This window comes from Nicotiana tomentosiformis, chromosome 2, assembly GCF_000390325.3.
Source record: "Nicotiana tomentosiformis chromosome 2, ASM39032v3, whole genome shotgun sequence".
NCBI classification, from domain to species: domain Eukaryota; kingdom Viridiplantae; phylum Streptophyta; class Magnoliopsida; order Solanales; family Solanaceae; genus Nicotiana; species Nicotiana tomentosiformis.
The window spans coordinates 138,248,703-138,320,791 of NC_090813.1; the positions used below are offsets into that span (position 1 = coordinate 138,248,703).

At 37.5% G+C, this 72,089-nt stretch overlaps 4 protein-coding genes and 1 non-coding gene across 8 annotated transcripts in view; 2 read left to right on the forward strand and 3 right to left on the reverse strand.

Moving 5' to 3' along the window:
• The first annotated feature begins 29,327 nt into the window (after positions 1–29,327).
• Positions 29,328–35,630, forward strand: LOC104116929 (F-box protein At5g49610-like). Of its 2 annotated transcripts, none has more exons than XM_018777898.3 (3): positions 29,328–29,524; positions 33,483–33,651; positions 34,333–35,630. In XM_018777898.3, coding segments are annotated over exons 1-3 (1,272 nt in total). In that variant the 5' UTR covers positions 29,328–29,522; the 3' UTR covers positions 35,434–35,630. The 2 variants fall into 2 exon arrangements, with proteins under 2 accessions (XP_018633414.1, XP_009626188.1); XM_009627893.4 differs by lacking the exon at positions 29,328–29,524 and adding an exon at positions 31,684–31,838.
• A 10,461-nt stretch (positions 35,631–46,091) lies between these two features.
• On the reverse strand, positions 46,092–47,569 carry LOC104107570 (uncharacterized). 2 transcript variants are annotated; one of them, XM_009616407.3, is made up of 3 exons: positions 47,126–47,569; positions 46,454–46,575; positions 46,092–46,363 (listed from the first exon to the last, which is right to left on the reverse strand). In XM_009616407.3, the coding sequence occupies exons 1-3, from the start codon at positions 47,320–47,322 to the stop codon at positions 46,293–46,295; spliced, it is 390 nt and encodes a 129-aa protein (XP_009614702.1). In that variant the 5' UTR covers positions 47,323–47,569; the 3' UTR covers positions 46,092–46,292. The 2 variants fall into 2 exon arrangements, with proteins under 2 accessions (XP_009614702.1, XP_018630133.1); XM_018774617.3 differs by having other exon boundaries at positions 46,454–46,557; positions 47,126–47,483.
• A 520-nt stretch (positions 47,570–48,089) lies between these two features.
• Positions 48,090–48,161, forward strand: TRNAE-UUC (transfer RNA glutamic acid (anticodon UUC)). The gene has a single exon. It is a non-coding gene; the product is annotated as a tRNA-Glu (tRNA).
• Positions 48,162–48,612: 451 nt separating this feature from the next.
• Positions 48,613–58,348, reverse strand: LOC104107571 (ATP-dependent DNA helicase DDM1-like). Of its 2 annotated transcripts, none has more exons than XM_009616408.4 (16): positions 58,189–58,348; positions 57,902–57,999; positions 56,528–56,791; positions 56,346–56,435; positions 55,596–55,942; positions 55,264–55,453; positions 54,940–55,115; positions 53,899–53,968; positions 53,627–53,816; positions 53,040–53,132; positions 52,861–52,955; positions 52,651–52,770; positions 51,084–51,203; positions 49,625–49,723; positions 49,438–49,545; positions 48,613–49,079 (listed from the first exon to the last, which is right to left on the reverse strand). In XM_009616408.4, the coding sequence occupies exons 2-16, from the start codon at positions 57,974–57,976 to the stop codon at positions 48,840–48,842; spliced, it is 2,277 nt and encodes a 758-aa protein (XP_009614703.2). In that variant the 5' UTR covers positions 57,977–57,999; positions 58,189–58,348; the 3' UTR covers positions 48,613–48,839. The 2 variants fall into 2 exon arrangements, with proteins under 2 accessions (XP_009614703.2, XP_033514922.2); XM_033659031.2 differs by having other exon boundaries at positions 56,346–56,432; positions 58,189–58,347.
• Positions 58,349–68,068: 9,720 nt separating this feature from the next.
• Positions 68,069–72,089, reverse strand: part of LOC104090283 (proline-rich receptor-like protein kinase PERK1) — a 4,063-nt gene continuing 42 nt past the window's right edge. The window contains exons 1-9 of the mRNA XM_009595353.4: positions 71,975–72,089; positions 70,960–71,787; positions 70,149–70,694; positions 69,799–69,885; positions 69,577–69,647; positions 69,318–69,394; positions 69,022–69,169; positions 68,751–68,912; positions 68,069–68,618 (exon numbers count right to left, since the gene is read on the reverse strand). The exon at positions 71,975–72,089 is cut by the window's right edge and continues 42 nt beyond it. Of these exons, the coding sequence (XP_009593648.1) occupies positions 68,409–68,618; positions 68,751–68,912; positions 69,022–69,169; positions 69,318–69,394; positions 69,577–69,647; positions 69,799–69,885; positions 70,149–70,694; positions 70,960–71,665 (2,007 nt within the window). The 5' untranslated portion in view covers positions 71,666–71,787; positions 71,975–72,089 and the 3' untranslated portion in view covers positions 68,069–68,408. The remainder of the gene's footprint in view (positions 68,619–68,750; positions 68,913–69,021; positions 69,170–69,317; positions 69,395–69,576; positions 69,648–69,798; positions 69,886–70,148; positions 70,695–70,959; positions 71,788–71,974) is intronic.

The following is a 72,089-nucleotide window of genomic DNA, read 5'->3' on the forward strand; positions in this document are numbered from 1 at the left end:
AAAGGGTTGTGATGGAGTAATAAGTACCCATTCATCCTTAACCACAAGTCTCGGATTCGAGCCTTGGACATAGAGTCGCCTTTGTTAGGGAGCGTTTTACTCCCAATGTAGGACTTCCTGGTGTGAATCCGGATTTAGTCGGACCCCAATGCGAGTATGGGACACCGCGGGTAAAACAAAAAACAAAACAAAAACTTTATAGATGGCGAGTAGGAATGAGTGGAGTGCGTTTAAATTGCAATGTAAACGAGAACTCATTGACCATACAATGTAGAAAATAGTTCTCCAATTTTAATTTAAAACCTGGAGTTGGAACAAATTCATTACACAAAGAGACGAATAAAGAAACAGAAAGAGTAGAGAATTTTTTTCTGATAGATTTGGAAGGAAGTATTCACTTTTCACTGGGGTTGAAATATGAAATAAGACAAAAATTGATGACCAAATTGAAGCAACGAGTTTTTAAACACTCAAACAAATGAGTTGGAGTTTTGAGTAGAGATGCCTATTTGTATAAGAAAAAGTCAAATGTTACTATGTCAAAACCACTATTTAATCGTGCTAGGAGTTATATTTCCTAAATATATGCATGACCTATTTATCAATGTAGTGTGGTGTCAAACGCTTGAGTGACGTTTCTTGCTCCCCAAGAAACATTAAAATTACATTGGTCACCGTAATTTCTACGTCTGCATTTTAAATTATATCGAACTTAGAATCAGATTCTGGTGATAATATTACCGAATATTTATTGATAATATTTTTCTTACATGATCTCTCCTACTTAACTTACTAGTCAGGCGAAACGACTAAGAGGAAGTTTCTCAAATTTTTCTCATATTTTGTAAGGAAAATCATTTGGGGTCAATCGATCAGTGGTCATTTTTCCTTCTTCTTTTTTTTTTTTGTGTGCATACTTTGACCAAGAAAAGTTGAGGTAGCATTGAGGAAGAAATCTACTCCTTTATTTACTTTGTAGTCTCTTTTCTAATTGAGCCAAAATAGGCAAGATATTATTCCCTCCTTCATTGTTTTATTTTCCCGTGATTTTCTCTAATAATATATCCTCTCTGACCCAATTCCCAATTTATTTTGATTTGGATGGTTAAACTAATTAATTATCTACGACCAGAAGTTTGAATATGATTACAAGGCAACCAAGTGTTAAATCGGATAGAAGTACTACCATTTTCAAATTCTAGTTGAGAACTGCTACATAGATAATGTAGAGTGAAACTGGGATTACGTTTGTTGTCCTATACCTAGGTCCTGGTTTTTCTTGTTTTTTCCTCTAGTTTTATCATTCTTTGTAATTTTATCATGGATTGATGTTGTCCTGTGATTAAACATCTTCTGTTTTTCGTTCTTTCCAACTTAATTGTATAACTAAATTTAAAAAACAAATTGAAAGATGGTATTTTAGCTGGACAAGTCAAATTACAAACTAATGAGGAGTAGAATTAATTAATTATAACGAGAGGGATATTTTAGACAGTACACACGCACACATGTGAGAGACGTGAGTGGTGGTTAAGTTGTTAAATATTGTTATGCACTTTAATAGTGCATTATGAAATAAAATTATTTTATGCTTCTTCCTCTGTGCTCTCCGTATCTTCTAAATTCTAGGGCTCAAATTGTTCATGCAAATCTAGATTCTATCTTGGTATCAGAGCGGGTCATTGCAATTGTGAAGAACATCTGTAAGATCTGAACATCGGACATTGTTAGAAGGTTGAATTCAATCGGCCATGGGAGAAACGGCGAGTCTTCAAATTGATCACAATCATCCTCTGTTTTTAGCAGTTACGGATACGCTTGGAGTCGCATTGCACGACATCAAGCTCACCGGACCTGAAAATTATGGTTTGTGAAGTAGATCGATGCGCATGGCACTTCTGGTGAATAACAAGTTAGGGTTCATAGAAGGAACCTGCTTGAAAAGCTCTTACAAAGGAGAATTGGTGAATCAGTGGGAAAGATGTAACGCGGTTGTTATCTCATGGATAGGACGCACAATGTCTGTAGAATTACAGCCGAGTATCATTTATGCATCAAATGCAAAAACAGTGTGGAGTGAATTCAAGGAGAGGTTTGATAAATCTAATCTCACTCGTTTCTACCTTCTGTGGATACAAATTGGATCATTAAAGCAAGGTACTGACTCTGTAACATTATATTATACAAAAATGAAAGATCTTTTGGGATAAAATTGACCTGTTAGTTCCGGCACCTAGTTGTGATTGTGAAGAGACTAGGCCTTTCATTGAGCAATTTAAAAATCTACGTTTATTACAGTTCCTTGTTGGTCTTAATGAAAGTTACAGTCAAGTAAGAAGTCAAATAAGGCTTAAGACACTAGTATTGACTATAAATCAGGCTTATGCTTTGGTTCTTCAAGAGGAAAGCCAACGAGAGCTAAGTGTGCTTGAAGTAAATAGGGAGTCCTTAACTATGATAGCATGACAGAATCACGGATATAAGGCTAAGAAGATTTGGATAATTTGTGAACATTATGGATACAAAGGACATCTTAAGAAAAATTGTTACAAAATTATAGGATATCCTCCTCACTTTAAAAGCAAGAAGAATCAGCAAGGCCAAAGAAACAGAACTGCCATGCCCCAAAACCGAGGAGCGCGACCGGCGCTCAACCGAATGAACCCGACCGAGCAAGCCTGTTAGATTCCTTCTACCCAAACTCATTCATGAATAAAGAAAATATATGTTTTTCTTAATTAAACAATAAAGTGGTCATGTCTGCAATTACCAATTTCTTACCATAAGTTTCACCATTTTTAAAGTCTCAAATGGACAAGTAATACAACCACAACATAGCATAGTTTGTCTTTCCCAGCACCAATACACAACCTACACTATGTCTATGGAGCCTCTATAGATCAAGATGAGTACAATGATAATGCCGGCAACAAGGCCCTGGCTATACCTCAAACAGAATACACAAAGTACAAAAGATTCATGACCCCGGAATGAAGTGGGGATCACCAAGTCAGCTGGGAAGAAGGTGCACTACTATCACTGACCAATATCTCCTGCTGTGGAACCACCTGCATCCATTAAAAGATGCAACTCCCCCGGCAAAAGGGACGTTGGTACTGTCGAATAGCACTAGTATGTATAACTAAATACCCTCTCAATAGAATAAAAAATAATACAAATAAGATTATCATAATATTAATGAAAGCCTTAATTAATATCAAACCTCAATTTAGGATCAAGACAATGTTCAAATTAATTTCCATATCTCACATTGGGAGATTTTTAGTATCGATATACCATTGTCCACAATACCAGTACCATTATTCACCATACCAATACCACTATTCATAATACCATTATTCACAAAATCAGTACAACCGCACTCTTAGCACGGAGTCCGATCACGACCCGATCGGCTAGGCTATCCCAGTAGAGACATCAACCACAATTTCTCTCAATATCAATACCACTGTCTTTAACACGGAGCCTAATCACGACCCGATCGGCTAGACTATCTATTAGGGACATCAACCACAATCACAACTTCAATTATAATTTTCAGTACAATCTCCACTATGTGTGCGGCATGGTGTCCGATCACGACCCGATCGACTAGGCCGTCTTATTTGAGACATCAACCTTTTTATATCAATCATCGCATTTCATAATACTTTCACATCTTTTTATTTCATTGGCAATAGTGACCATAATTATAAGATCATTCTTGGCACGTTGGCCATATTCAATATTTCATGCTCACATTATCAATTTCAAATATCATCCTCATCATCAATAATAAACACAATTCAAATCAAAGTGTGTAGTACACATGTGAGCAATTTAGAGTCTAATGCATATAGAGATATTTCACAATATTTGGCATAATAGCCTTCATTTGAACTTGACTTAAAGTCGAAATATTATTAATACACAAACCATATTTTAACACATCCTCAATTGGTAACATAACATGAATAGAGCATTTGTGATGCTTGTTGAACATATATCTTTCAACTCAATCTTACTCGAAATAGCCAATTTCATAATGAATCACTCGGGACTTACATAATTTACATGAATATCGTGGGATTCAATTCTAAGAGAAGAGTTTAGCCAACATACCTCACTTGAGCTTTCTTACACTCTAAATATTCTGAAATCCTTAGCAACTTCAATCTATTGTAGAAATATAACAAATTGAATCAAAATTAGGAAGATGATCATGGTTCTAGCTCATTTGAGCATTTTATCAAACACTAGGTGTGCACAAGGTTTCAAGGTCCTTTTATGGAGGATTCTATCATCCCACAACCCATTCTTTACCATGCTTAGTCAACAATCTTCCTACACCCCTTGATATCACACGCATGTAAAATAATTAACTCTCATGCCCAAAAATTATCTTGCTAATTACCCATTTTCAGATGATTTCGAAATTAGGGTTTAGGGTGTAAAATCTTACCTCTAGGATGAAGACCTAGTGAGTTTTCCTTCTTAATCTTCCAAAACTTGAGCAAGAATTGAAGAACAATTATTGAAGAACACCTTCTCACTCTAGGGCACTCTTTCTCACTCTAAAATATTAGATTATGTCTCAAAAATATCCCAAAGAGTGTATTTAACGAAATCGGAACAAGGTATGTGATCGTATAACCGATATGCGGACCGCATATCGATCGTATAATTGGTTACAAAATAGCCAAAAGAACTGTCTGTGTATGCGGTCACTATGCGGTCCGCATAACTATTATGCGGTCGCATAATGCACCGCATAACAGTTATGCGGTCGCATTGTCGACTGCATAGTTGCTTCCAACTGACCCAATTAACTGCCTCACTCTGCGACCATTATGCGGTCTGCAGAGTGGTTCTGCAGCCGCATAATGGACTGCAGAAATGTACTTTTCCGCCAAAAATTTTTCTTTACTTTCCGGTGGATTGTTCAACCCAAAATGTTCGAGCCGCGGCGAGCTTACTCGCCGCGAAGAATTTCTACAATCCTCAAAACACGTTTGCCTAGTCCGGCACCATGAAATATTATTTTTTTTGTAAATTTTACCGGGCTTTACACTTAAGTACTTCCAAAAATTTTCGGAGTGTTACATTCTCTCCCGCTTAGGATCATTCGTCCTCGAATGAGGGTAAAAATCCGTCATTAGCATCTTATGCAACTCAGTTTGTTTCATACCACTTTCGAGCAGCCCCAAATTTGACTAACTCCCAAAAGTTTCAAAAATTTCGCCAGAGTTTCCCTTGTAACTAGGCCTATCCACGTGTGAGAGAGCCCCAGAAATACATCCTAACAACATATACGTATTCCAACGACATAACATAATACAAAACAATACCAAATGTGGTCTCAAAAGCAATATATATATATCCAGAAAGGAACACCCTTAATGCCAATTGTTCACATGATACAAAATTCATAAAAAGTAAGTCTTATAATTTTTTTCTTAGATCACAACTTTAAATACATAGTCATTCAAACAAATAAGGATACTTTTTCTTCATTTCTTCCTCGACCTCCCAAGTAGCCTCTTCAACCTGTTGGTTTCGTCACAACACTTTCACGGAGGCAATTTCTTTATTTCTCAATTTTTCGGACTTGCCGATCAATAATAGAAATCGGAATCTCATCGTAAGTCAATTTCTCATTTATCTCAATAGTCTCAACCGGAACAATGAGTTTCGGATCTCCAACTACTTTCTTCAACATAGACACATGAAACACCGGGTGTACTAATGACATCTCAGGTGGTAGCTCAAGCTTGTACGCTACCTCACCGATCCTCTGAATGATTTTGTACGGTCCGACATACCTCAGACTCAATTTCCCTTTCTTACCAAATCGTATTACACCCTTCATGGGGGAAATTTTCAAGAATACCCAATCATCTTCTTCGAACTCCAAATCCCTACGACGAACATCCGAATAGGATTTCTGACGACTCTGAGCAGTCTTTAACCGCTTCTTAATGATTTTAAATTTTTCCATGGCTTGATGTACGAGGTCTGGCCCTATTAACTCTGCTTTCCCAATTTCGAACCACCCATTGGGAGATCTACATCTCCTACCATATAAAGCCTCGAACGGTGCCACTTGAATGCTAGCGTGATAACTATTCTTGTAGGCAAATTCTATGAGTGGTAAATGATCATCCCAACTACCTTTGAAGTTTAGAACGCAAGCACGCAACATATCCTCAAGCGTCTGAATAGTCTGCTCTGCCTGCCCGTCAGTCTATGGGTGAAAGGCTTTACTAAGATTCACCTGAGTATCCAAACCTTGCTGAAATTTCTTCCAAAAATTAGTAGTGAATTGTGCCCCCCGATCAGAAATGATGAAAATTGGGGTGCCATGCAACCTGACTATTTCTTTGATATACAGCTAAGCATACTGCTCCGCTGTATCGGTAGACTTAACCGGAAAAAAGTGTGATGACTTCGTGATCCGATCCACAATCACCCAAATTGAGTCAAACTTGAGCGAAGTGCGCGGTAATCCTACCACAAAGTCCATATTAATCATTTCCCACTTCTACATTGGAATTTCTATGTTTTGTTCCAACCCACCGGACCTTTGGTGTTCGGCCTTCACTTGCTGACAATTCGGACATCTTGCCACAAAGTCCGCCACATTCCTCTTCATATCATTCCACCAATAGACTTCCTTAAGATCGTGATACATTTTTGTAGAACCTGGGTGCACGGAATACCTAGAAGTGTGAGCTTCAGTCAAAATTCTTTCACGGAGACCATCCACATTTGGAACACATAGTCGCCCTTGGTACATTAGTGTATCATCATCCATGCTAAGAGAAAAGACCATGGTCTTATGTTTATGAATCCCCTCTTTCAATTTTGCCAACAATGGATCGTTGTATTGTTTCTCTTTGACTTCCACAACAAGCGATGATTCAGCCCTATTTTGCACAATTACCCCTCCTTTACTAGAGTCCGCAAGACGAACTCCCAAACTATCCAATCGGTGAACTTCTTTGGCCAATGGTATTTGATATGCCTCCAAGTTTGCTAAGCTACCCATAGATTTTTGGCTAAGAGCATCGGCCACAACATTAGCCTTCCCCGGATGGTATAAAATATAAATGTCATAATCCTTGAGTAATTCAAGCAATCTTCTCTGCCTCAGATTCAATTCCTTCTATTTGAAAATATATTGAAGGCTCTTATCATCCGTGAATATATCCACATGGACCCCATATAAATAATGACGCCAAATTTTCAATGCAAATACCACCACCGCAAGTTCTAAATCATGTGTTGGATAGTTCTTTTCATGATTCTTTAGTTGCCTAGAAGCATAAGCTATCACCTTCCCATGTTGCATTAATACACATCCAAGCCTGATTCTTGAAGCATCACAATATACCACAAATCCATCTATACCCTCTGGTAAAGTCAACACTAGCGCCGTAGTCAATCTTGCTTTCAATTCCTGGAAACTCTTTTCACAAGCATCTGACCATTGGAACTTAATTGCCTTCTGCGTCAATTTAGTCAATGGAGAGGCAAGAGTAGAAAACCCCTCCACAAACTTTTTGTAATATCCAACTAAGCCTAAGAAACTGCGAATCTCTGTTGGAGTTGTAGGCCTCGACCAATTCTTCACCGCTAAAATTTTCTGAGGATCAACCTTAAATCCCTCACTAGAAACTACATGACCCAAGAATATGACTGATTCAAGCCAAAATTCACACTTTAAAAACTTTGCACATAACTGGTGCTAATGCAGGGTTTGTAGAACTACCCTGATATGATCGGAATGGTCTTCTCAACTTTGTGAATATACAAGAATATCATCAATAAACACTATCACAAAAGAGTCGAGGAACGGCTTAAAAACTCGATTCATAAGATCCATGAAGGATGCTGGGGCATTTGTTAGCCCAAAAGATATCACCAAAAATACAAAGTGCCCATACCAGGTTCTAAAAGCTGTTTTCGGAATATCCCTCTCCCTGATCTTCAATTGGTGATACCCGGATCTTAATTCAATCTTAGAGAAGTACCTGGGACCTTGCAATTGATCAAACAAATCATCTATCCTTGGCAGTGGGTACTTATTCTTGATTATGACCTTAATAAGCTACCGATAGTCAATACACATTCTCAATGACCCATCTTTCTTTCTTACAAAAAGGACTGGTGCGCCCCAAGGCAACACACTTGGCCGGATAAAACCCTTTTCTAACAAATCTCTCAATTGTTCCTTTAGCTCCTTCAATTCTGCCGGTGCCATTCTGTAGGGTGGAATAGATATAGGATGTGTGTCTGGCATCACATCAATCCCAAAATCAATCTCCCTGTCTAGTGGGATCCCAGGGAGTTCATCCGGAAAGACTCCCGGAAATTCATTCACAACAGGCACGGACTCAAGTGTAGGTGCCTCAACATCGATGTCCGTAACGCGGACCAAATGGCAAATACATCCCTTGTTGATCATCTTTGTGGCCTTTAGGTAAGAAATAAACCTACCCTTCGGCACTACATCATCACCCTTCCACTCAATAACTGGCTCATTTGGAAATTCGAACCAAACAGTTCTGGTTTGGCAATCAAGCTTGGCAAAACAAGAATAAAGACAATCCATCCCCATTATCACATCAAAATAGACCATTCTTAATTCAATAAGATCGTCCACGGTGTTCCGACTATGCAATGTAACAACACAATCCCTATAAACCCGCATGGCTAAAATAGACTCACCAACCAGAGTAGATACAGAGAACGGCTCATAAAGCTGTTCTGGTTCTATCCCAAATCCATAGTAACATAAGATGTGACATATGACAAAGTGGAATCGGGATCAATAAGAGAATATACTTCATGAGATTGGACAGTCAATATACCTATGACAACATCTGGATAAGCCTCTGAATTCTGGCGACCCCTCATAGCATAGAAACGACCGGATCCTCCCGAACTCTATGCTCCGTGCCTAGCTGCACCACACCATGCGGATGTTGGAGTGCCTCGAACTGGAGGAGGCGTTGTAAATATAGTAGCTGCAGAACTGGCTGGTTGTGCCATGCCCCTGGCCGTACCCTGGCGAGACGAACGACAATCCCTCTGAATGTGACCCCTCAATCCGCGTCCGTAGCATATGGGTAAGTCCATGTAGCATATTCCTAGGTGCATCTTTCCACACCTAGGGCATGGGGGCTTCCTCTACTGCTGGAATCTACCATCATGACGACCCTGCTGATTGGATCCTATATTGCCCTGATTGGGCCTGAAACGGCTCCACTACTGCTACTGACTAGGCCCTGATAGCGGTGCACTAGCCAAAGACTGAGCAAAGGACTGTGATGGCCCTAACGACCCTCCTCTGAATGTTGACTTGCCACCACCTGAAGAACCACCAAAGTTGCCTATAGACCGGGCCTTATTACTACCCTCTCGCTCCATTCTGTTCCTTAATTTGCGGGTCTCTGTGGCTTGAGGGAATGCCACCATCTTTTTATAATTCATATCAGAATTCAAGGCTGCTGTAGCGGCCTCATTAATTACCAAGGGACTAAGGCCCTGTACAAATCGGCGAACTCTAGCCTCCATAGTGTGCAACATATAAATAGCATATTTAGATAGGTACGCGAATCTCATATGGTAATCCCACACACTCAGGCTACCTTGCCTCAAGTTTTCAAACTCAGCAGCACGGGCTGCCTTAGTCTCGGCAGGCAAGAAATGATCAATGAAGGCATCAGCAAACTCACCCCACCTCGCCGGAGGGCTCCCTTCTTCACGGGACTCCTCCCATAGTTCAAACCAAGAATATGCCACCTCTTTCAGGTGGTAGGAGGACAATTCCACTGCCTCTGTTTCAGTATCACGCATAACTCTGAGAGTCTTGTGCATCTCATCAATGAAATCCTGGGGATCTTCCTCTGGGTTAGTACCCGTGAACACTGGAGGATCCAACTGGAGAAACCTGTTTACCCTGGAACCAGTAGAATCCCATGGCTGACTGGAAGAAGTGGGTGCAACATTTGACCTCTGGGTTTGGGAAGCCACTATTTGAGCTAATATCTGTATGACTCCCCTTAGATCAACATCAGAAACACCAGAATCAGAAGCTGGAACTGGAGGTGGAACTGGTATATCAGTTGGAGGGACTGTTACAACTTCAGTAGGTGTAGGGACAGGTGCAGTCTGATCAGTTGTAGTAGAGTCAGACAGTATAGTAAATGGAGGAATATTCTCACTCCTTGGGTGCTCACCTGCATCATCAATTATACGATCAACTGTCACTCTTGGGGTAACATTGGCTCTTTGGCCAGTTCTTGCCTTCTTCTTAGGTGCCATGTACTGAAAATTAGAGCAACTCAGGAGTTAAAGGAGGAACAATCTTACAACAAGCTTTATCACATGATCAAGAACATAAAAGAAGGGTATTATTCCTAAATGCCCATGTAGAATCCTAATTATAAATGTGGTCGAAAACACATCAATAATAAGGACTCTACTAGACACGGCTCCGAGACATCTAAGGACACTTTAAAATCATAGGCTCTGATACCAAGTTTGTCATGCCCCAAAACCGAGGAATGCGACCGGCGCTCAACCGAGTGAACCCGATCGAGCAAGCCTGTTAGATTCCTTCTACCCAAACTCATTCATGAATAAAGAGAATATATGTTTTCCTTAATTAAATAATAAAGTGGTCATGTCTGCAATTACCAATTTCTTACCATAAGTTTCACCATTTTTAAAGTCTCAAATGGACAAGTAATACAAGCACAACATAACATAGTTTGTCTTTCCCAGCACCAATACACAACCCACACTATGTCTACGGAGCCTCTATAGATCAAGATGAGTACAATGATAATGTCGGCAACAAGGCCCCGGCTATACCTCAAACAGAATACACAAAGTACAAAAGATTCATGACCCCAGAATGAAGTGGGGCTCACCAAGTCAGCTGGGAAGAAGGTGCAATGCTATCACTGACCAATATCTCCTACTGTGGAACCACCTGCATCCAGTTAAAGATGCAGCTCCCCCAGCAAAAGGGACGTTAGTACTGTCGAATAGCACTAGTATGTATAACTAAACACCCTCTCAATAGAATGACAAATAATACAAATAAGATTATTATAATATCAATGAAAGCCTTAATTAACATCAAACCTCAATTTAGGATCAAGACAGTGTTCAAATTAATTTCCATATCTCACATTGGGAGAATTTTAGTATCGATATACCATTGTCCACAATACCAGTACCATTGTTCACCATACCAATACCACTATTCACAATACCATTATTCACAAAACCAGTACCACCGCACTTTTAGCACGGAGTCCGATCACGACCCAATCGGCTAGGCTATCCCAGTAGAGACATCAACCACAATTTATCTCAATATCAATACCACCGTCTTTAACACGGAGTCCTATCACGACCCGATCGGCTAGGCTATCCATTAGGGACATCGACCACAATCACCATTTCAATTACAATTTCCAGCACAATCACCACCATGTGTGCGGCATGGTGTCCGATCACGACCCGATCGGCTAGGCCGTCTTATTTGAGACATCAACCTTTTTATATCAATCATCGCATTTCATAATACTTTCACATCTTTTCATTTCATTGGCACTAATAACCATAATTATAAGATCATTCTTGGCACGTTGGCCATATTCAGTATTCCATGCTCACATTATCAATTTCAAATATCATCCTCATCATCAATAATAAACACAATTCAAATCAAAGTGTGTAGTACACATGTGAGCAATTTAGAGTCTAATGCACATAGAGATATTTCACAACATTTGGCATAATAGCCTTCATTTGAACTTGACTTAAAGTCGAAACATTATTAATGCACAGCCCATATTTTAACACATCCTCAATTGGTAACATAATATGAATAGAGCATTTGTGATGCTTGTTGAACATATATCTTTCAGCCCAATATTACTCGGAATAGCCAATTTCATAATGAATCACTCGGGACTTACATAATTTACATGAATATCGTGGGATTCAATTCTAGGAGAAGAGTTTAGCCAACATACCTCACTTGGGCTTTCTTACACTCTAAATGTTCCGAAATCCTTAGCAACTTCAATATATTGTAGAAATATAACAAATTGAATCAAAATTAGAAAGATGATTATGATTCTAACTCCTTTGAGCATTTTATCAAACACTAGGTGTGCACAAGGTTTCAAGGTTCTTTTATGGAGGATTCCATCATCCCACAACCCATTCTTTACCATGCTTAGTTCAACAATCTTCCTACACCCCTTGATATCACACGCATGTAAAATAATTAACTTCTCATGCCAAAAAATTATCTTGTTAATTACCCATTTTCAGATGATTTCGATATTAGGGTTTAGGGTGTAGAATCTTACCTCTAGGATGAAGACCTAGTGAGCTTGCCTTCTTAATATTCCAAAACTTGAGAAAGAATTGAAGAACAATTATTGAAGAACACCTTCTCACTATAGGGAACTCTCTCTCACTCTAAAATATCAGATTATGTCTCAAAAATGGCCCAAAGAGTGTATTTAACGAAATAGGGTCGGGTTTTAAAAACCCAAAAATGGAGCTCCGGAACAAGGTATGCGATCGCATAACGATATGCGGACCGCATATCGGTCGCATAATTGGTTACAAAATAGCCAAAAGAACTATCTGTATATGCGGTCACTATGCGGTCCGCATAACTGTTATGCGGTAGCATAATGCACCGCATAACAGTTATTCGGTCGCATTATCGACCGCATAGTTGCTTCCAACTGACCCAATTAACGACCGCATAACAGAAATGCACCTTTTTGCCAAAAAGTTTCCTTTACTTTCCGGTGCATTGTTCAACCCAAAAAGTACTAGTCGCAGCTCGCAAGCTCGCCGCAAAGAATTTCTATAATCCTCAAACATGTAAACCTAGTCTGGCACCATAAAACATTATTTTCTTTGCAAGTTTTACCGGGCTTTACACTTAAGTACTTCAAAATATTCCGGGGTGTTACAAGAACTTATGCCAACATGATATCAGAAGAGACCACAAGTTCTTTTCACAGCCTACCACAGGGACAATTGTTCACTGAAAGTCAGTACAAACAGCTATTAGACCTTATGAACAAAACACATGCAGGTGGTCATACGCTTATGGCAGGTATAACTGCATTACTGTCCAATGCATCCTTTGTGAATGGATAATAGATAGAGGAGAATCTCATCATATTATATGTCATAAGGAGGTTTTGTCTAACTTAGAGAACATTTAGAAGCAAAGGGATCATAAGGTGCATGTTCCAACAGGTAGCAAGTGTTCAGTAACACACAAAAAAAATGCTTCTATCCTAAGAGGCTACGAACTAAAGGACGTGTTATATGTTCCAAATTTTAAGTTTAATCTGTTGTCAATCTCCAAGTTGACTAAGGAGTTGAGATGCAGTGCCATGTTCTTCCCTGAATTTTGTGTATTGCAGGGTCTTTACAATTGGAAGGTGATGGGAATTGGTAGGGAGGACTGTGGACATTATGTGCTCAAGTGGAGAGACAAACCTGCAGCAGCAATGGTTACTAAGGACACTGATGAATCTAACCTTTGGCACATGAGATTAGGACATCCATCAATAACAGCAATGAAGCACATTTCTGTATTGAAGAATAAAGTAGTAGACACCCTCTAACATAACTATGAAATGTGTCCTTTAGCTAAGCAAAGTAGATTGAAATTTCCTCTTAGTAGTAGTAAAACTGACTGTATTTTTCAGCTTATCCATCTTGATGTTTGGGGTCCTCACAAGTTGCCTACATATAACAGAAAATATTACTTCCTTACAATTGTGGATGATTTTAGTAGGTATACCTGGTTGTGCTTATTGTAGTCAAAATATGAAGTTGTAACAGTGTTAAAAGATTTCCTTATGATGATAAAGACTCAATTTGGTATAAATATGAAAGTATTGAGGTCTGACAATGGGAAAGAGTTCTTTAACTCTAGCTGCAATGAGTTATTAGCATCTTTAGGAATTGTGCATCAAAGTAGTTGTCCTTACACACCCCAACAAAATGGGGTGTCGGAAAGGAAACACAGGCACATACTTGAAGTAGCTAGAGCATTAAACTTTCAGAGTTCACTACCTAGCAGGTTCTGGGGAGATTGCATCAAAATAATTGTTTACCTGATCAACAAGTGGCCTACATCTTTATTACAAGGAAAGTCTCCTTATGAGGTGTTATATAATAGACCACCTGTTATTGATCACTTGAAGGTGTTTGGATGCCTATACTTTGCTAGCAACTTACCAAAGGGAGATAAGTTTGCAAAAAAGGCAAGAAAATCAGTCTTCATAGGGTACTCAGAAGTTCAGAAAGGGTATAGGTTGTTTGACTTAGACATTAAAACTATCTTTGTGAGAAGAGATGTCATTTTTAGAGATCACATCTTCCCTTTCATAGAGAATATAATTACTTCAGAAGATAACCTTCCTACACAAGTATTTGTGCTCATACAGCCTAACCCATCATCACCTGCACCTACTACTGTCTCACAGGAATCCCACACAGCTACAGATACCCACATTCAACCTACAGACACCACTTAAGTCCTAGGAGATATCAGTACACCTGTTGTAGAAGGAGTGGAGATTGATCATGCAATACAAGATACAGAAGTAGTTGAGGTTGAGCATGAAGTGCAAGATACCTCAACTGAATTGATCTCAGACATTGAACCAAAGATCCCAGCTGTTTCTGACACCAGCATGCTGGAATCTACTGATGCTCAAGGTTCCAGGAAAACCACTAGAACCTCAAAACCTCCAGTTCGGCTGAAAGACTACCAAACTGCTAAGAACTTCTCTGGTCATTACTTGTATCCATTATATGACACCTTGACTTATGCTAATCTCACATCATGCTATTAATCATACTTGCGGGCTTTCTGATAGTAGGCTATATTTATGCAATTTCGACACTATTTATACTCTAATTTAGCCGTACTTTATTGATATTTGAATGCTAAAAGATAACAAAATGCTCTAATTAAGAATTTTATGCTTTGCAGGAGCCACTCCGATCTAGGAGGAAGCGAAAGAGTATTTTGAAGTCAATATGGAGTGTGGAAGGCCAATCGAAGGTTAGCCCATTTGAAAAAGAGCGAGAAAAGCAAACGGGGAGGTCCCCTCCAGGTGCGCGACCGCGGAGTTGACCACGAATTGGACAGCGCACTGGAGGCAGAACATTGGCTGAAATTAGTGGCCGGATCCGCTATCGAATCCGCGGCCGCGGACGGATGCGAACAACTCACGAGCAATTATGTAATTTCCAAGGCAACTAACCTACCTATATGAAGCCTAATTCGCCCAGAAGAGAGGGAGAGTTGTTTTTAGGAGATTTTGAAGGAAAGAACAAGAGAGAGAAGACGGAGAATTTTCTAAGAGTTTTCATCTTCTTCTTTTTACTTCCATTGTTGATTATGAATTGTTATAGTGAATTTTTATCCATTAGTATGAGTAGCTAAATCCATCACCTAGGGTTGATGGAACCAATTGTTGGATGAAGTTTTGAATATGTTTAGATATAATTGAGCCGTTCTTATTCTATGATTGTTCAATTATTTGTTGTGTTGTGATTAATTGAAAGAGCCCTTGATTAATCGTGTATAGTTACCTTGTGTTGTTTGAGAAAGAACACTTGGTTAGATTGTTGAACAACACCACTTTCGGGTATGTTAAGAGATTAATTACTTGAATTTAAAAGCAGGGTTAGAGATAATGAAGCTTTGGTGGGATAATTCTGAGTTGCATTAATTGTCAACTAGAGTAGTTCGAGAGAATGCTTCTAGTAAATTATCGTAATTGATCGAGAGATAATTACGGTAGCTCGGAACTCACAATCTTCATAGAGTATTACGACGAGATTATAGCTAACGTGTCAGGAATTAGTCTGTCAAGTGGGGAAATCTATAGCCCTAGATCCTTTTTACCTTTGCATTCAACCTTATTCTTGATTATTACTAATGTTGTTGTCATTTTTCATTAGATAAATAAATTTCACTTATGCTTTATTAAAAATCTTGCATCCGGAAATTGTCTGAGCTTATCATTAGCATTGTTAAAAGTTGTAGTAAATAGGTTAGTTCCCTGTGGGACTCGACTCCGAACTTGAACCGGATTATATTTGCAGCGACCGCTTAGTCCTTTTTACAAGGCATAGTTGGGCATGATCAAATTTTAGCGTCGTTGTCGGGGAACTAACGGTGTTATTTATTACAACTTAGAATAATTGCTAGGATTCTTAGTTTAGATCAATTTCCTACGGTGTTAAAATTTTTCCATTGAAATTCTCACGTTTGAACTCTTCTGTGACTCAGGTGTATGCCTAGAAGCTCTTTGAGGACTGGTGAACTTTTTGAAGGACTCTCAGACCCCGAGAAAGCATTCAGGACATTGAATCGGTCCAACAAGAAGAACAAATAGTTAAAACAAAAAGACCAACTCGAAAGTGAAATGGACAATGTGAACGACGTCAACGGAAATAATCGGAATGATTGTGTTGACCCAAACAATGGAGTGGCTGAACCTCTTGTGCCGGAAGCTGCTCTTTATGATTGGGTACAACCAACTGCTGATAACCTGGAGACCACCATTGCTTTTCCTCAGATACAAGCGGAGACAATCCAGATTACCAACAACATGCTGCACCTGTTGCAAAATAAGGGACTGTTCTCCGGGTCATACATCGAAGACCCACAAAAACATCTGAAGAACTTCCTATCAATTTGTGTTACTCAAAGACAGCCGAATGTGACTCCTGAAGCAATCAAGTTATTATTGTTCCCATTCTCAGTGACTGGAGAGGCTCAATCTTGGCTGAATTCGCTCCCAATAAACTCCATTACTACTTGGGAAGAATTAGTCAAGCAGTTCTTAAACAAGTTTTATCCTCCCAACAAGACTGCAAGTCAAAATTGATGAGATATTGTAGTTCAGGCATAAACCGACTGAGACCTTGCAAGAAACGTGGGAGAGGTTTAAGGGTATGCTAGTGAAGTGTCCACACCATGGCATTCCGGATCAGATGTTGGGATAGAGATTTTACATGGGTTTGGCAGACAGTTTGAAGGCCAATGTAGATGCTTCAACTGGGGGTGCATTTTTGAGCAAAACATTCACAGAGTGCAAGATTCTTCTCGACAAGATAGCTCAAAATTCAGGCTGGATGACAAGAGGTTCTACACTTACACCAATAGTGCATTATGTTGCTCTTGACCCAAATAATTCCAATGCAGAGAACATAGCCACTCTCATGACCCAGATGAGCTTACTGACAAAGAAAATTGATGAGATGGGTACAAAGCAAGTGCACATTGTTGACACAACAAATGGAGGCTTGTGCACTCCGTGCATAAACCAGTCATATGTGTGCTCGTGGAGTGGAGAGAACAACAACCAGGGCTTTAGAGAAGACATGAATTATGTCAACAATTTCGAAGGTCATATGCAAGGTGGGAAGCAATGGGGACCAGCACCAAACCAGCAGTACAGACCAAATCAGCCACAACACAACCCCAATCCAGGAAGCGCACGACCACAAGGCCAAGTCGTGCCTTATCAAAGGCAACATGGCTATAATTAGCAGCATCAGTAATAGTTGGCCTACCAACCACCTCATCAACAGTAGGACAACAACATGACAGAAATCAGGGGCATGCTGCAACAACTTATTGGGACAAATGGTAAGATGCAAGAAAAGTTAGCATCACATGATTCGGCAATCAAAGGAATTCAAACTCAATTGGGACAGCTGTCTATGGCCTTGAACAATCGCCCACAAGGAATATTGCCTGCAGATACAAATATTAACCCAAAGGAAAAGAACCCAAATCAGCTAATGGCAGTGAGTCTCAGGAATGGAAGAGATTTAGACAGAGAGAAAGAAGTTGCTCAATCTAGGAGAGAGACTATGCCAACTACTCCCATTACATTAGAGGCAGATGAGTCAGCAGAGCTCACCGAGGTTGTAATTAAACAAGCACAGATTGACAAGGGTAAGGAGAAGGAAGGTGAACAACTCTCAGAACAGGTGGTAGACAAATCTTCCAACAAAGAAAAGACACCAAGCAATGGGCAGAGGTTGACTCATGCACCATTCCCTCAGAGATTGGCAAAGCAAAAGAAAGATGATCAATACAGGAAATTCATGGAAATGCTTCGACAAATTCAATTGAATATTTCACTGATGGATGCTTTAAGGGAAATGCCAGGGTATGAAAAAATGATGAAGGATCTGATGTCACAAAAAATTGACTTTCAGGACCTATCCACTGTAACTCTAACGCAGACCTGCAGCGCGGTAGTGACAAGACCTATGGCTTAAAAAGTGTTTGATCCAGGTAGTTTTACTATTCTATGCACCATTGGGAGTTATGCTTTTGCTAAAGCATTGTGTGACTTGGGGGCCAGTATAAACTTGATGCCCTTAGAAATCTATACAAAACTGGGCATTAGCAGAGCTAAACCGACCTCAATGTTGTTGCAACTGGCTGATCGCACAGTCAAAAAGCCGACAGGAATTCTTGATAATGTGCTTGTTCAAGTGGGGAAGTTTGTATTCCCTGCAGACTTCGTTATTCTTGACTGTCAAGCGGATGAAGAGATACCCATCATTCTGGGAAGGCCGTTCTTAGCCACTGGGAGAGCATTGATTGATTGTGAGACTGGAGAGTTGAAAATGAGGTTGAACAATGAAGAAATAATATTCAACGTTCAACAATCCATGAGGAGACCCAGCGAATTTGCAAATTGCTCGCTAGTGGAGGCCGTGGATGTGATACTGCAAGAGGAGGATGAGACCCTTAATGTCGGGGATCCACTAGAAGCCTGTTTGATGAATTTGGAAGAGATGGATGGTGAAGGGCTGGCGGAGTGGGTCATGGCTCTCGAGGGTCAATGGTTCTGGAAAAGGGAACCTCAGTTCGAGCCCCTACGCTTAGAAGAAAGAGCAACATCACCTGCAAAACCATCAATAGAGGAGCCACCACAGTTGGACCTGAAACCGCTTCCAGCTCACCTCAGGTACGCTTTCTTATGGCCTAATTCTACTTTGCATGTTATTATATCATCTGGTTTGCTAGCTGTGCAGGTAGAGCAACTCTTGCATATGTTATAAGAATGTAAGACTTCCATTGGTTGGACAATGGTAGACATAAAGGGTATTAGCCCAGCCTTTTGTATGCACAAGATTCTCTTGGAAGAGGGGCACAAACCTTCCAGAGAGTATCAACGACGGCTGAACCCGAATATGAAAGATGTGGTAAAGAAGTAAGTGATCAAGTGGCCGGATGCGGGTATCATCTTCCCCATCTCTGACAGCAACTGGGTTAACCCTGTTCAGTGTGTGTCGAAAAAGGGAGGAATGACGGTCGTACAAATTGAGAATAATGAGTTGATCTCGACTCGTACAGTCACGGGATGGCGGATTTGCATGGACTATCGAAAATTCAACACAGCCACCCGGAAGGACCATTTCCCCTTGCCTTTCATTGACCAAATATTGGACAGGTTAGCGGGGCGGTCTCACTTCTATTTCTTGGATGGATATTCGGGATACAATCAGATCTCAATAGCCCCTGAAGATAGAGAGAAAATATCCTTCACTTGTCCGTATGGCATCTTTGCCTTTCGGAGAATGCCTTTTGGACTTTGAAATGCGTCGGCTACATTCCAGCAGTGCATGTTTGCCATTTTCACTGATATGGTTGAAGACATTATGGAGGTGTTTATGGATAATTTCTCCGTGGTGGGGGATTCATTCGAAGATTGTCTTCACAATTTAAGAAGAGTGCTCAAAAGATGTGTGGAGACAAATTTGGTACTGTATTGGGAAAAGTGCCATTTTATGGTACAAGAAAGAATAGTTTTGGGGCATCGAGTGTCCAGTAAGGGAATTGAGGTCGACCATGCTAAGGTTTATGTGATTGAGAAATTGCCATCGCCCACTTCGGTCAAGGCAGTGAGAAGTTTCCTTGGGCACGCCGGATTCTACAGGCGATTCATAAAAGATTTTTCCAAGATTGCTAAACCTTTATGTAAACTTCTTGAAAAGGATCAGCCCTTTGTGTTTTCTAATGATTGCAGGTTGGCATTTGAGGAGCTGAAGAAGAGACTGGTAATTACACCCATCATTGTTGCACTCAACTGGGAGCAACCATTCGAGCTCATATGCGACGCCACTGATTATGCTATAGGAGCAGTCTTGGGGCAGCGAAAAGACAAGATGATGCACCCAATTTACTATGCAAGCAGGACGCTCAGCGATACACAGCTCAATTACACCGTAACAGAAAAGGAAATATTGGTTGTAGTGTTTGCCATCGACAAATTTAGGTCGTACTTAATTGGTTTAAAAGTTATTGTTTATACTGACCATGCAGCAATTAGGTACTTGATAGCAAAGAAGGAGTCAAATCCACGCTTAATCCGCTGGGTTCTTTTGCTACAAGAATTCGATCTGGAAATCTGTGACAGAAAAGGGAGGGACAATCAAGTGGCAGACCACCTCTCAAGGTTGGAATGAGCTGAAAAGAAGATGGAGGTTGAAGATATAATAGAGACATTCCTGGATGAACAATTACTCGCTGTGACAATGGAGGAGACACCATAGTATGCTGATATTGCTAACTATTTAGCAAGCGGTATTGTACCTTATGAACTCTCTTCAATTCAAAAGAAAACATTCTTTCGCGATTGTCGATCTTATTATTGGGATGAACCTCTACTTTTTAGAATATGTGTAGATAAAGTGATCCGCAGGTGTATCCCCGAGAAAGATCAACCTTCTGTTTTGCAGGCTTGCCATGCTTTACCATATGGTGGACACTTTGGAGGAATCCGGACAGCAACAAAAGTGTTGGAATCGGGGTTGTATTGGCCAACTCCGTTCAAGGATGCCCATGCTTGGGTAAAAAGTTACGATGAGTGCCAAAGGACAGGCAGCATATCTCGACGTCACGAGATGTCGATGACCACAATTCAAGAGGTGGAGGTTTTTGACATGTGGGGGATTGACTTTATGGGGCCTTTCATCAGCTCGTATGGTAACAAATACACATTGGTAGCAGTTGACTATGTCTCCAAATAGGTTGAAGCGGTGTCTCTCCCAACCAATGATGCAAAAGGGGTGACATGCTTCCTAAAGAAAAATATCTTCACACGTTTTGGCACCCCGAGAGCTATAATCAGTGATGGTGGAACCCATTTTGCAATAGAGCGTTCGCACGACTGTTGGAAAAGTATGGAGTTCGCCATAAGGTAGCCACACCTTACCACCCACAGACGAGCGGGCAAGTTGAAGTGTCAAACAGGGAAATCAAAAGTGTCCTGGCCAAGACAGTGAATGCGACAAGGACTGATTGGGCAAAGAAGCTGGATGATGCATTATGGGCGTACCGCACAGCATTTAAAACTCCAATTGGTATGTTACCATACAAGTCGGTATTTGAAAAAGCATGCCATCTTCCGGTAGAGCTCGAACATAAAGCCCTTTGGGCACTGTGGCAGTTGAATTTGGATATGGAGACTACAGGCACCAGCAGAGTCACTGAGTTACATGAACTCGAGGAATTCAGGTTCCATGCATTTGAGAATGCAAGATTGTACAAAGAAAGGATGAAAATGATGCATGATAAGCACATTCTAGATCGAAACTTCAAACCCCGAGATCTAGTGTTGTTATACAACTCGAGATTGAGATTGTTTTCGGGTAAGTTGAAGTCCCGATGGTCAGGACCCTTCAGAGTGGTGCAAGTGTTCTCAAGTGGAGCTGTAGAAATTGAATCCGAAGATGGGACAAATAAGTTCACAGTGAATGGGAAAAGGTTGAAATATTACCTTGGAATGGTCGAAAAAAAGGGGGATAGAGTGGTGATATCTTTGGAAGAGCCCCAATACGCAAGCGAAGAGTAATAATGAAATCCTGCATCGTGCCGCAACGTTAAATTAGGCGCTTCCTCGGAGGCAACCCATGGTTTGTTGTAAATCATCGTGCCGCGACGTTAACTCAGGCGCTTTTTGGGAGCCAAACATTATTTGTCTTTACTCTTATTTTTGTAATTGATTTTGAACGGCATTGACCGATCTACTAATGTGCAGAGATAAAATTATGCGCATCGTAAGGATTCGGGGGACGAAATTAACCCCGAGATAGGTAAAAGTGCGAAAAAAACAAAACTTTGCTGGAGATCGATATCTGCAGCCGAGGATTGGACCGCGGAGTAGGCCGCGGATTTTTCACAGACCGCTGCCTCCCCGTCCATGCCTGCGAATTGGGGCGCGGATTTTGTCTCCCTCATTGTTCCTCATCCGCGGCCGCGGATTGGACCGCGGAGTAGGCCGCGGATTAGGCGGTACCAGGTTCAGAATTTGTTATTATGCTTTTTTCTTTCTTTTCTCTTCTTTTCTTTTCTTTCCTATTAAGTAGTTTATTTTTACTTAACCCCCACCCCCACCCCTAACCGCCCACTCCCCCACTTCTTCTTTCCCTCCCCCTTAACAATATATAAAACCCTTCCCCCTTCTTCTAAAACATACGCCCCCTCTCCCTCAAAATTTCTCTCACCAACAAAGCTTCTTCTCCTTCCTCCTCTTCTCCAGTCAACCAATCCCCAATCTTCGTTCCTCCCAAGATCTCCAAGTAAGTAACATGATTCTATTCCTCTTTCTTAGTATTTTTTTCTTCTTTTTTTGTTTTTTATTTTTTATTTTTCCCATTCTTTTCCTTTGCTATTGTATGTGTAGGATAGTAGAACCATGGGTACTCTTGTCTTGGTTTAGGATTGTAGTATATATGTGGCATGTGAGGCTAATAAATTTTGTTGAATTAGGGGAAGACATTGTTGAGTTTGTGAGGAATGGAAGTTTAATTGGGGCTTTGGGTAACTTGGGGGGTATATGCACTAAGTGTTTGTTGAATTGCCACAATGAGTTTGAATGTAAATTGTGACCAATTGTGCTAGTGAAGTCTGAGTAACCGCCATTGGTTCCCATATTTCGCCGATTACTGATAGTAGTGTTTGTTGTGTAGGTACCATGACACCTTCAAAGAAGAGACGCACCACCGGAGCCTCGTCAAGTGGTCATAGAGGTTCATCCCGGGCACGGGAACCGGCTAGTGCAGCTCAGTTTGATCGTACCAGGTTTGTCTCTAGAGCTTCCCAAGACCGTTTCAGTTTGAAGGCCACTAAAAAAACCTGTACCGGAAAGGGGTATTGATAGGGCGTCCCTCCAGGATGAGTGCCCTAATATGTATCGGGAGTTGATCAGGCGCAGGCTGGATAACTTTTTCGAAGAGCCAGAGGAGGGTAACTTGATGCTTGTCCGGGAGGTCTATGCCAACTGCCCTGAACATGAGGATAGAATATGCACTGTGCGACACACGAGGGTGGATGCCTCGATAGAAGCCATCAGGAGAGTGTATCGATTGCCTGTATTTAATGGGGAGGAGGATTTCTATGATACTTACAAGAGAGAACCCATCACATGGAACGGGTTTTTCAGTACTATCTGTGCACCAGACAAAGAGGTAGTGTGGGTTGTGCCGGGATTGAAGCTACACTGTGCCTCACTCACTTTTGAAGGAAAGTGCTGGTTGTACATCATCAACAGTCGCATACTGCCGTCCCACAACACCACGGAGGTAAGTGGTCCGAGAGCTGCCTTGATCTGGTGCTTCGTGAATGGCCATGATTTTGATGTGGTCCAGGTTATTCAGTCTGAGATGTTCGTTCGTTCACCACAGAAGAGGTATGAGTTCTTTTCCCCCCTCTCTGGTCACTAGATTGTGCCGGGCAGCAAGGGTGCCTAAGAACCCAAATGCAGATGGCATGGTGAAGAAAGAAGCAAAGTTCCGGGCAGACAAAGTGACCATCGAGAAAGACCCAGTGGCACCTGGGGCAACTCATAGTGACGATTCTGATGTGCGGGAGGAGGGCGATGAAGGGCAGGAGGAGGTTGAACCTGCCTCACCCCCATAGGAATAAGTTGCAGCGGCTGAAGGACCATCCCAGGTCAGACGGAGTACACGGATGACAGCCTTAGAACAGGATATGGCAGGGCTGCGCACTTCCGTCATGGAATTGGGGGCTAGAGTTGATGCCTTAGCCACCCAAAATGCAAAGTCAGAGAAGAAAATCATGGGATGGCTGTGTGCGCTGGGGAGGGCGTGTCATCTCGACCCTGACACTGTCTCCGATCAAGACTGATCCACCAGGGAAGTTCCTTTACCTCGCATTACTTTATTTTGTATGACATGGGGACATGCCATCTTTTTAAGTGTGGGGTGGGGGATACTTTGTTGTATGTTGTATGTAGAATAGTTTCGTAGTTTATTTACATAAATCATTTTTGACTTGTCCCGATGATGGATATCATTCGACGAGTTTCTTGAGGGACTAAAGTCGAAAGAAAAAAAAAATTGTTAAAAGTAAAAAATAAAAAAAAGGTGCGGTGAGAGTGGATTTTCTTTTGTAGTAGTGTATCAATTCCTCCTTGGTTTTTCTTTAAACCATGGTTCTTTTCCAAGGGTTTCATTTGAACCAGGTGTAGTTAGTTTTTATTTTTTTAGTTAGGAACTTATGGGCTATAGGCAGGATTAGAATAGGATCTCGTAACTTCGTAATGCCTTGAATATAGCGGGTACTTAGTGTGACGTTTAGGCTCATTTGTTGACTCTTGTAAGAATGCCTTAAACTGTATGTTCTTAATTTGGCTTAAGTACGCTGATCTAAGTGTTTGATGATCCGATCTGGAGTGAGTCATGTACCATATGTGTGAGAGCTTGTTGTGTTCTGTGCACGATATTTGATGCCTAGAACTTGCCCTGTGTGTCTGCAAAGTGAAATAGTAGTCTTGTTTAGTCTGGGAAGTGATATAGGCATTTCTTTGTTGAACCTTATATATACATATTCCACCCACCTATTTGTTATGTATTAGGAGAAAGGTGCACCTTGTTAAAAACAAATGTGTATCATGTGTTAATAGTGCATCATGTTGATTAGTAATATTCTGTGGTGGCTTTTAAGGTGATTATGCTCAAAGAAGTGTGAGGTAATTTACGTGGTGTTGAAGGTGGAAATATTGGTTTAACTTAAGTGTGACCTTGATTATAAAATATATGTATTAAAGTGCTTGGGGAGGTGTAGTCACTATTATATCCAAATATATCCTACCCGACATGCAGCCTACATTACAGCTAAATAAAGTCCTACTTGATCCTAGAGTGAACAAGCTCAATTAGTAGAGTAGTACACTACGGGCAAGCCTATGGAGCATTTTCTGTGGCACAAGAATATCATTTCTGAGGGTGAGTGAATTCTGTTTATTTTGAAGTTCCTCAGTGTGCGTGAATTTTATTGATTGTGGAATGAGTCTCTTTTGTAGTGAGCATGCACTTGATTCATGAAGGAGTGGTAAGTTTGGACCTCTAAATAGAGTAATAAGTTGGCTAGGAATATTGCGTGGCTCGCGAGAGTCTACTCTTGAGGTGTAGATGTTATACTAATGTATACTCAAACTATGTGAAATATTCTTGGTGTGACGAGTTAGGGAAGTCGCTCAATGAAGTTAGGCCTCTGTAGAGTGTGGTTTGATTTAAATGTGGGGTGTTGATAGTAGGCTATATTTATGCAATTTAGACACTATTTATACTCTAATTTAGCCTTACTTTATTGATATTTGAATGTTAAAAGATAACAAAATGCTCTAATTAAGAATTTTATGCTTTGCAGGAGCCACTCCGATCTAAGAGGATGCGAAAGAGTATTTTGGAGTCAATATGGAGTGTGGAAGGCCAATCGAAGGTTAGCCCGGTCGAAAAGGAGTGAGAAAATCAAGCGGGGAGGTCCCCTCCAGGTGCGCGGCCGCGAATTGGACCGCGCACTGGAGGCAGAACACTGGCTGAAATTCGCGGCCGGATCCGCGGTCGAATCTGCGGATGGGCAGACGGAGGCCAACAACTCAGGGGCAATTATGTAATTTTTAAGGCGACTAACCTAAACCTATATGAAGCCTAATTCACCCAGAAGAGAGGGAGAGCTATTTTTAGGAGATTTTGGAGGCAAGAACAAGAGAGAGAAGACAAAGAATTTCCTAAGAGTTTTCATCTTCTTCTTCTTACTTCCATTATTGATTATGAATTATTATAATGAATTTTTATCCATTAGTATGAGTAGTTAAACCCATCATCTAGGGTTTATGGAACCAATTGTTGGATGAAATTTTGACTATGTTTAGATATAATTGAGCCGTTCTTATTCTATGATTGTTCAACTATGTGCTGTGTTGTGATTAATTGAAAGGCCCCTTGATTAATCGTGTCTAGTTACCTCGTGTTGCTTGAGAAAGAACACTTGGTTAGATTGTTGTTGAACAACACCACTTTCGGGTAAGTTAAGAGATTAATTACTTGAATTTAAAAGCATGGTTAGAGATAACGAAGCTTTGGTGGGATAATTCTTGCATAAATTGTTAACTAGAGTAGTTCGAGAGAATGCTTCTAGTAAATTATCGTAATTGATCGAAAGATAATTACGGTATCCCGGAACTCATAATCCTCATAGAGTATTACGGCAAGATTATAGCTAACGTGTCAGGAATTAGTCCGGTAATTGGGAAAATCAATAGCCCTAGATCCTTTTAACCTTTGAATTCAACCTTATTCTTGATTATTGCTAATTTTGTTGTCATTTTTCATTAGATAAATAAATTCCACTTATGTTCTATTAAAAATCTTGCATCCGAAAATTGTCTGAGCTTATCATTAGCATTGTTAAAAGTTGTACTAAATAGGTTAGTTCCCTGTGGAATTTGACTCCGGCAATTGGGAAAATCAATAGCCCTAGATACTTTTAACCTTTGAATTCAACCTTATTCTTGATTATTGCTAATTTTGTTGTCATTTTTCATTAGATAAATAAATTTCACTTATGCTATATTAAAAATCTTGCATCCGTAAAATTGTCTGAGCTTATCATTAGCATTGTTAAAAGTTGTAGTAAATAGGTTAGTTCCCTGTGGGATTCGACTCCGGACTTGAACCGGATTATATTTGCAGCGACCGCTTAGTCCTTTTTATAAGGCATAGTTGGGCGTGATCACTTTCTCAGTAGAAGTTGAACCTAGTACTTTTCAACAGGCTTCAACTGATAGTAGATGAGTTGCAGCTATGCAAACAGAAATCAAAGCACTTGAGGACAATAATACTTGGGAGATTATAGACTTGCCAGCTGGGAAGCAGGCCATTGGGTCAAAATGGGTATACAAAATTAAATACAAGGCTAATGGAGAAGTAGAGAGATACAATACAAGGCTGGTTGCCAAAGGGTATAATCAAAAGGAAGGGTTGGACTACCATGATACATTTTCTCCTATAGCAAAGATGGTCACAATCATGACTATTATAAGCATAGCTATTGCAAAGGGCTGGCATTTGTATCAAATGGATGTTAGCAATGCCTTCCTACAAGGGTACCTCTATGAGGAGGTTTATATGCATTTGCCTCAGGGATTTCATAAGCAAGGGGAATTGAAAGTGTGTAGCCTTATGAAATCTCTCTATGGCCTCAAACAGGCATCCGGACAATGGAACATAAAGCTCACTGATGCACTGGTTCATAGTGGCTACAAACAAAATGCATTTGATCATTCCTTATTCACAAAGCAACAAGGAAAAGAGATGGTCATCATACTAGTGTATGTTTATGATTTACTGATTACTGAAAGTTGTCCCAACTTAGTCAATGATGCTAAGACAATTTTGCATAGAAAGTTCAAAGTCAAGGACTTAGGAAAATTAAGGTATTTTCTTGGAATTGAGGTCTCAAGGTCCAAAAAGGGGATCTTACTCAATCAAAGAAAGTATGCTCTAGAATTAATTTCAGAAGAGGCTTAAGTGGAACCAGTTGTAACTCTTATAGAGTTGAATTAACAATTGACAACAGTGGAGTATGATACATGTGTTCGGAAGACAGGTCATTTAGAGTTAAGGGACAATTCATCATATCAAAGATTGATAGGGAGGTTGTTATATCTAACTATCACCAGACCTGACATAAGTTTTGTAGTCCTAACTTTGAGTCAGTTTATGCAAAAGCCCAAACAGTCACAAATGGAGGCAACATTGAGAGCGGTAAGATATATAAAAGGGGCGCCAGGTCTGAGGTTATTGATGGAGTTAGGAGCCATTGATCATCTCAGTGCATATTGTGATTCAGATTAGGCATCATGCCTCAATACAAGGAGATCTGTGACAAGTTATGTTGTGAAGTTAGGTAATATTTTGATATCGTAGAAGTCAAAGAAGCAACCTACAGTGAGCAAGAGTTCAACATAAGCTGAGTACAGAAGCATGGCTGCTATAACTGCAGAGATTACATTGCTAATAGGAATACTAGAAGACCTGGGGATAACTGTGTCTAAACCTCTTTCTTTGTTCTACAATAATAAGGCAGCAATACAAATAGCTGGGAATCCAATATTTCACGAGAGAACAAAGAATATCAAGATAGACTGTCATTTTGTGAGAGAAAAGATCAAGACAAGGCTTATACATCCATGTTATGTTTCTTCTTCATTGCAGTTAGCAGACCTTCTAACAAAAGGATTGACTGTTGTACAACACAATTTCTTCCACCCTCCAGCTTGAGAGGGAGTATTGAGGAGTAGAGTTAGTTAGTTATATCAAGAGGGGTATTTTAGACAATAAACACGCACACATGTGAGAGACACGTGAGTGGTGGTTAAGTTGTTAAATACTGTTATGCATTGTAATAGTGCATTATGAAATGAAATCATTTTCTGCTTCTTCCTCTCTGCTCTCCGTATCATCTAGATTCTAGGGCTCAAATTGTTTATGCAAATCTAGATTCTATCTATTTACCTATCTTGACCTGAATAAATTTTAAACGGTTGAGTCATGAGATAAACTTAAATAAATCTACCATAGGCATCCTCTAATATTACTTTTAAAAAAAATTACTTGCACTTAATGTTTACATCAGATAATATTAAAATATAATGATTAAGTGATTAAAAATTAAGAACATGTATTAATTAGTTGTGATTATTAACATAAAAAAGTGTTTCCCCTGTAACCCCCACCATATTTCTCAAGCTAAATTCTGAGAATTTCCATTTTGTTTCTTTGGCAAAAAAATGGAGTAGAAAAGTACTAGGAAAAAGCCAAGGGAGACTTGACTTAAATAGGTGACTGGGTAAAGCGAATGAAGATTAAGCACGTAACCCCTCCAATTTCCTCTTTATTGCCGAAGATTGCCTTTCTGCTCTACAGTCTCCTCAACAATAAAACCTCCTCTGCCAGTTCACACACCATTTTATTGCCTTACTTCTCTAAACCAAAAATTTCAGCAATACTCTCAAACGTCATCACCAATTTCTCAATTTCGTTCTTGTTTTCTTTCTCCAGAGTTTGTTTTTTATCAGAAAAAGACTACACTGCGCTAGCTAGCTATGTGAGTTGTTGTTTCATCTCAAATTACATCTTTACTTGCCTCAATTTCCGATCGTGTTTTAATTGTGATTACTTGTTTGATTCTATTTTAAATTTCAATTTTTTTGATCGTTTTGGCAATCAGAATTAATTCCTTTCTTGTTCATTTTCTGTCTTTCTTTCGATTGTATGACATCTGTTCTTTTTATTCGATAATTTCTTTGAATCCCTCGTTTTTTCCATCTCTTATATTTCAATCTGTTCCTTCTACATTTTGTAATGGAGGAAATTAATATTGATGGTTTTGATGTCAATATATTGGATTCCTCATATGGGTCAATCCCTGTTTTTGCATGAAATTATACGAAGATTGGAAGTCTGATAGATGCTTGTATTGGAAGTCTGATAGATGCTCGTATTGTATCGTATTGTTATGATTGTTACTTAAATTTTATTGTATCGTTTCGTTAAATCCGTCGTTACGTAACGACGAAATGTGTCACTTTATGTAACGACCGATTTGGTGTGGTCATGTCATTATCTTATCTTTTTCTCTCATCTCACCCTTTATTATTATTAAATAATTTTATTTTATCATTAACCCTACCTTTTTATATAATAATTTTACTCTGTATTATAATTTTTCTTATAATATTGTAAGTTTATTCTTCATATTGCTGGTGCATAATATCATGAAATAACGGCAAACGATACAATTTATCCAAACATTATATTCATCAAATGATACAGTACAATATAATACAATACAATATGATACATTATGAAACGATACGTAACAACCATCCAAACAAACTGTTAGATTTTCTTGTTGCCTTTTTTTTTTATTATAAATATTGAGAAATTTATACAAGACTTTCATTCCTTATTATTTGGTCAGCAAGAATTTTATTAGTGGTTTTCTACTATGATGAGTTACACCAAACCGCAGTTAAGATCATAGGAGAGTTCATTTTAATATTTGGACTTTGTGTCAAGTTGGCTAGGAGATGCGTGCTGGTACTATGTGATACTAATATAATTTCAATATCCTTTTGATACAAAGTCTTAGTCAAAATGCATGCTTTGACAACACTGGTTGTCTTTGTTAATACTTAGTTTTTTTGGTAATATAGATGCCGATTCCGTGAATTTTCTGCCAAATTTCCAATTCGTTATCCTCTCTTTTTTTTTTAAAAAAAATGTATTAATCCTAAACTGCTCCTAGCTAGTGTCTTGACTTTTCGTCCTTATGCATGGGCGTTGGATAGACATTTTCAAAAAGGACTTCTCTGATTCTCTCTCTATCCTCTATGTTTTTTTCTTTTCTTCTCCTCCTTGTGCAAAGTTTTTTGGTAGAAGAATAAATTTCCTCTATTTCCTTCTGTAAATATGTGGGCTCTTTCTCCCTTTTATGTTCATTGGCTGATTTTTTTCGTTTTGAATTTAATCATTTATGCTAATATTCCTTGGGTGGAACTATCGACCAGAGTGTTATCCTACATATGTTTTTTCTGATTCACTAAATACTTCCGTAGGAAAGTCATAAATTTTGGTTATCTTATGCTTAACCTTCAATTAGCAGAATTCTGTCCTTTTACATAACCATAAAAGATGAATAGTTACATACTATAGTTTAACAATAAATTTATGAAAACTTGTTGACGAAGGATAAAATGCACAATCATATATTTATTCTAAATGTGATTAATTCGATATGAAAAGTACCTAAATTGAAATTTTTAAAAGTTTTTATAACAAGAAGGGATTAAATAAGGATTTTTGAGAATTTATGCTTGATTTTGTTGCCATTTTTTCACTAGAGCTTGCCATCATTGCAACTACACAAAATCTATTAAATTCCTTAAAGGATTGAATTTTATGAATTTACTATCAATACATCTTGATCAAAATAAATTTTGGAGATATTATATATCTTTTTTCTAATTAAATATTATATATCACGATTTAAATTTATTGGGGGGTTTTCCCCCTCTTCTTTGTTGAGAGTTTTTTGGGTTAAAAGTGCTTTATTTGGATGAAAGTACCTATTCTCAAGTAAACTTTTGATGTGTAACCGCTAGGAAGACTCCAACGGAGACTTGACTTAAAGAATGACTAGTAAGCCAATGAAAATCAGCCACGTGACCCCCTCCCATCTCTTACTTATTGCCGAAGGTATATAAATTACTTCTCCTCTTCAGTTTCAGTCTCCTATACAAAACCCCACATACCAGTTTTGAACTCACAACTCTCATTCCCTGCGCACGGACTGACTCTCTTCTCTCATCTTCATTAATCTCTCGTCTCCTTCGTTCGTTCTTTGGGTTTTACGACTGGTTTCTCTCTCTCTCTCTCTCTCTCTCTCTCTCTCTCTTCTCTCTTTTTTCAAGCACTCTCTAAGTTGTTCATCTAAATTATCTCTGATCATGTAATTGTGATTGCATGTGTAACTTCGATTCGATTCATGGTCGTTTTTGCTATCAATAATTTCTTACTTTTGTCTTTTCTTTTCGTCTTTCTGCGTTTCCAATGTGTAATCTGTTTTTGATTCCCTTGTTTTCTCCTTCTTCTTTTTTTATGTGTGCTTCTAAGAGCATCTCTTTCAGGGGTTCTTCTTTTTACGCAAATCGTTCAGTTATAAATGATTTAATAACTGTGTTTATGTATCATTTTATAAAGAAATATATAAATCTTGGAAGTTAATTCTAGTCTCCGATGAGATGCTCTGTTTTGTATGATATTGACTTCTATCGTCGCACTTTGACTTTAATTTCTTGATGGTTTTCTGATCTGTTTTGTGTAAATATTTTTGACTAAATTTTCCATTATATTTATGTCAGCCAGAATTGGAGCTTTTCTGCCACACCAAACCCTAGTGATGACCGTATGAGACCCTTTTTTTTATTTTTTAAATTAATCTTGGGAACATGATGCCAATATGTAAAAAAGATATCTTTTTCAAATTCTTTGATACAAAGTCTTTGTTATTAGTTTCTTTGGGAAGAATTTAGTGTAGTACTATATAAGTGGCTGATTCCTTGAAATTTCTGCCAAATTCTAATCTTTTTATTTTTCGTTGTTTTTTTCTTGATTAGAATTTAAAAAGAAGAAAGATATTGGAATTTTAGCAGAAATTTCAAGGAATCGCGATGCATGTATATTTCTGAATTAAACTGCTAATCTTTGACCTTTGGCCCTTATACATGCTGTTGGTTTGAAATTTTCAACAAGGCTTTGTCTGTATTTCTCGTTTCTTCAAATTCTCTCTCTGTTCCCCTTTATGTGTTTTATCTTTTCCTCCTCGAGCATAGGCTGCAGCTAGTAGAGTTAAATTCATTTACTTATTTTTGTTAATGTTTAAGGCTCTGAGATATATGATTATTTTTCTTGCCTGTTGTGTCCATTGGATGACATTTTACTTTTGCTCTTCATCTATAAAGATTGAAACCAAAGCCTAGTCATTTGTGTCTTGTATTACTTGGATGGAACTATCTCGCAAAAAGTACATTCTTCCCTTAGTTTGATATTTCTTATTCAGTGAACACTTATCTAGGAAAATTATAGGTTTGTCTCTTAATTATAGCTCCTCAATCTTATGCTTAACTTTCAATACCAGAATTGTGTGCTTTTATCTTAACATGCCACATGATTTAACAATTAAATTAGACAAATTTTTGATAATCTGTTAAAGGAGTGCCAAAAGAGCACATTTCCATTAATTATATGAATGTGATTATTTGGATACAGTAAGAACCAAAATCATAACTAACTAGGAACTAAAGCACCGTATGTTATTTAGGATGGATTCACTTCAGTTTCCAGATACATTTTTTCACGATGTATACTTGCATTATCGCCATTGTCGCTAGCTCACCATCTTTGTTGTGTTAAAGCACATCTTTATTGCAGTGACCAAATATTTTTTCTTGCTGATATATAAGTAACCTATGCCATTGGGAATGACTATTTTGTTATTGCAGGAAAATGGAATTCTCTGAAGCAGGCTATGCCATTGGCTCTGATGAGTGGGACGATAATATTCCTGATAACTGGGACGATAGTATTCCTGATAAATGGGACAATAATATTCTTGATACCTTCAAGGTATTTCCCTCAGCAACTAAACCTCAGAAAGGTGGACTTCACTTGGTATGTTTTAACCTTTTTCTTTTTCTTCTTAGCTCAAACACTTTATGAAATGATTAATCTTCTTTTCCATGAACAGAGCACATAGGTCTCAAACTTATCCGTGAATTGCTCTCTTTACATATTTCAGGACAAAGTTTTCGAACAAAAGTGATCTCAAGAGTAAAATAGGAACTCTTTTGTTTTATTTCTTGTTTGTTAAGGTCTTTTTGCATCTTAAGTAGATTGCGTATTTCCTTAGTGTTTTAAGACAGAAGTTATAATGGGCATGTGCTGTTATCTCCGAGTTAGATTTGGCAAAAATATTGAATGACATTTTGAAGTGGTGTCGCTTAGTTCTCATACGTTACCCTGTTCTTCCCCATTTTCTTTTCTGTTTGTGATGATGAATGCACTTGACTCACCATTCATGCAATATACAAGCTTCAATTAATTGAATATCTCATTATGTTTCATGATTAGCTAATCTTTAGTCCACTGTTTTCTTGAGAATGGCATCTTCAGACCTTTCTGCTTCATAGAAATAATCTTTCTGCTTTTGTGTCTCCCTGTTTTTGAGTTTACTTTAGATGCTTTGTCAAATAATTACTTCTTAGAAGAAGCAACTAAATGAGTCTATTGGAACAAAATCCCTTCATTTTGATTACTATACCTCTTTGATAAGTCTCTCGTCTTGGAATGCAGTTTGCAGATTATGACTTCACTGCCACTTATCAGATGGAAGAGGAGAAATTTCCTGCACACATCATAAGGAAAGAGGACATGAAGCTCAAAGATGTGGTGAAGGAACATGTGCTCCCTTTCCTTCCTGCTAAATCGCTGATGAAGTTTAGGGCTGTATCCAAAGAATGGGATAAATGGATAGGTGGTCCCTTATTGACCTACCAACAAAGTTTCTTATGCCAGAGTCTTTCGGGCTACTTCTATCAAGATACGAAGATGGGATGGGATCCTACATTCATATCTCTGGACCATTCTGCAAGTGGAGTTCCCAACCCAGCACTTCATTTCTTGCCTGAAAAGGTCAAAATCCTAAGCTCTTGCAACGGCTTGCTCCTTTGTCAGGGGTGGGAGAAGTATTATGTTTGCAATCCTGCAACCCAAGACTGGAAAATGCTCCCTCTTCCTCAGTATTATCATGGAGCTGAACCAGCAGTTGTTCTTGCATTTGAGCCTTCTCTTCGTAACATTGAGGTGTATTATCATGTTATCTGCGCATTTCCTTTGCTTGGGCAGCCAATTATTGGCTTTGAGATTTATTCTTCAGAATCAAATTCCTGGAAGTGCTCATCTGCATACTGTACTGAGTTAGAAAATCCAAGTCTTGTTGGTGGGGGTTTGTATATGAAGGGGGTTGCGTACTATGAGACGACATCGAATGAAGTACTGGCATTTGCTGTAAAAGATGAGCTTCCTGCAATTATATCTTTACCTACTATGCTTGTTGGGAGACATGGATCCTTGACACAGATGGAAGGAGAGCTATGCTACATCACTGCTTATAATGAGACAGGAAATGTTTTCTTAATAGATATCTACCAAGGCATGGAAATGAGCTTGAAGCGCAGTGTTAGCGTCAATCTTGGACCCAATAGGAGTTACACTCAAGAATGCGAGGTACTACCCTGTGTTAACAGTGATGCTGTGGTGATTTGTGTAGGCAGCTTCATATACTTGTATCACCCCAGGGAGCAGAAAGTTGAACGTACTATGACGAGTTCAGGCGCTATTGGTTATGGCAGAAAGTTCCTGCCCTACATAAACAGCCTTGTTACCCTACACTGAGCTGAAGAAGTCTTAATTCATCACTATGTTCATGGCTTTTCGTTGCAGTAGAAAACCACTGCTTCATCTTCTGGTTTGAAGCATGTGATCCATGAATTTACTGTTCTTTTAGAATCTCTGTTTGAATTCTGACTTGGATGTATACAAGTAGAATGCACGGTGACGTTTTCGTTTTGGTAAATAATGGATTTTGAGCAGAGACATTTCATATAGGTATTGAAATTTCTTGGGATATAATGTCTGTTATCTGTTGCTTATTCACTTTACTATCTCGCAATGAATTTCCTATTTGCTTCCTTCCTTTAGCTAGTTAGTCAGCTACATGGTTGGCTTCTCTGAAACTGAAAGGGAGTTTCAAGAATTAACCTGCAATCATCAATTATGTGAGAGTAGTGGCTATTACCCTTTTGAAGCATAGCAATTATTTCCTTTGCCTTTGTTGATTTTAAGTGGTTACAGTTTGTTTTTGATTGCTATCTCTTATGCCTTCTGAAGTGAGTTTTGCAAACATGTCAAGATATATTTAGTTTGAAGTAATTCTTCTTTTAGGGAATCAACAGATCTCTTTTGATGATATAATTTGTATTCTTTCTTCCTTTTCCAGACAAGGTGGGTTGCTCGCTCTGATGGTAAGTATCCTCCACTTTCAATCAAGGGGTTGACCCCTATAGCAAGATAGGTAGTTCTTGGAGGGAAAGATGCCGAGTGTATATTGGAAACAGCTTCTCTACCCCAGGATAGGGGTAAGGTCTGCGTACACCGGCTAGCATAATTTATGTATATAATCAGTGGCTTTGCTGGTTTTTGTAATGCCTGAGTTGGTAGGTAGATAGTCTTTTGAAATGTGCCAGAGGTAGAAAGGTGAACTCCAGCGTAAATGTCCCTTGAAATATATGTTGTTCTTGACCCTCTTCTTTAATAAAACCCAATCCATGAAATGAGTATGAGAGGTCGTATTTGAGATTTTCTTTGTCCAAATCTGACAAAAGGTTTTCTTTTACAACACTGCATTTTTTTGTGAATATGTGCGTTATGATTTCTTGCTTATCTTGATAAATTAGGCATCTGTGAGGAAATATAATACATTGCTCTACTATTCTTAAAAGAGTCTAGCTACTGACTGTGCAAGAGAATTTTGAAAATCCACTGAACCTACACAAAGAAAGAAGAATGAGAAAGAAAATTGTCTTACTCTTTCTTCCTTATATTAAAAAAATCCATTACTTTTCTACTATACATAAAGGAAAAGGAAAGGAAAGTGTCGTCGTGTGTGCCTCCTGGAGGTAACATTTATTTCGAAAGTACATTTGGAATTTTTGATTCTTTTTCGGTGAGTTGTATTGCATTGTGTGGTCTAAAGAGTTGACTGTTTGCTCTATTTACTGAAAAGCCAGGACTATCTCCTCTATTCCCATCGCATCCTTGTACTATTATTAATCGAAATGGAAAGACTTGCAGTCCTTTTTATAAGTCTCATTTTGACCCTGCTTTTGCACCTTTTTACAATAAATGTGCTTGTACACTTTCGCAAATCCAACGGATACATGAGCCTTCTTTCAATGCCTATAAAAGTTTCATAGCTGCTGATGTCACATGAAAGTGACACGCTTCACAAGTGTGGTTCTAGCATGTGATATAAATTTTTTCTTTTTGAATGTAAGTATCATACGCAGTATACGAAAAAGGGAGCTCATTTTAGTAACTTAAATTTGACCTTTCTTTTCCTTGATTGTAAATTAAAATTAATCCAATCTCTTGCTTTGATTATGTAGTACTTTTTAAAAACTTGCAACCTTAATAACTTTATAACAATAAAAGTTTATCATTAAAAATAAAAAAATATTCTTAAGATTGAAAATATTTACATGTATGAAATGTAACATTTTTTCAAAATATATTAAAATAAAAAATAGTGATACATAAAATGTAAGGGTGGCAAGTGGGCCGGTCCGGGTCCGGGACCGCGGGCTAAGTGGGCCGGAATTGGTAGGACCGTTAGAGGTGGGCTTGGGCCGGTCTCGTGGGCCAGTTTTTGAGTAATAATCGTTAGGACCAAGACCGTTTGGCCCGCCAAAAGATCGGGACCGGACCGGTCCCTTGGCGGGCCAAACGGTAATTTTTTTTTAAAAACTAGCCGTTGGGCTTTAAAAAATAGTCGTTGGCTATTTAGAAAATAGCCATTTAACCCTCTCCCCCCTCCCCCCAACTTTGTATTGACTTGCGTGCACGGTTGAATTCAGTTACCGGATGATTCGGGGTGATTTGGTACACTTGGTCCCTAAAACGGAAGCTTAGGTCATAGGATTTTGACCATAGTCGGAAATGTGTGAAGACGATTCCGGAATGAGTTCCGTTAGCTCCGTTGGGTAATTTTGGACTTAGGACTGTGTCCGAAAAATTATTTGGAGGTCCGTAGTGGAATTAAGCTTGAAATGGCGAAAGTCGAATTTTTGAAAAGTTAGACCGGGGATTAACTTTTTTATATCGGAGTTAAAATCCGATTATGGAGATTTGAATAGCTTCGTTATGTCAATTATGACTTGTGTGCAAAATTTGAAGTCATTCCGAATTGATTTGATGTGTTTCGGCACAAGATATAGAATTTGAAAGTTCAAAATTCATAGATTTTGATTTGAGGTGTGATTCGTCGTTTTGATGTTGTTCGATGTGATTTGATGTCTCGAGCAGGTCTGTGTTATGTTATGGGACTGGATGGTGTGATTGGACGGGGTCCCGAGGGGCTCGGGTGAGTTTCGGGATGGTTTCGGACAATTTCTAGGCCATTTATAGCTGCTGATTTTTTGCTACAGCAGTGTGCTATGCGATCGCGTGGAATTGGCCGCGATCGCGAAGCACAAAATGGGGGAAAATGGCCAGTGAATCGCGATCGCAGAAGGCCTTTCGCGATCGCGTAGAGGAAAGTTTCTGCTGCACTGACCCGATTTTGGAAGCTTATATCTCGCAATCTATAAGGAATTTGGAGATGGTCCAAAAATAAAAGTTGTAGCCCTTTGTATCTTGTTTTTAGAAATATAAACCGTTTTTCATTTGGAGTTGTGTAAAACAATATATGGTAAATAAACTACAGGCTGTCCGCGAAGAGTTTGGAAATCTCTATTGCATAGGGATGACTTTGGAAGCTTATATATCGAAATATATAAGGAATTGGGAGATGAGAAACAAATGAAAGTTATAGTCCTTGGAATCTAGTTTTCAGAAAGTTAAACCATTCATCATTCGGAGTTTTGTACAAACAGTTATGACCATTATACTAGAGGCTATCCGGAAGAGATGGGGAGTTTGTTCTTCGCTATCGCGATTGGTTTTCCGCGATCGCGAAGAGCAATTTTGGGGCTGAAAAATTTTGTGCTTCGCGATCGCGAAGAGTAAATACCTGGGCAGTAGCTATATTTTGAGATTTCAGCCATTTTTAACATATTTAGAGCTATGGAGCTCGGATTGAAGCGATTTTTGAGGCAATTTTCACCATATGGATTGGGGTAAGTGTTATATATCCTAAAGTTATATACTTCATGATTATATGGTTATATTCATCATTTATTTCGAATTTAAATGGAAGAAATCAAGATTTTTATAAAATCTTCCAAAAACGAAAATTTAAGATTTGGAGGTCGAGTTGTTATCGGAATTTGATAAAATTGGTATGGTTGAACTCGTATCGGAATGGGTGTTCGAATTTCATGAAAATCATATCGGGTTCCGAGGGGCGAGTCCCGCGTTGACTTTTGTTGACTTTTTGGAATAAATTTTTAAGTCGACGTATTTTTATCCAAAATTATTTTCGAGAAATTTTAATGGAGTTATACAATTAATTTGGATAGATTTGAGCGGTCTGGAGGTCAATTCAAGAAAGGATGCGATTTTGGAATATCGACATAACTTCAAAAAAGGTAAGTGTCTTGCTTAACCTCGAGTGGGGGAATTACCCTGTCACGACCCAAAAACCTAATCTGTCGTGATGGCGCCTATCGTGGAACTAGGCAAGCCGACTCATTTCCAAACAAACCGATATTTTTCATTTCAAAGATAATTTCAATACTATTTAACATAAAACCTTCATTTAAGGAGTTCAAACCAAAGAAAACAGAAGTGCGGAAAAGAAAAGCCCGACATCGGGGTGTCACTAGTCATGAGCATCTACTATAATCTGTCTAACAATATCAAGGCTAACTCAGCCTGAAAAATAGCTAAATACAACTAGAGGAAGATAAGAGGGAGAAGAGTAGGGGCTGCGATCGCCAAACAACTACCTTACTATCTCCAAGAAAATCTGCAACCAGAACACTCAATAACCGCTACCGTGTCCAGCTACACCTGAATCTGCACACAAGGTGCAGGGAGTAACGTGACTACGCCAACTCAGTAAGTAACAACAATAAATAAAGACTGAGCAGTAGTGACGAGCAATAAAACATATAACGCTCATATCATGAAATCTCAGTAAAGTACAACATGCTTTAAAAATTAGTGTTTGAATCAAATCATCTTGTTTAAATCCGGTTTCAGTAAAAATCATTTAAGGATATTTTTCCAACAGTTTTTCAAACAAAGGCTCAATGCAAAGGTGAGCAAAAATGATGAAATCATAAACAGCCCCTCGGGTAAAACATCACTCATATACAGCCCCTCGGGCAAACCTCACAGTCACTCTTGCCACTCGGGCATACCTCACAATCACTCTTGCCACTCGGACATACCTCACAATCACTCATGCCTCCCAGTCACTCAGCACTCGATACTCGCACTCAGTAGGTACCTGCGCTCACTGGGGGTGTGTACAGACTTCGGAGGGGCTCCTTCAGCCCAAGCGCTATAATCTGCACGGACAACTCACGTATTGCACGGACAACTCATATGCTATAATAATAAAGTATGATGCAGGCGGGCAGCCCCGATCCACACTCATTCTCACAAATCAGGCCCTCGGTCTCACTCAATCATAAACCTCTCAAGCCACTCGGGCATTTCAGTAAAATAGGGCATTCGGCCCAAAACATTTATATGCATCAAAATAGAGTCATAAAACTGAGTTATGCGGTAAACAAGTATAAACATGATTGAGTATAGATTTTCAATCAAAAACAATGAGAGAATGGTAAGAAACAGCCCCTAAGGGTCCAAACAGCATTGGCGCAAGGCCCAAACATGGCATTCAACCCAATTTTCAAAAATTCTTTCTAAAACTTATAAGTATCATATGGTTTCAACAAAGTATGCAACTTTACAGTTGCTACGGGACGGACCAAGTTACAATCCCCAATCGTGCATGCCCACACGCCCGTCACCTAACATGTGCGTCACTAAAAATAATAAAATGATACAAAATTCAGGGTTTCATACCCTCAGGACTAGATTTACAATAATGATTTTCCATAAAAATCCGAAAATTAGCTTAAAAATTGCCGGTGGGACCCACATCCCGGAACTCGACAAAAGTTATAAAATCCGAAAACTCATTCAACCATGAGTCTAACCATACCAATTTTATAAAAATCCGACCCCAACTCGACCCTCAAATCTTCAATTTAAACCAAGAGGGTTTTCAAATTTTTCCCAACTCAATTCACCAATTAAATGATAAAAACAATCATGGATTCGGGTAATTTAACCAATATTGGGTTAAGAACACTTACCCCGTTGTTTTCTCTGAAAATCACCCAAAATCGCCTCAATTCCGAGCTCCAAATAGCCAAAAACTGAAAATTCCATTTTCAGAACTTAAACTCACTGCCCAGACTTTTCTTCTTCGCGAACGCGGTCGGTGCCTCGCGTTCGCGAAGCACAAAATAACCCCCGTCCAAATTCCTCCTTCGCGAACGCGACATCACCCTCGCGTTGGCGAAGCACAAAATGCCTTTGCCTCAATTCCTTCTACGCGAACGCGTTCAACCCATCGCGAACGCGATGCTTCGTTTCCCCTCACTACGCGAACGCGACACCCCCTACGCGAACGTGTAGACCAATTGCCTGGGGTCTTCGGCTGCTTCCTCTCTTCTTCGCGAACGCGTAACACCTCTCGTGTTCGCGATGCACACCCAGTCCACCCTTCGCGAACGCGTGATTCTCTTTGCGAACGCGAAGAGAAAATATTGCCAGCCTCCCAGTTCCTCTTCGCGAACGCGATGAAGGAAACCAGATGGTGCATCAAAAAATTTCAGTAGAGTTCCAAGTCCAACATCCAATCCGTTAACCATCCGAAACTCACCCGAGCCCCTCGGGACCTCAACCAAATATACCAACGAGTCCTAAAATATCATACGGACTTAGTCAAACCTTCAAATTACCCCAAACAACGCTAAAACCATGAATTACACCCCAGTTCAAGACTAATGAATTTTGAAATTTTTAATTTCTACAAACGACTCCGGAACCTATCAAATCACGTCTGATTGACCTCAAATTTTGCACACAAGTCATAAATGACATAACAGAGGTATTCCAATTTTCAGAATCGGATTTCGACCCCGATATTAAAAAGTCAACCCCCCAGTCAAACTTCTCAAAAATTAAACTTTCGGCATTTCAAGCCTAATTCCTCTTCGAACTTCCAAATAATATTTCGGACACGCTCCTAAGCCCAAAATTATCATACAGAGCTATTGGAATCATCAAAATTTAAATCTGAGGTCGTTTACACATAGGTCCATATCCGGTCCACTTTTCTAACTTAAATTTTTTAATTATGAGACTAAGTGTCTCATTTCACTCCGAGTTCCTTCCGGACCCGAATCAACTAATCCGATATAATATAATATAGCTGAATAACACAAAAAGAAGTAAAAATGGAAAAAATAGGTCTATAACTCTCGAAACGACCGGCTGGATCATTACATACCCCTTAGGCATCGAGTCTTATGTGCCATTTGTAAAATGTGAAAAGCTGAGTGCGCGAGGTGACGAGTACGTACTCGGGCTTATATGTGAAAATTTTCTTGGTTTAAAGTTTTAGGCATTCTTATGTATTAAATTAGATAATTGTTGGCATTAGTAAATCCTTAAATTATCACGCCTCGTTCCTTATTTGTCAAATTTATATTTTATATAATAAATTTAGTGTTATTGTCACTTGAATTTTACGTGAATTCCGTGTGTTTATTGATTTGATATCTTCTTGGAATTAAATCCATGATGGAACCCTTATCTGCAAATATTTATTAATAAGTTTAAATTGAGGAGCTAATATAATTATCATATTTGGAAAGTAATTTCCTTATGAACTCGATTTTTCTCCAATTGGAGGAAAATATTTTCCCTATTAAGAGAAGAAAAAATATTTTTCAAAACTCTTTTTCAACTTTCCCCATCCCCACCAACCCCCAATCATCCACCACCCCAACCACATCCCCACTCCCACTTCAAGAATCATCAGCCCAGATGGACACAGGATGATGCCCAACCTTGACCCATAAAAATATTCTATCTTGGAGTTCTACTTTGACCCATGTTATAGTTTTAGGGTGTGTTTGCTATGAAAGATTTTCTAATTTTTTCATGTTTGGAAAGTAATTTCCTTATGAACTCGATTTTTCTCCAATTGGAGGAAAATATTTTTCCTATTAAGAGAAGAAAAAATATTTTCTAAAACTCTTTTTCAACCTTTTCCATCCCCACCCACCCCTTCCTCCCAACCACCCACCACCCCAACCACATCCCCGCTCCCACCTCACCACCTATTTATCACCCAACTCCACCCCTAAATATATGAAAATATTATTTAGAGTGCTTTCTTTTTATGATATAGAAAAGTATTTTCTTTTATTTCAACAAAAATAGTACTTTCTTTTTCATAATGTCGAGTGATTTATTTAACTAACTGTTGCGACAAAAATAGGGACAAATCTGAAAATAAAGAAGAAACACATTATCATAATAGAGAAAACAAAAAATAAAATTTATATCAATAAAATAAAGGACGGGTACTGAACTATTTTTTAAGTATCTCAGTATAATTCACAATATATCATGATTTGAGTTAGAGGAGATTATTTGTGAATATATTTTAAATTTTTTAAAACATATTGGGTTTTGATTTGTTTAAAGGTTGACAAAATTATAAAGATTTGGATCAAGTTGAGCGAGTTGGGTACAACATATTGTTTAGCAGTTTTCTTGATCTTCCCAATCAGTCAAGGAAGTTTTTCTGATGGTATGCCTCTAGGAATCTCTAGTACTTTCAATTCTGTTAAGTAAAAATAATGAAATTGAACTACATATGATAGAAAACTATGTGAATCAAGCCCATCTTGATCCAAATGAACTTTGGACAAGTTTGGGCATTAGCCCATTTATTTACTCAACTCATCTTGACCCATCCAACTTTAGCTCAAACAACCCATTTGTTACCCCTGCATCCAACCAACAACTACATAAAAAAGTATCTTCTCCCTATTCTCCTAATATCCAAATTCAAGGTTGAGAGCTTATGGCTTCCAATCACCATCCCATAGGCTCCAATGTTCAATTTTCTATCTAAAATTTTCATTATTGAAAGTTGCAAAAGAACTTGGGATGAAATCTTATCTTGACAGAAGAAGATCTGGTAAATAGCGCCTTAAAATTCCAAGGATCGAGCTAAAACTCTTGAAGTATAGAAGTGTTGGAGCTCATCCTTCTCTCTCTAGGATAGTTATTCCCCTCAAAATAGTGAAATTCTTCTTTCTAAAACAACTTCTAAGGCTCTTATTAAAAATAGAATCGGGTAAAAGATTTTTTTAAAAAGCCCCTCCGAAACAGATCTGCAATCGCAAAAAGAACCGCATATTGCTTCTGCGATTAGCAAAATGGACCGCAAAATGATCCTCCAAATTCTTGAAATGTACTAATCGAATATACGACGATTCTACGATTGGCACTTTTCATATTAGACTGCAGATTCTCCTTCAAAAATTTCTCGGGTGGCCCGACCATTTTCGCGATGAATTTACGTTCCGCTAAACTGATATGTGATCCGTATAATTTACCGCAAAAAACCCCCAAAAACGACACCCTTTTAAACCATTCTGCAATGATTTTGCGGTCTGGTCTGCATAATCAACTGTAGGATCATCCTCTCAAGCTGGTTCTTCTCACCACTGACCACTTTGCGATGCATTGTGCGATATACATTCCGCTGCGAACTTTTTATCCTTCAACCCTACGACGAACATTTTAACTTACTCTTGGCTTTACGGGACCCTACTTTTCATCGCTTAAAATTATTCATCCTCGCATGAGGGTTAGAGTCCGCCACAAACATCGAGCACGACTTGGATAATACATAAGCTCAGCGGTGCTCAATGCTTACTCTATACTTTTATTTCATATGCAACTTAACATATTTACAATCAGATAAATTGCTAAACGGGTAGCAACCTGCAAACATGGATACGTTTTACTGCTAATTTAGCCATTTAGTTTTGAAATAAGCATTTAACATGGCTTGCTTATGACTAGGTGAACGTCCCAAATCCAAGGATTAATTGACCTATGAATTTTCTATTACGCAACTCAACCACCGGCTTTGATTAATTACAAAAACACACATGAATATGGATGTGTTTGGTATGAAAGGAAAATATTTTGTTATGGTTGACTTCAACATTTTGTAAAATATTTTTTTCATGAACTCATTTTTCTCCAATTGGAGGAAAATATTTTTCCTATCAATAGAAAAAAAATATTTTTCAAAACTCTTTTTTCACCTTCCCCACCCTATTCACCATCCCCAATCCCACCCCCACACTCCACCCCCATCCCACCCCAACCTCCAACCCCACCCATCCTAAATAAAAATCCTACCCCATCCTAAATAAAAATATTATTAATAATACTTTCTTTTCATGTTATAGATTAAAAAAAAATACATTTCAACAAATAAATATTTTATTTTCATGATATAAAAAAATATTTTTTATTTTATTTTAACAAAAACAATACTTTGACGTAGAAAAAATATTGTCTTTCAAAATGAGTATTTTTTTTTCATGATGTAGAAAAAAAATTATTTATTTTAATAAAATAATTACTTTATTTTTATACTGTAGAAAGAGTACTTTCTTTTTCACTAAAAAAATACTTCCTTTATAATTATGGATCATAAATTTCAAAGTTGTTTTGCGTAAAAAAGTAAAGCAGCACATTAGTTCCTTTGAGTTTGTCTCAACCTTTCATTTAATATATCATTCCCGTATGCAATACCTCTTATTTAATCTTGCTATACGTCCAAGCCTTCTCCCATCGGTAGTTGGAAGCAGAACTGAAACTGGATATAACTGAAGGAAAGGCTATATAGGTACGATAGGAGGGTACGGTTAAGCAGGTAAGCGAAGGCTCTCTCTCTCGCTCTGTGGTCTTGTGTAAAGCCTTTCCGCCTATCTATTATTTTTTTTATCTTTATTCAAAGTAAGCAGATCGAAAGCACGAAAAGGAATGTCTTAGCGTGCCCTTACTCTAATTCGAAATCCGTCTCTTTCTTTCTATTCTAATTCCTCAAGTGATAAAACCACATTTTGTTTCGTACCAAACACACCATATGTAAACAAACGGTTTAAATGCAAATCTCCAAACAATGTTCAGATACTACTTATTTGGCGAATTAATCCGCTCGGCAACATGAGTTCCATCCAAATTGTACAACATTCAAAATTATAAACCGCAAATTAGTGAAAGAATTTATATGAACGAGTTAGGTAAAAACCTCTAGCATTCACACACTCTGAAACAGGAGTGCAATTTACATACTAAAGCTTAATACTAGGGAAAAGGGAAGGAGGATATATCGCATATTAAATAAGGTAGGCAGGGAATTTTCTCTGTCACCGACTAGAAGTAATTAAACTAAACAGGAATGGCAATTTTCTTCAAGCTGCTTGACGCTGATTACGTGCCTTCTCCTTCTCTTTGACTTCACTTCCTTGATTAGTATCATACTCTATTTTCATCAGCAATTTAACATCAGAGGACATATTAAGAGCAAGAAGATTAATATAGAACATAAACCATTTAAGTTTAAGTAATTTACCAGGGGCTTTTCCATGGGTTATCTTTTCCTCATCCTCTTTGTTTCCTCCATAGATGCCTCCAAAACCTTCTTCATCCGATCTCGTCGCATATCCATCTCCAAAGCTGCTCGACATTGTGTCCCTTCAATCCAATAAATACGAATTACACTCTTGGTAATGTCCAAACACTCAAAATAGAGACCCAAAAAAAAAAGGGAAAAAACACAAAGGGCATGACTTGTCCGCACCACAGATAAAGGCACATCTAGAATCATAAAACATGGATCAAAAACTTTCACTACCACATATACATTTTCTTATAGAAGTTTCAATAGTAGTACTAGTACATACTAGTAGTATTTTTCATGTGTATCGCAATCCTTTTATTCTTTTATAAACTCCTTGGAACGGAAGCCTTCCTGACATAACCGGAAAAGTTGTTGTCACGTGAACAGGGTTCAAGCCGCGAAAATCCTACATTAATGCTAGGTACAATGGACCTTGTGGTCCGGCAGTTATGAGGTTAGTGCACCGGACTCTGCCTTTTATAAACTTGTTGTCAAATCAAAAACAGAAAGAAAGGAAAAGGGATGGAGTACAAATTAAGGCAGAGAAAATGATTGTTCCTAGAAAATACTAGGTACATCTAGCAGGGCAGTTTTACTGAAAAAGAAAAACGCAAGGAAACTTACGCAGCTTTGTGCTCTGCTTCGTCTGCAGGTTTCTTAGTTTGACCCATCTTGTTGCTGTTGTCTGGTTGTCCAGACGAGGTTACGACTTGTCTGAATCTGATTTCAGAGGACTTTCGACCAATATGGTAAGGCAAAGGGTTTGAGAATACAGCCGGTGGTTGTGCTCTAATTGTGGCTAATCTTATTGCGTTGATCATCTTCAAGTTCGATTCTTTGATAATTCGATTTATATTATAGCAGTTTAGAAGTGTATGTATAAAAGGGGACGAAAATGATGATGAAATGGTGATCTGTTTCAACAGAACAGAGTGAATTTTGTCCTGGTCTTGCTCTGGACATGAACTCTAAGGTTTCTCGTAGCTTCCCACGTATGGTTTGTTTTTGACAAGTGTGTCCGCTCGAATTATTTACATGTGGCCACCTAAGTTTATTTCTTTGTATTGCATGACACGTATAGACTCATCGTTTCAGATTTAATAGTTTACTTCATCCTTGTTTTTTTTAAGATTAAGATACTGTAATAGATAAAATACTTTATTTTCAAAATTCAAATTAATAGGACTTACGTAATCTCAATAAATAGACAAGAGTGGGTTGGTTAAAACCCTTCACTTCCAATCAAGAGGTTGTGAGTTTGAGTCACCCCAAGAGCAAGGTGAAAAATTTTTGGAGGGAAGGAGCCGAGGGTCTATCGGAAACAGCCTCTCTACCCTTGGCTAGGGAAATCTCGATAAATAATTAAATGGCGTGCTCATTTAAAAGATCATTTAAAGACTTAATAATGAAAATTCTTTGGATTAAAAATATAATCATAATATAAAAATTTCTACATCCCTATCCTTGAGAAAACATTGAAAATCCACCTTTGTCTACCTTGAGTTGCTGTCAATATTTTTCATATGTATTGTTGAATTTGCCTCTGTTTGTGCTTCTTTTATAATTGTACATCAGTGACTACTAACAATCCGTTATCGTCCAGCGGTTAGGATATCTGGCTTTCACCCAGGAGACCCGGGTTCGATTCCCGGTAACGGAAATTGTTTTTCGTCATAAAAATGATAGAAACATATCTCCGGTGGCGCTTTCCTCTCTCGTTTGCATTTTTGCTTTTTTCCCCTTTTTGGCTTGAACCACCTTATTCCATTTGATCTCCCAGACATAAAAAGGGACTAGTTTGGCCTTCTTTGTAGTTTGATAATCAAGTTCCCTACTATTTCTCTAAATACTAAATACACCTTAGATGAGCGTAGCAGCCATGTCAGCTCATTAAGGAAAGTAAATTATTTCCTACCATAAATTTGTCCCTTCCATTCGAGAAGTTCTCTGATCACAGTGGCAAATCCAACCCAGCCAGCCTGCACAGGTTCCTTCTGAAGATGCTAACTACAGAAAGGGGTTAAGAGCTTTGGGTGTGTAGTGCATGGAATGGTAACATTATGCTGACCCAGAAGGTAATTCTAATAAAATGAAATAAAAGAAAATGGTGCTAGGAAAAACACATGGAACATAGTCATCAATTTAAGAAAAATAATCTGCAAATATGATAAAGATTTACAGAATGCTGCCAATGTTACCATTAGGTACTTCAATGCACAACTATGTGCTCCTAAACCATAAATTTGCAAAATTAGATTAACTTAATCAACATTGTGCAGCTCCCAAAAACATCTAATTTCTGCAAATATAGCATATAGCAGGCTGATGAGTCAATTTATCAGCTGTTGAGCGTAGAAAGCATGCCTCCAGTTGCAGTTGGAATAACAACTTCCCAACCAGGTCCTTTAAGAGGAAGGGCATTTACACTTGATTCAGGGCTAACATCTTCACTTGGAGGACCAGCAAGTAAATCACTTCGATCTAAAACCCTCTGTAGATCCTCATCACTAATATCCGTCTGCACTAACTTGTCCTCTTCGCTATCTTCATCTCTCAAAAGCGCCAACAAGTCCTCTTCCTGATACACAAGAATCACTATTAGCAAAAATCACCAGCTACTTTCTTCTACTTCACTACCAAAGATTATCCAATCCATTTCATTATCACAGGATTAATAACGTGCAAGAAAAATGACGGTTACATGGACAACAAAATGCTTTTCACTGGAACTACGGTAGCATAACTAATTGGCACACCAAGCTACGACTGTTTTTTCCCGCTGAATCAAAGAATGAAAAACCATTCACACCAATGTAGGCAATGTTATAAAAACGTACACTATTTAAAGGATGTCAAATTCAATTACAACCAGAGAAAACAACTCACTGCTACACATAAAAGAAAAGGAGCATCTTGCAGGGGTAAGAAACACAAACCTCCATGATATCTGTAGTAGGCTTATTTCTTTCTTGCTTAAACTGTCCTTTTCCAATCACTACATGCTCAAGCTTCAACTTGCTGAAAGCTCTTTTGAGGATTCGACCCTAAAGCGCACATTTACCTCATTAGAAAAGAGTATAAAGAGCTGCTAAGATGTAGTTTTAGAAACAGACTGAATAGTACCTCCACCGAGAGAGCAGTTGCAAGCCTATAAACATGAACAGGTTTTGTCTGACCTATTCTATGACACCTATCCATAGCCTGTAGATCCATTTGGGGATTCTGAAAACAGAAGTGCAAATTACTGATTGATCTAACTGGCCATCCAAATAGTAAGTAAAAGAACAGAATATGAATGAAAGAAATATGTGGAAACGTTGCTTCTGAAGTGAGAAGGATTCAAGCACAGCATATCAATGAAGTGATCCTATATGAAGAGGCAAGGCAACATGCAGTAAGAACTTGTGATAACTTTGTTTCAAACGAACTCCACTTAAGTGGCATATCACCACACTGTCGTATCAAATAAGATGATCAAGTGGATCGTAAATCCAGTAGTTTCCTAACCACCCCACCCCCAAACATAAGGCGAGCGATTATACAAGCTTGATACTTAAACTTGCTTCTTCATGCTGAAATCATACCATTTTCTGGAAGTGGTCCCATTATGCATGTGTTTTCAGTTTAGTAATATCACGATATCGTATAACAATTACACTTCAATCCCAAACTAGTAAGGTTCGGCTATATAAATCCTCAAATATACATTCCACTCCATGATTCTAACACTCGATGATTAAGGATTGTCTAGATCTCATACTTACCTCTTCACTGACATACAATTTCTAACAAACTAAAAATATTCCAGCCAAGCACGAGACCTAATGTAAGGTACCAAAAATGACTAAATATTAATCCTAATTAATTGTTACTGCCTACATTAGAACTTCCATTGTGTTCTGACTTTCACTAAGTCCACATGAATTTCGAGAGGTTCCCTCCATGAGATTTTATGTCTAGCTCATTCATTTTTGACATCTTCAGAAAATATGGTGTCATCAAGTGGCCAGTGCACTTGAAAGTCAATATAGAATATGACCAAACCATCTAGGTGAACTACTCTCATTTTTCCCCTTAACAATGAGAGTATTTCTATGACTTACTCAGCATTATTAGTCTTACAACCATCCTATCGAAGTTATCTTTCACTTAATTAGGTATATCTCTGTCAGCTACCACATAAGAATATTCATGTAGCACTCATCTATTTCAGCTATCCTATTTAATTCGACATGTTACATCTAAGTCTATCATGCTTTTCTCCTGAAAATTTCAGCCTAAAAAACTGGATTGTCTGCATTAGGCATCGCAATCTCATCTAATCTCAACTCAATTTAATTCTTCTTACGCTAGCAGATCTTACAGCACACATGCTCTTACTTATACTTATCCTTAAGACCTTACTCTCTAGAGTGTCATTGGTAATAACATTATTCTTTACCCTAAACAAAACGATTCGGCAGTGCCTGTAAAATTGCATGTTACATACTTACATCACCTTAATTGTTAGTATTGATAAACTGTCATCTAGCCACATAAAAGGATGGAAACAAAGGATATCAGAGGAGGCACAGGAAGGTACCCAGTCACTGTCATATAAAATGCAGGTGTCTGCAGCAGTAAGATTAATGCCAAGGCCACCAGCTCTAGTGCTCAGAAGAAATATCCTGCAGTCACTGTTAACATCATTGAACTCCTTGATCTGTTCAGAGCAACAAGCGATTATAATCAGATTTTTTACTTAATAAAAAAAGGGTATAATCAGGTCAACTTAATCAAAAGCTTCCAGATAACCTAGTTTTTTAATGCTCCCTCCCAGCCAATTTACTTAACCAGTTCAAATATTATTATTTGTTATCATGACGAAGTCCTTTTTTTTAGATTAGTATTATCAATTTGAATCATATCGATGAAAAACCATGCCACTTCAGGACAAAGGATTTAAAAGTGAGACCAAGTAAATTGCAAGGCGGGGAGCGGTTTACATACAATAAAGAAGAAAGAAGTAACTTTCAGTCCAAAAAGAATACATAACCAACGCATCCATGAACCTCACTGATTCTGCCAAATGCGAATACTTGAATGGGAAATCTACACTGTATGCCTACTGGAAACACTAGTTACCACCATATATAATTAAAATATTTATTTTACCCTGTATACTTACTTTATAAATTTATTTTGCCCTGTATACCTATTGTATTCCAAAATAAAATATTATGTATTTTAAAGTAGAATATTGTGATATGTTTGGTTTAGATATTGTATTCCAAATTAGAATACTATAGTATGGTTGGTTTGAATATTGTATTCCAAATTTAAAAATTGTGGAATGTTTGGTGTGAATATTGTATTCTAAATTAGAAAATTTTGGTATGTTTGGTTTGGATACTGTATTCCCAATTGAAATAATATAGTATGTTTGGTTTGAATATTGTATTCCAAATTAAAAAATTTGGAATGTTTGATTTGAATACTGTATTCTAAATTAGAAAATTGTGGATACTGTAGTATGTTTGGTTTGAATAATGCATTCTAAATTAAAAAATTATGATATTTTAGTTTGGATATTGTATTCCAAATTAGAGTGTTGCGGTATGTTTAGTTTGAATATTGTATTCCAAATTAGAATATTGTGGTAACTATTTGGTTTAAATAATGTATTCCAAATTAGAATATTATAGTATATTTCAGAAGATGTAGGAAGATTTAGAGGTATATTTTAATACTTTTGAGATATTTGATGTAATTTTAAAACTTAGGTATATTATGAAAGTGGGTCTTACAAATGGGTGTACCATGAAACTTTCCCTACTCGAATTCAACATCCAATAACAAGATCTGAAGTCAGGACGTAGGCAGAAACCTATATGATAAGACTGACCAGTAATAGTACTATATCATCAGGTTTCTTCCTCAGCCGCAATGAAGTTCTATACACAAGTAGCGTTCTGGAGAACCAGAAGATAATAGACAGACGTTCAGGAATCATTGTGTAGCCAATGTTCTCATATTATTGCAACTAGCAGTTAAAGAGCCCGAGATTCATAAAACAATTGACATCAATGAGCAGCGAAAATGATACGAGGCACAAAAGGAAGCTAATAAACAACATACTCAATCTCCATAACAATCGAAGTACCAATCACCTGTCTTTTTCTTTCATCCAATTTCACGCTGCCATCAATTCTACGAACATCAAAGCCCTTTTCACTAAAATAGTAATCCATTATGTCAAGTACTTTAGTCCACTGAGAGAATATCAGCACCTGTAGGGACAAAAAGTAAAAAATAATAGAAAAAGTTTCAGCAAGGTGGGGCACACAGAAAAGCAAAATGAAGCGCTGAACAACACATACTTTGTGCTTGCGAGCAAACAGTTCTGACAAAAGCCTGTCCAGTAAGCGGAACTTGCCACATTGCCCAACTATTTGTTCTACAGGTGGATAACAAACTGCCAACGAAATGACAAAATGTAAAGCCATTGTCAACACACCTCATCACAAATAATCAGTTCAAAAAACCATAAGCCACATACAAGAACCGTCAAATGCAGACTCCAAGAGGTCAGGATGATTGCAATTTTTGCGAAGTTGAATCATCAAATTAGTGAGATATTTAAAACCATGCCCTGCACATTCAGAAAATGAACTTTAATACTGCAAACCCTGAAATGTCATGAAGATATCCACCCATGTAGAAAATGGTAATAAAAAGAAATTGCTTCACAGTATAACCCACAAGATGAATGCATTCAAGCTAAACAACAGACGCCATAATCAAGCTAGACAGGATAGATTTTATTTATGTATAATCATAACTAAATTCGAGTACAATCAATATCTGCTTGCCAGTTGAGAAAACATTTGAAGTTCTATACAAACAAATATATTAAATTTACCATTGACAATCTAATTTCCCTTTTAAAAACAAAGTATTTGTCGGAGAATGGAACCTTGGATCCATCAACGCTTCAGTAGCAATTAAGAGAGCAAAAATTGGTTAAGAAAGTGCAACTGTCGGATAGAGGATATGGAACTGAAATCTTAAATCAAATGAGAAAAAAAGACACTTATTTCTGTCAGAAGTAGATACTTAAGATATTTATACAAGTATGCTAATTACCGCGGGACATGTTCTCAAGCAAATAACCCTCCAATGTCCTGTTAATTAGATGGTCCTGGAACTTTTTCTGGTGCTCAGTCATGGTAGCATATAAAATTATCTCTTTCTTTCGGGGAAGCATTTGTTCAACATCTACTTTCAATCTCCGAAGGAGAAAAGGACGTAAAATTGCATGGAGTTTCGTAACAACCTGCAATTACGACAGTCGTAATCAAATATCAGCTACAATAAAATGGAAAAGAAATGGCAATACTATTGAACAACAATCATACTTGTGCCCTCCTTTTCTCTTCCATTTCTTCCTTTTGGGCTTCATTTCCGCACTTCCCAGCTAGGTCAAACCTGATATACAAATAGAAACCAGGTTATCGTTTCATACTAAATTCTTTACACCACCATTTGAGGAGAAGAGTGAGTTAAGTGTTCCAAATGATACTGTGAACTAGGATAAGGGAAGTGCATCACATTCTCCGCTACGAACTCTGATAAGAACCAGTACAATTACCCAGATATTTGTGACTAGTCTACCCCTAAGTTGCTCGAACTCTTCGATTTTGGTGCCGTCCCCGTCCCGATACGAGTTAACAGGGACGGGAGCGGGATACGTCCCGGATTCGGTCAAATGACTTCGGACACTTTGACCGTAGTCCATCGACAAATTTGGGAGAAAAATTGAGATTTTGATTTCTCAAAATCAAAAATAAAACAGATTTAGGAGAATGAAAGAATAATGTCCATCTTGGAGAATGAAAGATTGAATTCTACAATATTCATGTAAGTTTTTCACAGAATATCTCTCAAAATTTACAATATTTTATAGTTCTATTTTTTATTAGCCGAATCCCCGCACCCATATCCATATCCGAATCTGCACCCCCGAATCTTAAAATTTAGATTCTGCCGAATCCGATACTCGGATCCGTCCCCGTATCGGATACCCGCACCCGAATCTAAGCAACTTAGGTCTACCCTATGTGTTAGGCATAGAATGGAAACCAATATAGAACCGTCTGCTTCACTTGATCTGCCATTTTTACAATTTGGTTTCACCACATATGTACTGCATTTCTTCTGAAAACTATGGTCAATACATTAACCATCAATACCAATGTGTGGAACTTCAGAATTCAGGGCAGTAATAACCCAGACAAGAGAGCCAAATCATTTGCAGGATGAAGATGAAAACTTTGCTAGCAAGTTAGGCACATTACAAGAAAATAACATGACCAGCATAAATTAAAATTAAGAAACAGTTAGCCGTCAAAACAAGCACTTCAAGAAAAATGGTGAGAATGGCCTAATCAGCTGCTTACCATGACTCAAATTCTTCTAAGGAAGAAAATATATCTGGTAAGATGAAATTTAACAATGACCACAACTCAGCTAAGTTGTTCTGCAGAGGTGTTCCAGTTAATAGAAGCTTGTTTTCAATCGGCAGCAGCTTAAGTTCCCTGAACAGTTTGCACTTTGAGTTCTTTAACCTGTGCCCCTTGGAAAGAACCAATAAACAAAATATCAGCATGAAATACAGACGAATTGCCTTTTAAGTTAAGGCATAAACCTGTAGATTAAAAATTAAAACACAGTAGTATAAATATAAGTTCAAGGATAAAGAGTAAACTCTAAATCAGATGTACCTCATCAACCACAAGATACTTCCAATGATAATGCCTCAGGTATTTCTTGGCATCACTCATCGCAATCTCATAAGAAGTAACTACAATGGGAAATTTGGGACCTATGGACCTCGGCATGTGCTTCCTCCTTAACTCATCTCTTTGTTTCTTGTCTCCATGGTAGATGATTGTATTAATTGATGGGACAAACCTATCAAGCACAAGAAAATGATGATTTTTGGCCCTTTGGTTGCAGACTAATAACAGAAGACTGAATACAAAATGACTCACCTGCATCAACTAGACACAAATAGCACTTCTACTAATTGCACAAAATGAGGATAATAATGTACCTTTCTATCTCATTCACCCAATTTGAAAGAGTTGAAAGGGGGGCGATGACCAAATAAGGCCCATCTAACCCATTTCCCTTTAAATGTGCAAGAAAAGCAATAGTTTGAATGGTCTTTCCAAGTCCCATCTGATCAGCTAGAATCCCATTCAACCCATTTTGCCATAATGAAATCAACCACTTGACACCCTTCAGTTGATAAGACTTCAACTTTCCACCAGTCAGCAAGGGCACAAGTTCAGCCTGCTCCTTCTCAACTCTCTCCTCCTCTGTGAGGGTTGAATCCTCAATACAACCACCTTCTTTAGATCTTGAAAGCATGGCAGCAACAGCTCTCTTGGCCTTCTTCTGCATAGACATGTGAAACTGTTTCACAGAATGGAAGAAGGGAAACAACTGACAAGATGCATAGAAACTCACTAGCCCATCCAACAAAAAAGAAACACTAGCTCCAGTAAAGCTCTCAAATTAACTTTGAGCCTCGAAACATCAAAAACTAAAGACTTCCGGAATCAGGCAAGTGATATTCAAAAGCCATACAAAACAATAAGTTTACAATTCTTGCAAGAGAGAAAGGAAAAGTTAAATAGCGATTGAAAGGTAATAATAGAACTCACCCAATCAAAATGTCATGTTCCCAATATCTAAGAATACTTAACTAATTAACTGAGGTTCTTTGCATAATGATACAAAAGATGGGGAAAAACTTTAATATACACCCATTTTCTAAGGAGGACAAGAGAAGGAATACATTATTATAACTTGTGGATGCCTTTCTTTTTGTGCCACGACCCCTCTTCTTGTCTTTACCACTTTCTTCTTCATCTTCCACTCCATTCTGCTAGTGAAAACGCAGAAATGAACTGGGTTAGCAAAGTAGTGACGACTTTTTGCACTCAACAGTCAAGATTCTTCATGGAAACAAGGATATACCACTGTGATGTTATCCATCTTCTCCAGCAGGAACTCTGAATAAAGTTGGGTCTGTGTAAGAAGCTCGTCCAACTTACTAAATTGAAGGTCATTCAAGTTGGGGGCCTCTTTGGGCTCATTTACTTCTTCCTCCTTTACACGTGCTTTCATCAAGTTTTCCTCTTCCTTCGCCATGGATTCAGATAAAAGAGAGACATCCCCATTTTTTGCATCAAGAAATACTTCATCCTCCAATTTGACAGATACCTCCTCTTTGCATGTATCCTTCAAGTTGAGAATACACAGATGTAATGCAAAAGTAAAATCTGAATGAAATTTTTCTAAGCATCCCTCCGAGCCAGCAACTGGCATTCGGACAAGGAAACAAAGATATTATTAGTTAGAAGCTTAAGAAAAAACATCTAACATGGAAATCAGCAAAATTAAAGGCCAAACACAATTCCATTTCCAACCCAAACAAATCACATTTACCCTCAAACTGTAACATGTACAAACTTTAAAACCCTATCAACAAGGTGTATACGGATCAAGTACATCAATAAGAAATAATTGGTAAATCGCCGAAGCAGTTGGCACGTGACTCAAACACATAAACTCAAAGTCTTGCTTTGATTAGTTTTCAAGAATCAATATGTTGTCACTCTCGTCTTATCCAATTACCTAGCTTTTAAAAAAGCATGTTAACAAAACCACATGACATTGGTACTAATGACAAGTAGAGTAAAATATCACACCATACAAATCATTTCTTTACATTTGCACATTCTAGTACCTACTGCAGCCATATGACTCTATAACCCACCCATCCACCCCCACCCTGAAAAGAAAGCTAGATTCCTTCAAAATTAGCTTAAAGGGTTGTTTGCCACCCCCCACCCAAAAAACAAAAGAAACTTTATCAGCTTTTACCGATAATCGACAGTAACAACACAATGCAATTTTTTCTCATTCCAGTATCTTTTTTTATGACCGAGAAATTTGTCCTAGGCCAACCTTTAGGACCAACTGCATCCTTCGAAACTTGGGGATAATGGGTCTGCCCCTCTACCCTTCTCCACTTAAATACGATACATAGTTTTTTTTTCTCATTCCAGTATCTTACTTCTACTTCCCCACTAAGATGGGACTACATTACACGATGAAGACACAACAAAGAGTAATAAGTTTCAAAAGCTTAAAAACTTAACTACTAGTCGCAGTACCTAAAGGTGAAAGCCATCAGCAAGAAGCAACAATTAAAACTAAGCCTCAATCCCAGACTAATCGGGTTCCAATTATATGAATCCTCTATATCCATTCTGCTCTATTTTGGTTCATTTAATTCAAATACTCAGTTATACAAGTAATCAACGAAAATAAAAAAAAGCAATATACCTCATCTGCGAGGACGGAAACAGGAGAATCCGTTTTAGTAACGTCCTTCACTCCGTTATCTGCGTCAGCAACCATCTCACTGTCCAAACCCTAAGCTCCTAAAAAACAATTCTTTACCAAATCAGCGAAAAGTTTCATTAAACAAATACTTTAGCAACTCGAACAAACACCTCTTTTTCTATCTCTCGGATAAAAGGAATCAAAATACGAAGACTGAAATCTAACAAAAATATTCAGAAAATAGCGCATAATGACGAAAAAAATTTGGAAAAGAAAAAGGAATATACCTATTCAACTTCTAGTATGAACGTAGAGGAAAATCGGAATGAATGGAAGAGACGAAGAGATTCAAAGAGAATGGGCGGTAATGAAAATGGAGTAGAGTAGGGAATTTTGCAGCAGAATACTGCTCCTATTTGGGGAGTGTGCGCGCGTGGGTGTGGGGTTTAATATTTACTATGTGTTCTTTCCATGCCGTGCAGGAGAGACCAAATGGGCGGGAAATCGATGCTATGAAATTGCCCTGCGAAGTTTCATGTAATATCGAAATTAGGATTGGAGGGCGTCTGTTGCTGAGGCGTTTGAATTGTGTTTCTCCCTGTTGTAGCAATTTTGAGTTGGAATTATTTATTTACTGTGGTTATATGATAAACTAGTGTTATATCCGGGCGGGACAAACTTAAAGAATCTTATAATATTATGATCTAATTATTATAATATTTTAATAAATTTTAGTTGCTGTTTTATTTTTAATACAGTGTGCAAAAATATAATAAAATTTATATAATTGAAGGATACACATCATATGATAATTAAATAAATAATTTATTTCTTATTTTATTTTTATTAAATTAGCAAGTGCTTAATACTAAATATTTACTAATGAAACTTTTTATTAACTTGTCAATTGGCTTAATATTTTGTCACTATTTTTCTATAATATAACATAAATATATATTTTCTCACTCTGAAAATATTTTTATTATTTTTTATGTTTAAAATTCTTTAATTGTCTAAATTTATCAATATATCTTTTGGGTAATACTTACTTACCTCTTATTTTTATTATTATGTGGCATTTTTAATATAGAATATTGAGTTTTAATTTTATTTTAAATTTTCGTTGTTTACTGTGTGGAAGAGCAATTTACTCTTTCTTTTTTTAACAGTTCATATAGCTTTATTTATTTCGTCTTCTTTTTGTTAAAGTAATTCCTATAACTTTTTTATATCCATGAATGTTTCGATGGATTTTATTTTTGTTGCCATAATTATAGTATTGTATATGACATCTGCATCTTTATAGTAAATTGATGCAACTTTTAATTATCTTAATAAATTCCTAATTTTCCTTTTTTCATATTTGTCGGGACAAAAAAACTATTTAGCCGGATATGAAACAATTAAAGATCCATAACAAAATTGAATTGAAGATTGCTATATAAGAGTCAAAATTAATTTTTTCTTAAAAAACTAAGACCTCCATTGAATGGGATTCCATATAAGTTCTATTTTTTATTTGAAAATCTCCCCATAAATTCACTTTAAGAATGCCAAGTGGATTTCTAATAACTTGTCAATTGATTTAACCACAATATCAATTATATATGATAACTTTCCTGCTTTAATATATATAGAGAGAGAAAGGGAGAGTAAGTGATAAAAATATATTTCAAAGATACATCATATATGCTTTCATAAGTTTGGTAAACACCGAGTGTGGATAAACTTTTTTTATGCATATATTCGGGAACATTGATGATGTGGGGGTACTTATTTGGCACTTTATTTTATGTGGCAACTTGATTCTAAATTTAGGCACCAGGATGATGGATTTACCCTGATAGAAAGAATCAAACGTCGAATGGTTCGAATGAATGCTGTATCAGGAGCCTAGTTTACTTCACTTCTGGTGACCTGCCGTCGTAACAGCTATAAAAATAAATATTTGATCTAACTACCTTTTTTTCCTTTAATCTGTGATCAAATTGATTAAGTCATATTTGTGTACGGTCAAAACCGATCTGAGTCAGTCGTACGGACTGGTCAAGACGATAATGTTTCGATCAAAGGATATCTGCATGACAAGCTCGGTCAAGGTCCGAAGTAAAGGCGGCGAGTTTCGAGATCTAAGACCGATCAATGACAAGCTCGATATCATTATCGAGCTCATATCCAAATCGAACTACGAGGCAAAGCGGGGATTATCGAAGATGCATGGACCGATCAACACTCACCCCGAATACCGAGACCCCAAGTCAGAATCGAGCTCGGACCAAGGCCGAGGGCTCGATCCAGTACCGAGCTCGAGCCAGTATCGAGCTCGCGGACTAGGCCCGTTGCAACCGCACTATGGGAGAGAATCTTGGCGGAAATCGAGAAAGAGACAATACATCATGGGCTCTCTACTACGTATTTTTAATTGTATATAAAGTAGGATCCCTCTACTATAAGAGGGACATGGACTGTAACAAAACAGGGCTTCTCACATTGAAAGATATCCCCTTGTGCTTGTTTTATTTTATCTTATTCGTTCTTTTTGCTCATTATTCTCATTCTCATAGTCAAGAATATACATATTTCTATTTCTCTACACAATTTATATCAAATTGTATTGCATATCCTTAGAACCATACACAAATCTAACGTTATCCGATTTTTCGGGTAAACAATATTGCAAAAAGATTCAAGTTTACTAGTTTGTTAGGATGATTCAGCTGCATATATCGTAATTAAAATGACTCATATCATCGTGACTGGTTAACTTGAACAAGCTACATGACATAATCAATTCAATCAAACACTTGTAATTTATTTTCATTGTTCAAATCTTTGACAACACGAAAAATTCATGGTCAACTCTTTGACAACATGTTGCGTGAATTATTAAGACGAATGATGTATTTTTTCTAACGAAATTACTCATGTAATTAGTAACTAGTTATAGGGATGAATTATGCATTTCTATATGATTATGTTGCAATAAACCCTTGGTTTGATAACTATCTGTAGAATTAACTCCTCTGAATCTATTAGTGGGTATATTTCATGTAGACTGCAATTGTTTAGCAAGATATAATAACAGTAGTCACAGAAATTGTGACAACAGTTTTATTTTTTGTTTTGATAGGTAGAAACTGTTGTGCATCTTTGTGAGCACAATGAAATCTTCCTCAGTAAACCTCCGATAAAGTAAAAAATAAATCATTCATAATAGACAAGCTTTTGGTACATAAATTATTTTGTAGTTACAGAGAAAAAACTTTAAAACATAAAATATAATATATACTTATTATAAGAAAAATTAAATTATGGTGGATGTCTACTCTTCCTTCATGATTTTCTCAAATGCTTAATGACATATTCAATGATATATTTTTCTTCACTTTTTATGCTTATATAAAGGCCTTGTAATAGATAGGAGAATACACACAATTGAAGAAGAAATAAGAATCTCTCCTCTCTTTCTCTCTATATATCTTAGCTTGTTTTTCCTTGTTCTATATTGTTACTTTGAGCTATATTTCATAACATGTTATCAGCACGAAGTCTCTAACCTTAACCTCAAGGTTGAATTCCACTTCTGTGTTACAGGCACGTCTTTCTGCTACAACAACAAGTCCGAGCTTTAAACCAGATAAGTTTATACCAATATTTGGAATAAGCAATGGTATGGTTATTAGAAAATTAGTATTTATGTGGCTGCTAAGGACGTCACCCTGTTAAATTTTCATAAATTAAATAATAGGTGGCATGCGGTATACTAAATAATCTACAAAATTAAAATTATACTTTATTATGTATGCTTATGGCTTTATCTTATAATACGATTTTAGTATGCCTAGTATAATGATTATACATTAGTTTACTGTCAAATATAATATAATAATAATATTACTCGTAACTATTTTATTTTAATAAGATAAAATATTAGTACAAGAAGTATGTACTACACCAAATTTTTCATTGAATAGTTCTTATCAAATTAACATGTTGAATCATTACTATATGGAAAGCATATAGTAGTAGATAGTAGATGGAGATTTGTCCCCTCTTTTTTTTTTATTCCCTGATTAACCTAAAGGTTCTGCTATATCTCTTTATTTTTCTAGAGAGCATAATACTTAATTTCTATAAAAGTGCATGGTAACTAGTAGTACTATATTATTCTATTTGATACATCATTTTTCTTTAATGTTCTCGTCATATTAATTTCATCTTGAAGTAAGCTTAATGCAGCAAAGATTACATGTGAATTTTTAATATTATTTTATATTTTTATATATCTGTTTGACACTAATTACTTAGCTGATTTGAGTAAATAAAAGTCTATTGTTGAGAATTATATCCAAATGACATTATGAAGAGTTTAACTCAAGAGGTAAGCATTTTCTTCGTATTTGAAATTGTTTTTGTCCTTTGCTATTAATGATATCAACTTCAATGAGTTCAAGTCGCAATGTACCATGAGGGTAAGATATCAGGATCAAGTCCTGATGCTCCATGATGATAAGAGTTGGGTTTGAGTCCAAATTCAGTATGGCCTAACTTGCATTTATATTGGTAAGACATTGGGTTGAGTCCCACTATACCATATTTGATGATATAAGGATGAATAAAGAAAAATAATATATTTTTCATGAAAAGGCATGAATATTGTCCAACTTGATTTGCTCAATTCCTGAAGTGAATGTGGTAGCGGCGCATAATAAGTCTAAATGAAGACAAGTGGTTGAATAATGAACGTGGGCGTTCTAAAGATCAAAATAATAATAATCATCACTATGATTATAAAAGGAGAACAATAAGGGCTCTCTAGATAGTCTTTCAAAATGTAAAGGCAATGTTTACCATCAAATTGGTATGAAAAATAATAAAGCATGCCGCTGATTATGATCCATTCCTTGAAGAGGATGTGACTTGTGATAAGCATTGAGAATGCAGACCTATTCCTAAAGGTGAATGTGAAAATATGTGATAAAAGTAATAAATAAAGACATGCAAAGCATGATTATATGAATACCACACAACTCACCTCTAAGAGAGGTTTGAGTGAAATAAAGAGAATAAATATTATTGTATGGTTACATGAATATATCATTGGTCGCGTACATGTGATACGCCAATATATATATATATATATATATATATATATATATATATATATATATATATATATATATATATATATACTTTGTCGTGCCTTATAAAAGGTTATTAAATACAAAATTAAAGCAAGAAACGATTTTGCTTATGATGCTTTTGACAATGACAATCTATTATGATATAATTTTCTCCGTGAATGAGATATTTATCATATGAATGGTGTGACAAAAGATTTTGTAGTACAAAAGTTGCTAAGAGCTCCGAAAAAATAATTTGTTACTACCCGAATGAATAAAATTATTCACGGCATTGATATTGTACAAAAGTTGCTAAGAGCTCCGAGAAAATAATTTGTTACTACCCGGATGAATAAAATTATTCACGACATTGATATTGTAAAGTCTCAAAAGAAACTTTTTGAGTTTCAAATGTATAAGTCAAAGTGGTTGGCATATTGATACTATAAATGAAAGGAATACTGAATATCTTCATATTTCTATAATCATAACGGGTAAATATGAAAGATTACCCGAATTTCTTTCTATTTTAACTACACAAATATAAGCATGATGATGGAATCATATGTCACAAGTAAACTAGAGGTTTACTGAAACAAATATTAGTTGGCATGACTGGTTGACCATTCCGGTTCAATTATGATGCTAAAAATTAATTAAAAATTACATTGGCATATATTGAAGAAATAAAAGATTCTTCAAGAATTCTCTTGTGTTGCTTATTCTCATGATATACCAGTTAAGGTTGGGATTGAATCCATTGATTTCTGAAACAAATAAAAGGTGATAAATATATGGGCTCAGTCACATGCCATGCAGACCGTTTACTATTATATGATTTTAATAGATGCATCTATTCTATGGGTCACATGTTCATTTATTATCAACTTGCAATTTGGCTTTTGCAAGATTGATTGCTCAAATTATTAGAGCACATTTCCATAATATAAATTATGATGATATATCTTGATAATACTAGTTTAAATCCAAGTTGGTTTAGCAGAAATTGTATGCCTCCAATTATATCTAAACCATTGGTTATGATAATAAAACTGCCAAAATAAAATTTGGTATGTGATGTATTATTTAATATACAACAACACTTGTACGCATCTAGCCAAGTTATGATAAGTTCTCCCTATTACAATCGATTCAGGGTCAGAAATCAAATAATTTCTATCTAGAAATATGAATGTGCTATATGATTTAATTGTTCCACCACAATGCACAAAGATGGATCCCCAAATAAGACTAGGGATATGTGTTGGTGATCCCAACAATAGGGGGAGAAAATGGGCAGCTGAAAAAGTAATGCATATAATGAATTATTATGAGTATATCTAGATCCTCGTACGAAAAATGTGAACTTGAAGTTCAAGTGATAATTCATTTGAAAAATATTATCAGACGTATTTGCTGACCCAAAGATAAATGTCATATTCAGCCGCTAATGCTCCAAATAAAATAAAGTTCATAATGAGTAGAGTCTATGGAATGCATGAAGCATAATAGACTAACCGGTTCCAAAGATAAAACTCCTTGAAGAAGGAGAGGAGAAAATGTTCAAGATGGTCATAATAAGGAGGCAAGTGTTCTAGAAGAGCACCACGGCATAACACTTCATAAGACCTCATGAGAGGGGCTCGGGTACCTGAAAATAATAACATAAAGAGATCTCAATAAGTTATGTCTTTATTTGGTAATAGTAGAACCGATATTAAATGATCGTCAACGATATTATTAATATAATGTAGCGCTCAATATTATTAATATTGACAAGGATCTTGAGCTCAAATCTGTCATGAAATTTAGACAGATAAATGATTGGCCAAATAAAAAATATGCAATGAAAATTGATTTCACATGAAAAATATGAAGCTGGACGGATAGTCCCAACACCTGAAAGTATAAAGCCAGTGGAGGTATAATATGTTCTTGTGCGAAAAAAAGGTCAAGTCGATAAACATAAAGATGACTTGTGTCACAAGAAGATTTTTAAATATCACGACATTGATTATATAGAGACATGTTATCCTGTGGTGGATGTCGTCATTTCAGATTTTAATCTGGCAATATAAGAAAAATGTGATATGTGTATAATGAAAATCATTGAAGGATTTAAATTGTTCCGAAGCACTCAACAATCCTTATACAGATTAAAACAATCAGGGCGCATGTGGTATAATCGCCTGAGTGAGTACCTGTTGAAAGAAGGGTACACGAATGATTCAATTTGTTCTTGTGTCTTTATAAAAATATCTGGATCTAAATTTGTTATAATCGGCGTGTATGTTGATGATTTAAATATCATTGAAACTTCTAGGGAGCTTCCTAAAGCAGTAGACTATTTAAAGAAAGAATTTGAAATGAAAGATCTTGGAAAAATAAAATTTTGTCTTGGTTTACAAAATGAGTAAATGAAAGATGGAATTTTTGTCCATCAATCAACATACACTAAAAAGATTTTAAAGAAATTCTATATGGATAAAGCACATCCATTGAGTACCCGGATAGTTGTGAGATTACTCGATATAAATAAATATCCATTCCGACCTCATAAAAATAATGAAGAACTTCTTGATCCCGAAGTACCATACCTTAGTGCAATTGGTGCACTAATGTATCTTTCTAACATTACAAGGTCTGACATAACTTTTTCAGTTAATGTCTTAACAAGATATAGCTCTGCTCATACAGGGAGACATTGAAATGGAATCAAACACATATTGTTGTATCTAAAAGGGACTACCGATATGGGATTATTTTATGAAAATGATTGCAGGCCCGATCTTGTTGGTTATGCCGATGCTGGGTATTTATCTGACCCACACAAGGCTCTATCTCAAACAGGCTGTGTGTTTACATATGGAGGCACTGCCATATCTTGGCGATCGACTAAGCAATCAATCATGGCTACTTCATCTAATCATGCTGAGATAATTGCTATTCATGAAGCAAGTCGAGAATGTGTATGGTTGAGGTCTATAATACACCTTATTCGAGACAAATGTGGTTTGAAGTGTGACAAACTACCCACAATTTTATATGAAGACAATGCAACACGCATAGCCCAATTGAAGGGAGGATTCATAAAAGGGGATAGGACAAAATACATTTTACCAAAGTTATTTTTTACACATGATCTTCAAAAGAATTGTGATATTAATGTGTAACAGATCCGTTCAAGTTAAGGGTGGGCATAATACCGTCCGAACCGAAAAAATCGACCGAACCGTGAATTTTAATTTTTCGATTTCGGTTTAATCGGTTATTCGGTCGGTTTGCGGCTTTTAAATTATTAGATTTCGATTTTTTGGTGCGATTTATGATTTTGGTGTTTCGGTTTTCGGTTAAACCGAAAAATCAAAATTTTGGGTATGCTCAAAACTTATGTTGTAAAATGTAAACTACTAAACTTAATGTTCTGAAGTCCACCCCATCTGAAATTCTGAAGGCCCAATACCAGCCCACCCAATTTACCCAAACCTTAAGCCTAATTAGCCTACACTACAGACTTTCGCTTTCCTTTTCTTATTTTCCCTTCCTTACTCATTAGAAATTAGAAATTAGGGTTTGTCACTTCCTCATCTGTCACTCTAAGTCTATGCGAGTATGGGATTGCTGCAGTGCTGCCAAGTGCCGACGCTCATCCTTCTTCCTCAGCTCGTCGATTTCGCCGGTCGCTCATCCTTCTTCCTCGGGTTAGTGGTATGTGTATTGTGACTAGTTTGCCACTGTTTTATTGTTTGGTGATGCCGTGATGGTATTTCTATTTTCTAAACTTGGACTTTGGTAGCTTTTTGGTGATCCTCATCCACGGTTTTGTTGTTTGGTGATGTCACTGTTTTGAACCAACTATTGGTAATTGTTTGCTCTTTGGTAATTGTTTGGTGATTTTATTTGATTGCTAATGGATATTTACTCATCCTAGAGGGGTCTGTCTGATTATGCATTGGTTAGTCATAATCAGAATGACAGAATCAAAATGCATGCCAAAGAGATGCAAAAAAGCTTTCAATTCTTAGAATAATTAGTCTCTGTTACAGCTTTATGATTTTCATATGAAAATTGAAATGGAATCAGTGGACATTGCCCCCAGTGGAATGAAAATTTATGATTTTCTGATTTTAAAAAACATCAATCAGTGGCACGTCTATTATAATCTCTGCCAATTCTTAGAATCAGTGGCACGTCTATTATATTCAGTTACATAAGTAGTCTACATTGGATATAAAAATCTTGAACCGTTAATAACCGAAAAATTAAACCGCAAAAAACCGAATCGAACTTTGAAAAAACCGCACCAAACCGTAAATACTTTGGTTTGATTTGGTTATTAAAATTACAAAACCGAAAACCGATAAACCGAACCACACTTTCATAATAACCGACCGAACCGACCGACGCGCACCCCTAGTTCAAGTGATAATATGGCTGATTTGTTCACCAAATCTCTACCGACGTCAACCTTCAAGAAACTAGTATACAAGATTGGGATGCGAAGGCTCAAGGATGTGAATTGATGCTCTCATCAGGGGGAGTTAATACACGTTGTACTCTTTTTTCTTTACAAGATTTTGTCCCACTGAGTTTTCCTTGCAAGGTTTTTAACGAGGCAACCAAAAGGCGTATTTCTAAACACGTGTACTCTTTTTCCTTCACTAGGATTTTTTCCCATTGAGTTTTTTTCTAATAAGGTTTTAACGAGGCACATTATCTATGGACATCCAAGGGGGAGTGTTATAAGAAAAATAAAATTATGGTGGATGTCTACTCTTCATTCATGATCTTCTCAAATGTTTAATGACATATTCAATGATATATTTTTATGCTTAATGACATATTCAATAACATATTTTTTTTCACTTTTTATGCCTAAATAAAGACCTTGTAATAGATAGGAGAATACACACAATTGAAGAAGAAATAAGAATTTCTCATCTCTTTCTCTCTATATCTCTTAGCTTGTTTTTCCTTGTTCTGCATTGTTACTTTGAGTTATATTTCATAACAATACTAGTTTACTAGCAGGCATATCACTATATTGTAAAACTGAAAGGTTTTTAGCATTTCAGTAGAAATTGTATGTGAACTGCTGTACAAATTGAATTAAACAAAAAAGTATAAATGTATTCCGATCCTATAAACTTTGTTATTGAAATCAAGATATGAGTAAATGTACATCATATATAGACATTGTTGTAAGTAATCTCAAATCTCTGTTTACCGATTCCAGTCAAGAACCATTTGAAAAAAAATGTCAAGCTTCAGGTGAACCCTTTAGCAAAGCAGCAGTGCATTCCTTTTACTATCTCTTCCCCCCCCCCCCCCCCCCCCCGAGGCACCAAAATCTCTGCCGGAGGAGGAGAGTAAGGGTTGAGTCTTTACTCACTTGGAGTACTTCCATGTTCACCGTTGTTGAATTCTTGGGTTGTCATAACCATTTTCCTGAATTTCATCATGTCAGCATTATACATAGCAGTATCATAGGCCTGGGTCACCCCGCTTGAGGCGGCAAAGCTAGGAGTCTTTCCAGGTCTTGCACTATCGTTCAAGTCCTCCAATGATGCATTGCCTTCTAAGGTACGTACAATCTATTCAGAACAAAAAATTTATAAGTGGAACGTAACTAGTTACCTGGAAATAAATAAGGAAGACTATCTGCTACAACATGTTAATTGTAGTGAAAAAAGTATTATTTCTACTTCTAGATAGGGCAATCACACCTGGCTCATTTTGGGGCGTCTTTTAGCAGAATGGCGAATGCTAGCAGCAGCACAGGCTACCATGCGATGTAGCTCATCTGTATCATAGTTTCCTTCAAGACGCATGTCTACCAATCCGTCATATACTCCCTCTTCCAGTGCTCTTGTAAGAAGCGGCCTAGCCTGTACACAGCCATATATCAGATCAGTAACTAAAGCAAAAGATTAAAGTCTAAGCACATAATTTAACATCTTATCACAATCAAATCGTAATGCTTGATCTAGAACAAACCCAATCTACTAAGCTATCTTCCATGTATTTATCATTAGGATCAACAGGTCGCCTCCCGGTTATGAGTTCCAACAGCATGACTCCATATGAAAACACATCTGATTTCTCTGTTAGCTTTCCACTGGATGCATATTCAGGAGCCAAGTACCTGCAATATGTTGTTACAAATTAATCTTCTTACTTAGAGACTTATTATTTAGCCAACTTTCTGTATATAACTGGTTCTAATTGTTCAATTTCAGAATAGAAGTTTTATATGACAACTTTCACCAAGAAAAAAGTTATGTTTGACTCACCCGAATGTTCCCATAACACGAGTCGAGACATGAGTATTGTTATCAGAAGTAAGCTTAGCCAATCCGAAATCTGCCACCTGATAACAAAAAACATTCCTTTAAATCTCGGGTCAATTTATGGTTATTAAATCATTCTTAAATAATATTACGCGGTCTTAAATCAAAACTCATTTTGCTTCTTTCAATTTACATATCCAGTGAAAAATAAAAACACATGACAATGTAAGTTTATACACAAACCAAATGTGACTCATTTTACCAAGGCTTCATAATTGTAGTCTAGTAGAATATTTGCAGCCTTGATGTCGCGATGGATAATTCTATGTTGGCCTGCATGAATAAAGCAAGAAATGAGAGTGAGTGAGTGAGAGAGAGAGAGAGAGAGAGAGAGAGAGAGAGAGAGAGAGAAAGAGAGGAGAGAGAGAGAGAGAGAGAGAGAGAGAGAGAGAGAGAGAGAGAGAGAGGAACAGAATGTTCATACAATCTTCATGGAGGTAAGCCAGTCCCTTGGCTGATCCCAAAGCAATTTTAAGTCTGGTTTCCCAATCCATGACAGGTTGACCTTTCCCTGCAACAATAAATTTGACTTCACCCTTAACAAGCATGGAATTAAGAAATGTATTGAATCGATTCTTTTTACTGAATTGATCCGATCACAATTACAAATAAGAAATTCAGAGATTTACTAGAAAAGGATACTTTGATTTCATATTACATGGTCTCTAAAGAAGTCTTTCAAATATATATAAATATTGAACTTTTAACTAGACTAATTAATCTTAATTAAGAATGAATAAGATAATAAGGCATTTTGAATAGGAAAGAATGTACCATGAAGGTGGAACTCCAAGGTTTTGTTGGCAACAAATTCATAGACCAACATGCGCTGTCCATTAGCAATACAATATCCAACAAGGGACACAAGATGACGATGATGAACTCGGCTAATGATCTCAACTTCAGCCTGAAATTCTCGTTCGCCTTGTCCACTGCCTGCTTTCAAACTCTTGATAGCAACCTCTCTTCCATCAGTCAAAATACCTTTGTGCACGTACCCGAACCCACCTTGGCCTAACAGATTGGCCTGAGAAAATCCATCCGTAGCCTTAGCTAACTCCTCATAACTGAATTGGCTTTGAGAGAAACCACCAAGTCCACCCATGTTAGGTGATTGAGGAGGCAATGGTCCTTGGCCTGGCGCTTGTCCTGAAAAACCTGAGCCGAATTCGCTGCTTGAATTAGTTGCCTGATGTGGAGTAGCTGCAGCCCAACCACCTTGAGGAATCCCCATTTCACTCTGTGGTACCTTCATGACGTGATCCCCCATAGACTGACGTCTGTTCCACTGACTGTTATAATTTTCATATTGATCACCTCCTAGTTTAACCCAAAATATACAGAGTTGTTATTTAGATCTATGTTTTTGGAGCTCTTCATTCTATAACATTGAAGTAGTAAAAATGCTTAATGTTATTCTTCACATGCTAGGTTACAAGAAAACATTATTCAAAACCAGTGCAAAAGAAAATGTGTTGAAGGATTAAATTAAAATAATTGAATACTCCTATGTTTTAAATAACACCATAGTAATTTGAAAACGGGAGATGGGGGGCTAATTATTATACTACTCCATTCAACAAACCTTTAGGTGGACCCATATAGTATCTCTGCTTCTTCTTCCTTTTATTACACCATACGCAGAGAACGATAACCACAATAACCAATAAGCCGCCCACGGCAAGTCCAGCTATTACAGCCACATTATTTGAAGAGGAATCAGAATCAGAAGATGGCGGCGAATTGTTATTTCCAGAGGAACCAGGTGGCTTATCTGATGGTCGATCGGGTCCAGAGTGTGGAGGAGGAGACAAATGTGCTGCATGAGGAGCTGGAGGTGATTGTGAAGAAGCAGGAAGTGGTGGAGAAAATACAGGTGATGGAGGAGACCCTGGATTCTTAGGAGCAGGTGGTGATGGTGTAGTGTTGGATGATGGTGGAGGAGATTGTACAGGTGGTGATTGTGAAGGAGGGGATTGGTTATTATCATCTTCTGGTGGCGATGGAGAAGATTGATCATCTTTGGGTGGTGGTGATGCTGGTGGAAGAGAATCGTTTTTGGGGGGTGGTGCGTCAGGGGAAGGAGGAGGAGATTGTGGTGGTGGTGACGACGGAGGAGATTCATCTTTTGGTGGTGGAGATGAAGGAGTAGAATCATTTTTTGGTGGTGATGAAGATGAATCTGAAGAAGGTGAAGGTGGTGGAGGTCCATCTGAAGAAGGAGGGCTACTCTTGCTAGAACTAGAATCAGTACTATTATTGGAGGAAGCAGTATCAGGAGATGAATCCATTTTCTTTTGTTTTTTGCACCAACGTTGAACTTCCGGCCAAGATTCAATGTCAATACTTATATACACACCTGCCGGAAACTCAATATCTCCTGTTAACTGCTCTTCTCAACAATTCAATGTTCCTATGATATTGCCATAACAATGAAAGACAAGTGTTAATTATCTTTTAATAAGGTGGAAGCTGATATATTATTTTTTTGCATGAAAATAGCATATTAAATCAAGGTACTTCTCACATTAATGTAGTTATGGAAACTGGTTGTAAAGAAAAGAGAAAGAAAGAAACATGCAAAGAGAAGGGATTTTTACCTCAAAGAAGAACAAGAATGAATGGTTGTGAAATGGAATAGAGAGAGAAATCTCAGCATTGTGTTTTTTCACGTTCTTACAAAGAAAGTCTACCCCTTTCCCCAGCCCCAACCCC

Coding starts and splice junctions, on each gene's coding strand:
- LOC104107570 (XM_009616407.3), bottom strand. CDS start 47,322: ATGATCAACGCAATAAGATTAGCCACAATTAGAGCACAACCACCGGCT. Junction 46,576..47,125: donor GAAGCAGAGCACAAAGCTGC/GTAAGTTTCCTT, acceptor ATTGGATTGAAG/GGACACAATGTCGAGCAGCT. Junction 46,364..46,453: donor AACCCATGGAAAAGCCCCTG/GTAAATTACTTA, acceptor TGATGAAAATAG/AGTATGATACTAATCAAGGA.
- LOC104107571 (XM_009616408.4), bottom strand. CDS start 57,976: ATGGTTGCTGACGCAGATAACGGAGTGAAGGACGTTACTAAAACGGAT. Junction 55,454..55,595: donor TGGGTGAATGAGATAGAAAG/GTACATTATTAT, acceptor TGTGCTTGATAG/GTTTGTCCCATCAATTAATA. Junction 49,546..49,624: donor CAACTGCTCTCTCGGTGGAG/GTACTATTCAGT, acceptor TGTGCGCTTTAG/GGTCGAATCCTCAAAAGAGC.
- LOC104116929 (XM_018777898.3), top strand. Junction 33,652..34,332: donor AGAAAGGTGGACTTCACTTG/GTATGTTTTAAC, acceptor CTTGGAATGCAG/TTTGCAGATTATGACTTCAC.